Source organism: Leiobunum rupestre, chromosome 4, assembly GCF_980474605.1.
Source record: "Leiobunum rupestre chromosome 4, qqLeiRupe1.1.hap1, whole genome shotgun sequence".
Classification (NCBI taxonomy): domain Eukaryota; kingdom Metazoa; phylum Arthropoda; class Arachnida; order Opiliones; family Sclerosomatidae; genus Leiobunum; species Leiobunum rupestre.
Genome location: NC_143387.1, coordinates 15,951,454 through 16,023,542, shown reverse-complemented (window position 1 = coordinate 16,023,542; position 72,089 = coordinate 15,951,454). Strand labels below are relative to the sequence as shown.

Sequence of the window (72,089 nt, the reverse complement as noted above, 5' to 3'; positions counted from 1 at the left end):
TGTATTAGTATTATCATAAATTAAAAACCCCGAAGATTTTAAGTTCTATAAAAATAAGTCAAGGTTAAATCTTTTTTCATAATATAGTATATTTAAAATCACCTTTAGAAATAATTAATCAAATAATTATGTCTCAAAAATAATTTATATTTTGTAATTATTTTCGACCTTATCAAACGTTAATTATAATACAAATTTATCGTAAATACATGTACTTTTTATATATTAAAAAGGGTGTTCGTATCGTTGGAATGTGCTTTCCCCCATCAATACACAAACCTGCTAACCTCGAGGAATTTAATATTTTTCCAAATTTAAGTTATTTGTTGAGTTGTATAATATCACTGTAAAACCCTAATTGCGAGTAATTTTTTTTATTATATCACAGTTGAAATGGGAAAACGCAAGATGTCTCAAAAATCGCCCCCTTTAAAAGTTAAAAAAATGAAGTTATTTATGGGGAAACCAGAATTTAAATGCGATTCACTCGTTGATAATTCGTGTTATTTTTAAGAAAGTATAGATTCGAATATTCTTAACATGGCTGAAGAAACGTTGAATTCTTTAATGGAGTCTAACCCTGTACTTACAAACGATTTGAAAATGCCGAGCGATAATCAGCTGGAAGCACTTATTTATTTTGAAGAATATTGTAAAAATAATCAAATTTTAATCCCCAACAACAAAATGGAAACTTCTATTGAAGTATTGCAAAATCTTGAAAAAACTTGTAAAATGATTTAAAACATGTAAATAAATCTTTTTTCTATAAAATCCACTGTTATTATTTTCCTACGTAAGATTTCTTTCAAACAAAATTCAATAACAATTTACTTTTGAAGATACAATTTTTTATAATATTTAATAATATTTATTTTGCCAAAGACAAAATTTGTAGGCGACCACAGCAAGTCTATATGTAACGAATACCATCCTAGTACAAACCACTTAATAAGATTAAAATAAATAAAATTTTACTCGAATAAAATCATTTTTTTGCGAATAATTACAAAATAAATTATACAATTTATAAAGATTAAAAAAAATAAATCAATTCCAAAAATCTGTACAAAATAAACCATCCAATAAAGATATTATTATTATTATTATTATATTAAAAATAATGGTTGTAAAAAACTAGAAATATTATAACGATATAATTAAAAATATTTATAATTACATTATTTCGTAGAAGTTTTTCTTCTTAACTAAAAAATGAGGTATTATGTTTAAAATTTAGGCTAAAATTTGTAATAGTTAATTACTATAATTATAAGAATATATTGTAAAATATAAACCTAAAAAATTATTTAATTTTATACTCTCTCTCTAGTTCCTATACATTAAATATCTATAGATCCTTTTATTAAAATTTATGCACAGTGTTTTGAGATCAAGGATGATTACATACCGAGCTTAATTCGACTTCTACACAAGTTGTATTTTTTATATACTACATATCTTAATATATCTATTTACTTATAACTGTTTTAACCAAAAATATCTTGCTATTAACTAATTGAAGATACATTCTCAAGTTTTTTATAAATATAAATATATAAATTAGTAAAGAATTTAAATTAGAATGCTGAGAGTTAAAAATATTGATCAAATTTGTGTCAAGGTGCAGTTTTTTAATACTGTCACATATTTAAAAAACATTTCTAGAAATGATTAATCAAATAACTATGTCTCAAAAATAATTAATTTCTTATAATTATAAATAATAGGCGTAACCTTCTAACTTAATATCAAACGTAAATTTTAATACATCATTCTCGTAAATACATATCCTTTAAACATATTAAAAGGGTGATTTCAAATTTAAACAAAAATGAACTATACTTATTTTTTAAATTATAAACCTAACCTTGGATATATTATACATTAAGTATAGTTAAATGTTAATTATCTTTTTTAGATATGCGTATTCTTTGCTATAAAAATAGGGCGTTGTCAGATTAAAAAAATTACGGTTAATAGTATTACACATACAGTAACATTCTGTATAAAAAGGTGAAAGCACACTGACTGACAAATTTGTTTCGTTCCGGGGACGTAGTTCAAATAAGACAAGTGTTTGAACATTTTTCTTATATAAAAGTGAACTAGATTTAAATGGAAATAAAATTTGTAAAAATATCAAATTTTCAGCAGGCTTAGATTTAAAATCTGCATATGATTATATATTGGTTTCTGGAGCCAGATGGTTAATAGAAACAGATTTAAAAATGTTACTTCCCGAAAACACCTATGGTCGTATTGGTAAAATTTTTCATAATGTTGTAAAAATTTAAGAAATCAGTTCTTAATTTACCATGTTTAAAAAGCTCCTCGCAGTGGTTTGGCCCTTCATTACGGAATTGATGTGTTAGCCGGAGTTATTGACATAGACTATACTGGACCAATTGGTATTGTTTTAATCAATCATGGGAAAGTTGATTATAAAATTTTAAGAGGTGATAAAATAGCGCAATTGATTTGTGAGAGAATATTTTATCCATCAGAAGTAGAGTGTAAAGTATGTTTAACCAAGACTTTACCTAAAGTTTTGACATAATATACTATTTCTTGTTATTAAACAGAAATTTAAAGAAACGGAAAGTGGATGTCATGGGTTCGGTTCAACCAACTAACACAACTTAATGTTTATAATTTAATTTATGTAAAATAATTAAATAAATATTTAACCAACAGTTAAAAAATATTGGTATATATGATTATATATAGAATTTGTTAAAATAGAGTTAATATAATTTTATTACAAGAAAACAACAATGTATAAATACAATTCCGATTAAAAAATAACTGGGTATACATGACCAATTCTTTCTAAATCAGATCATCCCTACTATGATTGTTTGATGAATATAATTATTGATAAAATAAGAGAAGTCTCTCCAAGTTTAGTAATAAAAACTCAATAACGCATAATTTTTATTAACAATTGATAGCACCGACCTCAAACTAAATTTATATTGCCACACAAAATTATTTAAAAGCTTTAAAAATTATAAATGTGAAGCATGAAATATTTCACTAAGTTTGTAAAAAACTGGGATCAGTTTGAATTTTCTGAAATAAATTGACAACAAAGATAAATCTAAGCGTAAATTAAACTTAAAATTAGGTAAATGAATATTGTAAGGTACCAGAGTTTACGTACGCCTTATTATCTGGAATTTTTAGGCATCTTAACTATTATGAGCGTATTAAAACTTAATTTCATGTATTTGTCCGCGTGAAAAAATTTGCATTCGTGAACTTTTCTCTTCGTGTATTGAATAAACGTAACAAATTAAGAATAAATCGTTCTTATCTTATCTTAGTCTGTTTATTGTATTTGTACATTTTCTGGTTCAATAGGCTACAATAAGTTTTGAAGATGACATATGGAGTTATTTATCTCCCGTCTTTTAATGTAAACAACCTATATTATGTGTAAACTATGAAATACATTTATAATTACATTTATTATTACCACTATTATAATTTCTAGAAGGCTGTATTTTTTAATTTGAATGGTTTCTTTATTAAGCGTACAGTCAATGGTTTTTATTGTCGCTTGCTTATGCTTTATTTTAATTATATTTATAATTAATTTAATTGGGTACAAATATTAAATAATGGAAAATTTCGTTACAAAAATGTATGTATGTAGGTATATTGCATTTTTAATACATACAGCCATCTATTATTATTTTACATTTTAGCGTATACGTCACAAGATTGTTTAAAGACTTAGTTATTGGCAACAGCAAATATAATATATATAACTTAGATTAGTCAATTTATCATTTTCACAAGCTCGTTGGTATTTTATAACGACAAAACGATCGTTAGGTTTCATGGAAAATGAAATTAAAAGAAGAATTTTATTTAAAACCGGCACTCTATGAACAAATACCAAAATTTTGATTTTTATGGATTTTGCCTATTTTATTACTTTTGACACATAACAGAATAAAATCTGTTGACGACAGTCGAAAAAAATGAGTGCTGAACAAAATAAAGAATTGTGTAAGGAGAATGAATTGTTGTCACTACAGCATACAATTATAGATTTGAAAAAACAGAAACGAAAACTTCAAGCGGAATATATAGCAGAGAGAATACTCCTTGATAGTTTGTTACCTTTCATATGAAAGGAACCTTCTTACGAATATTTGCAAAGGTTTTCGGAAGAAGAAAGATTATTGAGTTAAGATTAATTATCCACCTGGGGCTTTTTTCGCGCGACAGCGGCTCGAGTGTTAATTGTTAAATGCCCTTTTCTACGGTTTAATTGTTGAAAGACGGAAATATTGTGATGTACCATTAATAGTTCGCAGTAATCAGATTCATTTGTGTCCATTTATTCTTGCCAAATTGGAAATGTAAAATAATATCACAAAAAAGTCTAAAAAAAAATTTATTTATAATTTTTATTTCAAGGTGTAACGATAAAATATTTTTGTGTAACCTGTTTAAAATCGGGTTGTTAATGTAGTTTATATTACGTGGTCTGTTAGAAAAAACAAACCACATCGCTTTCTATACAAACTAGTTTCGCTTTGATTTTTGTTGGCGAATAATGACTTATAAAGAAAATAAGGAACCGTTTAAGGACTATGAACTGATTAAACATATAAATAAAGAATTGAAAAAACTGAATCGAAAACTTGAAATGGATTTGATTGCACAAAGAATGATATATTTTCATAAAGAGCATAATTCTCACGAAATGCTTTTGGAAGAAGCCCCAAAAACTGGGTTCTTAAAGGCGATAGACGATTTAGTGGTTTTTATTGATAGCGTGTTAAATGTTATTAACGATAGTTCCTTTGTGTCAACAAAATTTTTTGTAAAATATTAATAAAGTTTTAAATTTTAAATCAGAGTTTTTATTTTAGAGTGTGATAGCTAGAAGGATGTAAGATAATTTAAAAACAAATTATAACAATTTTTTACAAACATATTTAATTTCAGGTTCAGAGTTGAAAATTATTTTATAACATTGTATTATTCATTTTAGAGTTTTATGTTAAAAATAAAGTTTTGCAAAAAAAGTTCTATTATCAATTTTATTCAAATAAGAAACACATTGACGGTATGAGTTAGTCTTTTTAGATGTAAACTAGATTAATTGTTAAAGAACTAAAACCCAAAAATTAACATCTTAACCTCATAGACTGTAAAACGTAGCAGACAGTAAAAGCGAGTCTTAAAATGTATTATAAATCAAACAAATTAACGATGTTTCGTGTAATAAAATTGATTTCTTACTATTTTGTACGATCGCTTAAATGTATCGGCTGCATTTTTTAAATTTTAATTAATTTACTTTTGTGTTGTCTTTAAAAATGTTAAGTTATATTTTAATAGTTATATTTATAATATGTTGTATGGATGAATACAGGAGGATTATAAATCGCTGTTTGACTTGGCCATCTACCGCACATTTAAAACCGTTTTTACTTGGTAGCGTTATAAATTTACATAATACTATTACATACTAAACAATCAGATAAAACAACCCTCATCGAGGCGGAGTTTCCCCAACTGTCTTAGCCGGCGGGCTATCTTAGCGTGAGGGAAAACGTTACGCGCACCAACTCCAGGGTATACCGGGATAAAAAGCCTTACGATAAGGAAGGACGGTGAGAAACGAGCTCTATTAAACCATTCCTGCACGTTTTATTCGATCTAGCTAGAACTAAATTTACTGTGTTTTATAACCGTTACGTGGAATTTCTAATTAACTCGGCAAAAATTGTGTATTTTGATCACAAAAAAGTGGATTTTTGCTACTATTTCTCTTGAAGAATTCATTAAATACATAATGGTTTTTAAAAAGGGTACGTTAAAACTTGTATTTTTAAAATATTTTATATTGTTTTAAAATTGTTTTTTGTTGTTGTAGTATCTTTAAAATTTAGGTCGGACAGTCGACTAGTTGTAACAGTATCAATTTTTCGGAAAGAGCCCGGAATTTACATTTCCAATGGGAACCAAAGCACTATCATTTCCTTGCAAACATGGGACGCCCTCACAAAATCATGGTCTTCAATTATTGAAAATCTAAGCTCTACACCAATAAAAAGGTTAACCTGCCAATTCCGATCGTTGATCCTTATTCCGATTGTACTTTTCATCACAGTTTTGAAGTGTCTTCCGATGGTGGAAAATTTATGTGGTCATTATTACCTTTTACGCAAAAGTATCTTGAATACGAAATGAACTATTCAACCAGTTTTTCACTTAGTAGAGTGCAAGTGTTAGCTTTAGACGAATTTAAACTGCGTATAGATGAACAGTTAAATCTGTTAAGAAATAGCATGTTTGCTGTAAACCAAATGTTTTCTGTATTGGTTGATAATTTTTCGAAATTTCAAGAGTTTTATAAACCACTGGAAAAGCGAGAAGTACTCTGTGATTTCGTAGAAATCTACGCTGCCTTTCGTATTTCACAGGATTATCAAGTGAAAGAAGATTTTTTGGATCAATTTATAGGTTATTGCCCATTTGACGTAAGGGAATTAATGGATCATTGTTTAAATGACGTACAATATTTAAAAAGTGTTTTCAGTTTGTAAATAAATAATGTATTCTCTGTCATCACATTTAAATAAATATTTATTAAAACAAAATTTCATAAATTTACTACTTAACAAATTTTATATTTTCGCAATAGTTTCAATTTTTATAAAACAGTTTTACACGAATTGAGCACACTGTCACGAAAAACATTTCAAACCACCAATTTTGCATAGTTTTTAGTCATTTACACCGTTCTCGAGGAAAACAAGTTAGACGAATGATAATGTCGCACAAAATTAACAATCTCGATTTTTTAAATGTATTTTTGTCTGTAAAAAAGTAAAAACCTCCTTGCCTCCGCCAAAATGTTTAGTAAATATGAAATAAGCCAGCTTGATAAGGTTTAAAAAAAATTTATTCAAAGTAATTTCAAAAAAGTTTACAAACTTCTAAATAATTTCAATTTTTTATTATGTTGATAGCGTTGTGTAAAAAATTCGTTAAATTTTTCCTTGGATGTTAACCCTGTAGAAATTGGATTCGGGTGCTTTTAGTAATATCATCCGATGGAGTAACTTTTCAATAAATCTTTGCACATAAGGATTGAAATTATTTGTATAATTGTATATTTGATTGTCAGTTTTGCCGTTTATATAATTTACCAATTTCTTTGATGTTTGACGTTTTGTGACCTATCAAAACACTTGCTTGTAACTTGCATGGTGGTTCGTAAGGTTTATATATTCCACACACATTTTTTTAAAGTTTGAAACATTGGTTTTTTAACTTTGAAACATTTTTACTGTTTTCATTTTAGGAGTTTTTCGGTAGTTAACTTTTCTTTTAGACACAATTATAAGTATTGAAAACATGTTCAAAAATAAAAGTCTTTCAAACTCATACTACCTTTTTTTATTATTCAACGTAATATTTTTAGTCTAAATTACAAACAATTTAATATTTATTTTATCTTTTGTTTTAATTTAAATGTTAACTAAATAATATTTTTTATAGTACTCGATCGACCGATATTTTGCTAAAAAATTCATTATAAAATGCTACAAAATGGTTTAGATTTCTTTCGATCTAGACTATTAATTAAATTATTAATTAAACAATAGACCAAAACCTTCTCGTTTAATCTAGAATAGGGTTTTTGATTTGAACGATACTCGCACGGTATATTACCACAGTTCTGCTTTAAAACAAATTTACATCTCGGGTAATATTTTGCGTGTTCTTTTTCCAGCATAGCAGCTTTCCATTGCAGGAGAAACATTTGACACAATCTTTGAAATCTGTGTAGTAAAAACCCGCTTGTGCCAAATCTCTTACGTCTATGTGATCGATCGGGAAATTTTTAAACGATTGTATTCGTACCAATTCAGATCGCATTGGGCTTAAATTCCAAGGATTGTTCGTTATGCGTAGCACGGGAACATTTTCTGTAGATTCATCCTGAACAAATTTGCAATTCGGATACCGCTGTATATGATTTAGTAAAGGATGATCACCCTTTCTCTAACTGCCAACTCGTTTACATTTAAAAAGGGTTGCCTTAAAATTTGAGTTGAAACTCTTTATCCTTTTACTTTCAAAATGCATTTTTTACGTATTTTACTGACTGTCAGTCATCGGAAAAGATTCGTTGATAAATGCTGGATGATTAAAAAAATCAAGAAAAAGTTGCTGTAGTCACTCGTATCACATGATGGATAATGTGACTGGAGTCTTCTAGCGGTATTTCCCAAAACTAAAGTTTTACAAAGATTTGTAATATTATAGGGCTGTTTAAATCAGCTACCTTTTTTGAGCTAGTTCTTAATTATGCCATTTGTTTTCAAAACACCTGCCACCAAATACCTCATGTTCCAATAAAATCCGTAATTATTCTACAATAATTCGGTCATTTTGTTCGTTGCAAGCACTCATCTATTTACAAAAACATTACATAAATTTACCCAATATTTATTTTAATTAGATAATAAATTTATCGATATTATTCCCATTAATAATAATAATCACCAAAGTTAATACCTAAGACACCACCCAATGGTAAATGAACTTACACTTTGTAAATTGAACTTAGTCAAAATTAAAAAACTAAACAAAATGATTTTAATTACGCAATATCATTGGAATTTACCAAAAATTATTCAAATAAAAAATAACATTTGAATTTCTTCAAATTTATATAAATGTAGACAATGTTGTTTCTACTAAATTTATTTATTTCAATTAACCCAAGATACAAGAATTTACCAAAATGTATTCGAAGTTTTCAATTTATTATCAAGTCAATCATAATAATTTCAGTTAATCCAATAATATAAGAACTTACCCAATTTAATTTGATTTAGCCGAAATGTATTCAAATTTACCCATTTTATATGAAATTGCCCATGGGTTTTTTCTTCAAATCACTAATAATATAGAATTTATCGCAACAAAAGATACAATTATTTGCGCTATTTTGCAAAACGGTGTACAATTTCTTTCAAAAGAAATAGGATCGATTTACTCTGATGATAAAAATGTTGTCATTGTTCCATGTTATTTAATAGAACCAGTAAATCTTGAAAGATAAAGACTTTATTCTAAAATAATTTAATATTATCTCACCTGGAATGACTCTAAAATTTAATAATCACATAATTTGCAACATGTTCTTAAATATCAAACTGATGGACTGTTACTTTTAAATTGACAATTGCATACTACATTAAAACTAACATTATGGAAATGTTTCCTAATGCGATATTCTACTATAATCTTCATAAATACCGCAAAAATAATGTAATTCATAGTATGTCAAATCTGTTATAATATATTTTACATTTTAAAATTCAAAGCCCATTTGATATATTATTATATTGAAAATGGTCTTTAAGCTTGGTCTATTTATCTAATAATGTTCTTTTGGCATGTAAATATTTTACCTAGGACACCATTATTAATATGTTAAATTTGCTATGATCAACTTTAAAGGATTATTTGTATAGTATGTGGTAAATCCAACTATCGGAATAAATAAATTAAACTTATTGTAATAATTGTAACATACAATACACATTAATCAAGGCGATGGTCAATAAATCCTATTGAATCACAGAGAAGTGAATTGTGAACGTTCAATAACCGACCGTAAAAATAATACCTAATACCAAGGTGAACAAGCTCGGCAACATGATAACACCCCAGTTTTACCACAGGTTCGATTGACTACATTTTCATCACTTTTACCCACAGGTAAAACGACTAGAAGTTAATTACCTATCCATTAATAGTGTGGCTCCCCGGCTAGAATGTGTTCATATACACATATACTCTTCTCTCGGTTAAGTGGAACTTATTCTTGCCTTGTTTGAAATATTTTACTAATTCAAGCATTCAAAGTTTTAAATAACACTAAACATCGCGATAACGACATTAATTCTTATAAGATTTAATCATACGGTTATTGCATAATACATCCAAACATGCTTTTGTAGAAAATATACTAAACATTCCGTATAAGTGTAAATTGTCTTGTCTTATGTGTACATTTAACAGTTTTGTAGGACTTTGACGGAAATATTTGTCCAAAAAAAGAGATTTTTAAATAAAATTATAATTTTTCCAAATGTGGATCTTGGTATTGGAAAGGATATCTACAATTTCCACGTTAATTGTAGATTTTCTTTATTATAGAACTAGAACGTCGCAAAGATCTTGTATTCGGAACGAAAAATGGTTGTAATGTAGTATATGTTAAAACCTTGAGCCACCAATTGCTAATGTTGTTTAAATCTTCAATGTTTGTAATAGAAATTAAAATAGTTGGTGGAAAGTTACCGTGCACATATAAAGAAAAATGATATTGGGTTTATAAGCGATTGTTCAATGATTTTTATACATCAAAAACAACAAAATCATAATCAATTCAAATTGAAATATTCAACAAAGGCTATTTTATTTAGAACATCAACCTAACATTTGTTTCAAAATATCAAACTTATTTTTTTTTAAATTTAAATCTCAACTACTTGACAACAGATACAAATATTATTTACGGATAGAGGAATTTATAACATTGTTATTTAAATTCTTATAAACTAATTAATTTTTCTTTTAATAGAGCTCAAACTTATTTTTAATGAATCTTTTGATTATTTTTTCGTTTAAATTATTATTCTTATTTTTGTTTTTGGTTTAATTTAATTTTATTTTTTAATTAACTCAATTTTAATTTAGTATATTTGTTTGTGCTGTCTTGTTTACCAACATATATAAACCTTTTTTATCTGCAAAGTTCGTTTTGGTTAATATAAATTATAATTATTATTGAATATCTTCAATGAAAGTAAATGGTTGTTTTGAATTTTTTTAACAAATATTAAAAATAAAATTTAAATTAATTTTTAAAATATTTTTATAAATAGAATTCCTAACATATTTAATATTAGTTGAAAATGTAAAATTCGCTCTGCAAACATAAAAACCGAATATTTAAATTTTAATAACAGACAGATGAAATCAGAAGCGCATTGTGAATTTAACATAATTAATAATGACACGTTAATTAAGGTTTAAAATTAAAAAAATAATCGATTTAAATATCCTCTTTTTTAAGGAACCTGTTTCTGCAATTAATATTTCTATTTTGAATTGCACAGTTAATGTAAAATTAAAAAACATGTACTTAACAGTTGAAATGTCTTTGTGATTGGGAATACTATAACTAATCTGTTTTTTAAAACTGAAATCCATAAATCAAACGGTTTTATGATACAGGTTGTAGAACATGTCGTATAATTAGTAAATAATAATTTAAGCTAAATTGTTCATAATCTGATACCTTTGATTGAAAACAGAATATAATTTGTGTTAATTAATGTTTAGTTTTTATCTTTTTATTAGAATAACAAAATCTAAGACCGTTGCGCCCGTACGTTCGTAAAATCACACAAGTTCAACAAGTGACGTTGCCTGAGAAAATTCACTTTATTTTAGTGAGACATTCCAAATCTGGCTATTTTTTAATAATGATTCTTATATTAAATTATAATAAAAGCTTTTACAGATAATTGATTTATAGAAACTACGCTTACAATATAAAAATACAAAAATTATACTGTTTTTATTTATTTTTACGTTTTTAATAATTAAATTTAAAAACATGTTGATAATATTCAAAACCAAATCCATTCCATTATTAGCAATGACGCTGTTGTTCAAATGTAATGTGTAGGGAGAATTCAGCAACTGCTCTTTTAACTACGTAAACACATTACAACAGCATAAAATCAAATAATTTGTTAGTTAATATTTATCATTATATTCATTTAATTATACTAATTAACAATTACAAGATTTAGCCCGAATTTCAAACCTGATACCTAATTTCGTAGTAAAGAAATATCTTCTACGAATTAAGGTAAATATAACTATATTTAATTGTATCCTTATAATATTTATATTTTTTTAATGTTATATTTTTACAACCTTTAATTTTCTTCATATTACTAATTATCTCTTAATTAACTAGGCTGTTTTGTACATATTTTGAGATTGTCTTATTTTTAAAATGCTTATTAATTGTATAATTTAATTTGCAATTGTTTAAAAAATAAATTTATTGGTGTAATTTTTTTATCTTATTTATTGCAATATCCTGGTAGCCAATACATTTAGTACTTTGCGAAAGAAGTATTATTACTATTATTATTATTAGTTGTTAAGTATTATAAACGATTGTATCTTCAAAAAGTAAATTGTTAATAAACTTTCTCATTGACAATTTTCTTATAGCACCTAGCGGTTAAAATTTAAATTTTCAAAAAACGTGAAAATATTTTACGATTTAGATGCAATTTTTGTAGAAAGTGTCCCCCGGCACGTATAATGTACAGTACAAATTTCAACTTTCTAGAAAACATAGTTTTTGAAAACTATCACTTTTTCGAGCAAAAAAAACACCCTGTATGGTCCAATGAGGCACAGTTTACAAGGAGAGGTGCTTCTAAATCTACACAACCTTCGTTATTGGGTTCAGGAAAACTAGCACGGAATTCGATATGCAAAGTTCCAAGAGGAATGGAAAGTTAACGTGTGGTCAGGAATAATAAACGACACTGATTGGTCCATAATTTCTTGCACCAGAATACATGTAACTTTTGAACTCCAAGTTCACGCGTATCTAGGCTTAGGCGGATTGGTTGAGTGTGCACAAATTGCCCGGTGAGATCCCCTGACCTAACTTCTTTGGACTATTACCTATTAGTGACGCGTCTAGGATTTGTAGCCATCTCTACTCTAGAAAGGTGGGAAACGTGCCTTCGGAGGCTGTAGAACGAATAACACAATAATAATAAGAGACTAATAACCGCAGATTAGGTGGGAGTTACCCTTTCCAATACTCTCTCTCTCTCTCTCTCTCTCTCTCTCTCTCTCTCTCTCTCTCTCTCTCTCTCTCTCTCTCTCTCTCTCTCTCTCTCTCTCTCTCTCTCTCTCTCTCTCTCTCTCTCTCTCTCTCTCTCTCTCTCTCTCTCTCTCTCTCTCTCTCTCTCTCTCTCTCTCTCTCTCTCTCTCTCTCTCTCTCTCTCTCTCTCTCTCTCTCTCTCTCTCTCTCTCTCTCTCTCTCTCTCTCTCTCTCTCTCTCTCTCTCTCTCTCTCTCTCTCTCTCTCTCTCTCTCTCTCTCTCTCTCTCTCTCTCTCTCTCTCTCTCTCTCTCTCTCTCTCTCTCTCTCTCTCTCTCTCTCTCTCTCTCTCTCTCTCTCTCTCTCTCTCTCTCTCTCTCTCTCTCTCTCTCTCTCTCTCTCTCTCTCTCTCTCTCTCTCTCTCTCTCTCTCTCTCTCTCTCTCTCTCTCTCTCTCTCTCTCTCTCTCTCTCTCTCTCTCTCTCTCTCTCTCTCTCTCTCTCTCTCTCTCTCTCTCTCTCTCTCTCTCTCTCTCTCTCTCTCTCTCTCTCTCTCTCTCTCTCTCTCTCTCTCTCTCTCTCTCTCTCTCTCTCTCTCTCTCTCTCTCTCTCTCTCTCTCTCTCTCTCTCTCTCTCTCTCTCTCTCTCTCTCTCTCTCATAGCCCCGAAAAGGGTACTACTTTCAAACGTATCGCCCATTATCGATGACTCTATGATAATCTCCATGATGTCAAGCTATGGCGTTGACCAAGGCGGAGTACGAACCCTTTCCGCGTCGGTTTCCCGGCCTGATTTCAAGCATATTAAATGCGCGCGTCGTGAAGTTTCCGTTCTTTTCGACTCCGATGATGCTTTTCGAGATCTCCCGGAATTTTTAACGGTCTTCGTGGACCAAGAAATGTTTAATATATCCGTGAACGCCCCAATTCACTGCGTGTCTTGCGGGGAAACGAGACATATCGTTCGCGAATGTAAAAACATTAAAAAAACACCGCCCACCGCTACCTCTTCTAGTACGACAAAAAACTCATACTCGAACACCCTCCCCAAGACAACCACCGCCAAATCCTCGGAGCCCACGGTCTCGGAAAGTGCCACTACCTCTACCGATCCCGTGATCTCTACAGCCTCGACTAGCACCGTAATCGAGACGACACCCGCGGAAGAAACTGAAAATTCGACCAATAACGCACCTGATAATATCGCCAACTCCACCGTCTCAGAATCAGATGCGGATTTCGAAGATGCTGAAATGGACTTTGCCAGTGACCCTACTGTCCAAGTCGTCCGAAACAAAAGAAAGGCCCGCCAAACTAAATCTCCAGGCGTAATCGCACTAAAGCGAAAATCAGCTATGGGGCCACCGGAAGAAAAGACCTCTAAAAAGAATTATTCCGCCACTAAATATAAACATAACCATTCAAGCAATGAATGGGAAGACCCGAAAGGACGTTTTACACCAAAGTTTTCACGCCAAGAAATGATGAATTTCCTTCAGCGCTCTCTCGGCGCCCCCGCTCAAGTCGCCCGCACTGTGTGTGCCGAGTACGCTAGTGACCCGGCCACCGTTCACACGTTATCGTGACAAGTTCTGGTGGTTGGTCATACGGATCTCGCCATTACCGCTATCGCGTCCGCTACGCTCCGACGTAATGAAATAAACAAATACTATCGTCTTTCGGGTGTAATCCGGGGAATATTCCCAGAAGATTTTTCCGATGTCGATAGCTCGCAGGAACATTAACAGTCGTTTCTTTATCCGCTAATAATTATTCGGTCTTCTTTCTATATTTATTCCCCCTTTCTTATTTTTAATGGTTTTTAGTATCATGTCCTTGAATGTCCGCGGTATGAGCCAGGGTGTAACGTCTATGCGTGCCCGTGTTTTAATCCAAATATAATCTGTTTTCAAGAAACGTTTGTCGAACCCAATGTTGCCAAATCTTTTATTTGGTCCCAGTGGCCATACGTCTTATATCACGCACCCTCGCTCAGACCGCGTACTTCTGGCGTGTCCGTGGCAATCCACCCCTCTCTTCGATCGTTCGTAACTTCCGTCGACTCCTTCCAAGATCGATGTATTTATATCCACTTTAAGGCTGGTATTTTTCTCGCACCTAATCCAGTTCACTTATTTTGCGTTTACGTTTCGTCGACGAGTGATGAGATTGCCACTGACACGCTGAAATATATTGAAGACGTTTTAAAACAAGTTGACCCCGCGGAAAATGTAATCGTAACTGGTGACTTTAATTGCTGTCTAGAGCCCATTGATCGAAAAAATTGTCGCGAATATCGGACGTTATTATGTGATCAGTTAACTTCTTTAGTCGCCGAACTCAACCTCGTTGACGCTTTTCGCTCGCTCCATCCATCATCTCCAAGTTTTACCTGGCGTGCCAGAAACCATGGAAAGCTCTTATCCGCCCGTCTCGATCGTTTATACACGCGTTCTTCTTTTCACTTAAAAAGTGCTCGTCATGTATCGTCGGGTTTTTCCGATCATGACGCCGTACTCTGTCAATTCTTTGATACCTTTAATATCCCACATTCGCCACCGTTTTGGAGAATGAACGCGCGTTGTCTCGAAGACCAGCAATTTCTTACGGAATCTCGCGAAATGCTTGTCACTGTCATAAACGCAAAACCACCTATGCGGTCCTGGACTTCGTGGTGGTTCGAAGTTATTAAACCTGAAATTAAGTCTTTTTCTATGGTTTTTTGGCACAGTCGCAATATACGAAAAACGGCCACTATTAACCACTACGAAGCCATGGTGGCTTCTTCCGTCCCGGACTCCCACGAGCGTCTTCAATATAGCGAGAGTCTTAAAGGTCTCTTGCTCGAACGTTCCGTCGACTCTCTCATTCGGGCGAGAGAGTCGTTTTACAAATGTATCGATACCCCATCTCGGGATTTTTACAAACTTGAAAAAAAGGCGGTGACCTCAAATATCATCCCAGCGGTACACGACGCGCGTGGTATTACCGTGTGTGACCCAGATAATATTCGCGAAGTGGTAACCAAATATTACACTAGCCTATACGCTAAGTCGAACGACGTTGATGAATCCGGAATACCTGGATTTTTCCCCGATCAACTCCCTACCCTCGACGACCGTCAAGCCGCCATTATCTCGGGCGAATTTAATCTGTCGGAGACAACAAACGCGTTGAAGGGGCTCTCTCGTGGAAAAGCTTGTGGTCTCGACGGAATTCCCGTCGAATACTACCTTGCTTTCTGGAACATTCTGGGACCTATCTTAGTCGAGGTTTTCAATGGCCTGCTCACTTCCCCGGGGCACTGGAAAAAATTATGTTGCTCAATCGTTTCCCTTCTACCCAAAACTGGCGACTTAATGAATCTCGCCAACTGGCGCCCGATATCCCTAACCAACTCCGATTATAAAATATACGCTCGAGTCTTGGCTAACCGTTTAAACGGAATCATCAACGTGCTCGTTCATCCATCGCAGACTTATTCCATACCCGGTAGATGTATTTACCATTCACTATCGGTTCTCCGTAACCTAATATCCCTCGCTAATACAAATCGCGAAACCCTCGCGATTGTAAACGTCGATTTTCGAAAAGCTTTTGATCGTGTTGATCACGTATACCTCTTCGAGACCCTTACTCGTTTCGGTATTCCGCGGCAGTTCTTGGATTTTTTGAGAGTTATTTACACGGATTCTATTTTTAGAGTTCGGGTAAACAATTCCATCACTCGCGCCATTCCTTTCGCTAACGGTATTCGACAGGGTTGCCCGTTGTCCGGTTTGCTATTCGTTTTGGCCCTTGAGCCGCTTTTGTGCTCATTGCGTCAATCGATCCGCCGTCCCCTTAGCCAAACTCATACCGATATCGTTAACGCCACTTTCGCCGACGACTTGAACGGTTTCCTACGGAATCCGTCGGAATTTATCACCTTCAATGACTGTCTCTCGGCGTATTGTTCCGTCTCCGGAGCAATCGTCAATTCAGACAAGTCATTCGTTCTTTGGTGCGGCGAGTGGCGATTTAACCCGCCACCGATAAAGATTACTTTTCCATTTACCAATGAGGGCGGGAAATTCCTGGGAGTATATCTAGGAAACTCGCCGGCTTACGAGCTTAAGAATTGGCCAGAGCTCTCGACGCGAATTTCGCGGGTTTTAGGGCGATGGCTCCATTATAGGCACCTTTGCTCTTTAACCGGACGAATTTTGTTGATTAATCAACTCGCATCCTCTATTTTGTGGCATAGATTAAAGGTTTTAAACCCACCGATATCTTTCGTTCGGGAATGGCAATCGACTTTAATCAATTTTCTATGGGCCGGGGTTCATTGGGTCACAGCAGTGAAAATCTGGTTTACTTAAGGAATGTTATATACCAGAAAACTACTATCTGCAAGAAAAGTAGATGAGTCAGGTTTCTCAGCGGTCATTGGTAAAAGATGTATAACAGTTTACGATGAACAAAACAAGAAATATATGAAGGCATATGTATCAGACAGTAATTTATATATTCTGGATGGCTATGTGGTAACTGATTTGAAGGAAATCCCACCACTGGAAGAAAAGAGAAGTTTAATAAGTAAAGCAGGGGAGACCGAGTTATGGCATCAGCGACTTGGACATCCGACTGTTCAAAGAATACAGGAGTTAGATTGCTAAGATAATGACAAGCCAACCACTACAACTGGTTCATAGTGATGTATGGGGACCAGCCCCTGTAGTCTCAAGGGGGCACACGGTATTACGTAAGCTTCACAAAGTTTAAAATATTTCAAGCTTGGGCGGAAAGGCAAACTGGTAATAAGTTGAGAAGGCTTCGAACAGATAATGGACTGAAGTTTTGCGCCCACATATTCGAAAATCATTGCATAAAAGAAGGAATCCAGCTTTAAAGAACTGATATCTATACTCCATCGATGAACGGTGTAGCAGAACGGATGAACAGGACTTTAGTAGAGGGAGTACGAACAATACTCGAGGACACAAAATTGCCGCAGACCTTATGGGGAGAAGCAGTAGTATGCCAAGCGTATTTGATAAATAGACTACCTCATTCAAAGATAGATAAAGAAGTTCCTGAAGAGCGCTGGTCTCGCAGAAAACCATCAGTTCGACATTTGAAAAGATATGTCTGTTTATCATTTTCATACATTCCGAAACAACAGAGACGGAAATTGAACCCGTCGAAAAATGGGTATCATGGTTGGGTACGCATTACGTACAAAAGGTTATCGCATTTGGTACCCTACGGAAACAAGAGTTATCGAACTGAAACATGTTCGTTTTGATGAATTTAAGCTCGGAATAGAAACTTTAGAAGGAACCAAAGAGAAAGTATTCCACTCAAATGAGAATTGGCCAGAAATACATGAAGAAGATGGAGAGCAATTGGACCAAAATGAAGTAAAGAAGAACGAGCAAGAGAACATTAACGAGGAGCAACTAATTCGAAGCGTGAGCATGGAAGAATCAAACAAATCAGATACTGGTAGTAATGTCAGTGAAGATGAAAATTTGAATTACCAAGGCCTCCAAAAAGGTTAAACATGCAAGAGTGGAAACGAACAGAAACAAGGAAAACGGGAGATCGCACTGATGTGTATTTTAAAAAGGAAAATATAACACTTTGATCGACAATGATGTTATAAACACTACAAGGGGAGTGATGAAGTATATGATCTCACCCAATTCGATTTCAAACCATCAACAAAGAAGAAAGCTCAAATTATATAGTGTCATTGCCTTGAAATACCCACTTCATATGATGAAGCCATGAAGAGTACGGAAAGTCACAAATGGGAAGAGGCAATGCAAACCGAATATGATATGATAAAGAAAAGAGAAGTTTGGAATCTGGTAAAAAACCCAAGGATAGAAATATTATAGTAAGTAAATGGATACACGCCATTAAATGTAAAGCAGATGATACGATCGCACGTTTTAAAGCCCGATTAGTAGCACAAGGGTTTACTCAACAATTTGGTCAAGATTTCACTCACACATATGCACCAGTTGTAAATTTCACGCTGTATCTTACTGTTATTTGCTGTCACAATGGGTTGGATGCATAGACATTTATACGTCAAAGGAGCCTACCTGTATGGCAATTTAGAAGAGGAAATATTTATTGCACAACCGAAGGGATTTGTTGTTCCAGGGAAAGACAACTACGTCCGGCATCTACGAAAGGCAATATATGGATTAAAACAAAGTGGGAGGAGTTGGTTTACGGAGCTAGATTCCACTTTGCTAAAACTGGGATTTCAACGACTAAAATGGTGTAATTGTATATACACTTTCGGCATAAATGGAATCGTGTTAGTCTATGTAGACGATATTATTATCTTGGCAAGAAATTCAACCATAATGGAGGAAATAGTACAGACGCTAAGTATGAATTTCGAAATAACAGACCTCGGAGAACTGAAGTATTTCCTTGGTATAGAATTTGACTGGCTTACAGATGGAAAAGTGAAAATACACCAAGAAGGCTACATTACAAAAATTTCAAAAGAATAATATTTAGCATCAGATCCGAGCATTAAAATTCCATTATCACCAGGTGTATCATTAACAAAAGAGACGGTACACCAGATGGAGATCTTGAAACACCATACCAAAAATTCATTGGAATATTATCATATATATCTCAACGTACAAGACCAGATATCGCATTAATCGTTCGAACTTTAGCCCGGTTTTTGGCAGCACCTGAACAGAAACATTATAGCTACGCCATGCGTGTGTTGAATTATGTATGCTCGACCATCGATTAAGGGACTATTATGCAGTAAATGCAAATAATTGTCGACTTCAAACACACTCCGATGCTTCATTCGCCTCTGATGAGGATGACCAGAAATCCACCAGCGGACTATTCATTCATATACGGGGTAATCCAGTGTGTTGGAGGTCAGCGAAGCAAGAGACTGTCGCATTGGCAGGTATCGAATCCGAATATAATGCTCTTGCAGAAACCGCCAAAGAACTTATATGGTTACAAAATATCTTATATGAGATTAATCCATTGTTTAATATTACTAAAGACTTTCAGAAACCATTATCGAAGTGTGATAACCAATCCGCGATATGTTTCTCTGAAAATCATATTGAAAATAACAGAACCAAACACATAGATATAAAACACCATTTTGTTAGAGATAACCTAGAAAAGAAATTGTTTAATTTACAGTTTGTACCTACTAATGATAATCTAGCTGATATGTTTACTAAATTATTACCCCGACAAAAGGTCATGGATTTTTGTATGAAAATTAGATTAATTTAAACTTAAATTGAATTATCAAATTACGGGAGTGTTAGAAATAGAATATTAATCTGTTAATTTGTTAATTAGTACTTACCTTTGAGTTTATTAACCTTTAATCTTAACCAGAATGAACCTTAGGGTGGCGCCATTCTAAATATTAACTAATGACACATTTACTAATGTTGTAGGCTTTGAGGTGTGCCATTGTGTGAGTTGCACTTGAGATGATTGCATGTGTAGGATGGCCCAAAATGGGTTAGAGTGTGCAATAACTGGTGGCTTTACCGGGGAGTTGGGGTCCGGCTCTTGTAACCCATAAGGGCGGTGGCGCACTGGGAGATGTTAGCTCTGATCAAATGGTCCTATCTCCACCTCCGACTTCGATCAGGTTTGGGCTGGATACTGTGCTTCGGCGCAGGCTAGCGGAGAGGGTCCGTGCAAACTGGTCGCCTCGGCGGATTGGGTAGCCTGCTGTGGGGCGGCGAGCCTCCGTATGAGGGCACGCCGGACCCATCTCCCGGCCTTTTGGACTCCCACCGGGATCTCCGGTGCCAGCTGTGCCGGGTTATGCGGGCTGCTGTGTGCTCGTCGTTCCCCATTTAGGAGTTCTCTCCAAAGGGTTTGACTCTTTACCTTCATAGGTAGGGTGTCGGCTGGAGTTGCTATAGCATCCACTCTTAATCCCACTGATGTGTGCGAAGTGGGGATTGGTTCACCCGTTCCTGCACCTTCTGCTGGGTTGAGTGGCTTGCGTCAAAGGTGCGACCATCAGTAGTAGGGTTCTGCTACCCATTACTGATTATTTTTGGATAATATTTGTTTCTGGATATTATCCAAATAAACAGTTTATTTTATCCAAACGCCGACCTCTAGTATGGTCTCTGTTACTAGGTACACCGGGCTATAAATTCTGACAGACTGTGTAGGATGAGCTGCCCCAAGTATCTAATATGTATAACATAGGCCTAAGTGGTCACTACTAATTCAACATGTAAATAATGATTGATATTTTAAACTTTTACTTTAACGGAATAAATAATAATAGACCTGTTACTAGAAATCAGGTTGGATTTATCCGCCTACTTTCCAACATTTTTGAAATTCAATGAGCTTTAACGAACAAAGCTCTTAGCTTATTCTTTATGGATTATTCAGATAGATCAATAAACAAATTCATTATCATTTCACCAGTTTTGGAGGGGGAGTCTTTAAGTTTACAGTAGCAGAAGAAGCATTTAAGTAGTAAAATGCTTAGGCCTAGATATTTTTAATTTTACCAAAACTATTAGATTTTGGTTTAGCTAACGTTATTGGTAGGAAGAAAAAGAAATTGTCCATTTATCGAACTCGTTGTTTTAATCCTTACAAAAATATCAAATCTAATGCCAAGGTAAAAAAACAAGCGACTTTTCTCTTCATTAAGTTCATGAGCTGCTCACTGTGAACAATTTGTATTTTGGCCGCATGCTGAAAGCTAGGAATGAAACGGATTATTAATGTTGATTAAAATAGTATCAAAATTAAGGGGCATCTGTACATCAATTGAATCTTAACTCCATAACGGTGGCCCAAATAAAAAAATGTCATAGAACATATTATTTTACTTATTTTATATTCATATGAAGGGTTAGTTTATACAACAAGCATCATTACACTTTACCAATTGTTATATTTGAATATTAAATAGTAACCCTTAAATTTGCACTATACATTTTGATTTTTTTAACCAACAGAACATCATTTACTCTTTTTTTGCCAAAACATTTCATTTTTAAAGCAGTTTTCCATACATTGTTTGAATATACTACATTTTCAGTAATATTATTTGCACTTATTACAGGGATCGTTTGTTCATTAGCTGATGAGAAAGATTTTCTTCTAAGATCTGCAATTTGTTTAGCACCAATGAAATTAAACTTAATATTTTTCTCACACTTTTTAGTCCATGTAGCATATTCAAATACTGGCTCGGGTTTTGTGCAGTCTGGATTTTTCTTTTTCAGACTTTTTGGTTCATCCTCTTTTTTCACTTGAGCAGGAATAGATTCTGTGTTGTTTCGCCTCATTTTGGCAATTGTTAGTTTAATTCCTAATGTTGGATCACTTATTGTACTTCTAATTCTTAGTTCCACATTATCTTGATCATCGCAACTCATCGGTGAGTTCTCATCCTCTGAATTATATTCTTCAACACTGTTATTGGTACTTCGTACATCTTCCTCTTTTTCGTGAAATGTTTCCAATAACTCATCCCCAGTCATATGAGATTCAGTAGTTTCAAAAAGATTCACCATTTTATCAACTTTTTGGTGAGAATCTTCAATTAACCAAACAAAACAGGGCAACCTTGCCGCTAATGCATCACCGAAGTACTCATAAATTTCACTGTACCAATTTCCTTTGTAATTCTTGGTATCACCTTTTATATTTTCATTTTTCACTTGGATTGGATCACAAATATTTTGACTATTAAAGTTAGCTTCATTATGTGACCGTATCAGAAGTTCGGCAACCAACTAAAAATGTATCGTGAGGATTCTATTAAGTTTTTAAAATATATAATACATATTAATAGTGAGAATAAAAAACTATCATGGAGTATAAGCACAAACCTCAGAATAAAATAGTTTTTTAATTTTAAAACTCATTTAAAGCTCACTCTATCACTATTGTGCCGGTTTGGTAAAAAAGTACAATTCATCTTAACTAAATTATCTGAGTAGGTTACCTCTATATAAAATCTACTCTCTAGAACAGGGATATCTAATAATAAACTAACATAAAAAGGTCATACCAACAAAACACCATGTACTTTGTGGCTATCTGAAATAAGCTGAGCATTTCCATAACTATAATCCATCAAGGCCCTTTCCAAATGTGGCCAGTAGTGAGATATATGACTGAATAGGAAGGTTTTGGCTTCCTGCAAATTGAAAAAAAAAAACATCAATTACTAGATTCAGGAAGCATCTTAACTTTCCTTTGTATTCTTATTAAAGGCAATAGTTTATATTTGTTGCTCTTCCAGTGGTGTAGGCAAAAATTTCAGTGGGGTAAGAGTCGAGTGCATTTACAACGAGGTGTTGAAAAGTTAATCAAAATTTAGTACATTTGATGCTACAAGACTGGTTCAAGGGAGGTTTCAACACTTAATCTCCAGCCTTGTCTTTTGGCTTTTAAATCAGCTCCTTAAAATATTAAATATTTGGTACATGTTAATTGTATCATTCACCTTTCACTTAAAGGAATGTACATTACAGAATTTGTCTTTAGTTTATATATAATGAAGATTCATGCCATGAAACTAATTTTTATTCTATTACCTTTTATATAAATTGTTAGTCTTAAAAAATGTACTATTTTTCTGCAAATGGCTTTTATACTAATCACATCTTTGTTTTGAAATCTTAACCTTTTCAAAACGCAACTGATGGGACGCTCCTATATATTCAACTGTCTATAACTCAACAGATAAATATCGAGGGCTAACCATATCCTAAAAATAGATATATCAAACAGAGTACAACGTACCTTTAGTAATGATAAATATGTAATCTGTTACATAGTAACTTTAGTATAGTCAACTACGCATATACACTGATTACAGAGAAATATTAAGTTATTTCTAGTGGCTCTAATGCAACTGAAAAGGTTAATTAGTAAAAGCAGGAGGAACCATAAACCTGCATTTGCCATGTAAATATTCAACCCCACAATAATTTAAAAGGTGATGTATAATATATAAATTAACTTATTGAAAAATAAAATGGCCATACGTTAACTCCTAAAGCCAAAATAGCAACGGCGGCTCCATAATGAGTGCTGAATGGTTTGGATAGATCACAAAAGGCATCCCTCAAGGTTTCCAAAGTTTGAAATTTTAAGTTGTTAACACCATTTGACCATTGACTTGAAAACAAAATCGAAAAATCAGAAAATTATAAGTGGCGTTGCTTTGGTTAGGACTAATTTGGAGAAGCATTTTCATTATTGGGGATGTAAACCTTAAATGCTTCAAAATTTGTATGGTACTTTTTATTATCCTCTTAAGCAGTCCTATTTTTCATACTGTGACAAATTTGTCACTTACACCACTGTAGGAAATTATTAATACATTACTTTTTCCTTTGTACTCAAAATTTAAACTTAAATTGTATCACATAATGACTAATACAGTATTGGTTAAATCAGGGTTGGAAAGAAAAAGCTTTCAAAATTTGGTTAAACCAGGAGAAGTATTCCACTTGATACATCATTCCACTGCACTTCAAGGATTCTATTTAAACGCGGCAGATGGTGATAATCCTGCACCAGACCAGCATTCGCCACCCATCGTCTGCTGTCAGCAAACTTAAAGATCTTTTAAATAACGCATCTTGGCTGTGATGACGTTTAACATTGCCAATAAAATTATGAAAGGTAAAAATAACTTATTTTCTTTAGTAAGTTAAAACAAATTGGTAAATTTAACATATAATATCTTTTAAATAGGAAAGCATGTGAATGAAAAATGACGGGAAATAATTGCGTTGTTTGATAAACACTGCTTAAATTAATATTACAAATTTCAACAAACTTACACCTGATCGTCAAAATACAATTTAGAGGCATACTACATAAAATCATAAGTAAATATTTCAAACATCTAAAGTAAATAATTCAAGATTTAAAATGTGAATACGTAACGTACAGCCAGGATTGAAAATGCAGCTGAGACAATTATTTTAATTGTGAGATAAATATATACATATTTTTTAAAACTTATCCTACTAGAACAATTGTGAGAGAGATAAATCTTAAATTTATTAAATTAAAATACAAACAATGAAAAACGGCCCAGATAACTTTAAACATAGGCATTCATACCTTACTGATAATAATTGTGTTTCTGTTACTGTGTAATTACATTAGTCTGTTTTCTTATAAATTGTATTTTAATTAAAAAAAATAATAAACTTAAAAACGTACACTTAATTTATTTCTTATGTTTTGGAATTGGCTTGAGCTTCAGCACGACCATTTTCTGTTCTTTAAAAGTTACATCCGTTTAATATTTATTGTTTAACTGAATTAGTTAAACAATCTTTAATGTAAAAATTACATTACCTTGTCAATTTAATTTATAAGGAAAAACAGTAAATCAATATTTAATTGTTACCTCCAGCTGAGTCTATAGACGCCATTTTATTTTTAAAGCTCAAAAGCCACCAGTTCTACTTTTTGTTAAAAGAAGCGTCATAATACTAAGACCCAAAGAAAAGCACCCACGGTTTTAGAACTGTCGTAGAATGATGTATCATCAAAATAGCATGGGTTCAATGAGAAATGGAATACTTCTCCCCCAAAAGGGTTTATTATGAACTTCTGGTTATAATTAATAATAAACTTCAGTAAACGTCAATTCCAAACTTGAAATTAATGACTATAACACCAATTTTATTTTGGAGCTTTTCAGCCTTGTTTCTGAAATGCCACATGGAAAACTAAAAATATTTATTTGCTTTTTGGGTTTGTTCTTTCTGTGTGGATATCTCAATGGAATTACATTAAATTGCTATTTCATAATGTTTTATTACCATAGGATGACAGAAAGTAGTTGAGCTGCAGAATCACGAAGGGTCCAGTGATCATTTATGGGATTTATTGAAGCTGCCAGAGGCTCAAGAATGCAATAAAGCACAGATTGTATCAATAAAATCAACTTCAAAAAGAAAATAGAATAATTTCCATTATTTTGAGAGAATTTAGAAAGGAAATCCATACTTTGAAATTCAATGAAACTTTAAACTAAGCACCTAAAATTTGGTTCTAACAATATTACTTTACATAACAATTTTAAACTTTTTCACATTTTGATATAGATCTGTAGATGGGTGACATTTTACATTTAACTTACAAAAAGGTATAGGGCCATTCCATACAATTTCTGTAACTTTGATGTCTTGGTTTCTTAGACAAATCTGGTGGTGTGCAAAATTTTAAGAAAAAAAATAGTTCACCCATAGTGATATAACTAATTCCAAAATAATACGGAATGAAATGATAGCTCCCAACTGAATAATAATTTAAAGAAAGCACGATGCTCTAAGTGAAAAACGTTTTAATTGAGATAATTTTATTTTACAAAAACTAAGAATGTTCAGGAATTTTAGCATCCAATTCTTGCAATTTAATAAATCACTAGCTATAAAAACTATTGAAAGATGATGGGTTACATAAATAATGAAATGATTACATTCCTCTCTTCTTTATCTACAAAGATGTAATAAACCCATTTCTTGAGGTATAACCCTTACCAAAAAATAAGTTGGATTTCAGTTTGTATACACATTATTAGTTGATATTGAGTTGGTATTAAGTAGGCTCAAGTTGTCAGCATATTTCAAGTTACTATTAAAGGGGTAATAAGTTGTTATTCAGTTGGTAGGAAAATACTGCTTTTGCTAAGTTTATAATTAGTTGGTTTTTAGTAGTCAGGAAATTACATAATATTTTTCAGTTGGTTTTTAGATGTTTCCCTAGTAGGATTTAAGTTGCTTTTAAGTAGTTAAATGTAAATGTTGATTCTGGTTTAGTTGGAAATAAGTTGATTAATAAAGAGGATTTAAGTTATTTTTAAGTAGGCATTTGTCCCAAATACAAACTGAAAACCAAGTTGAAATACAAGTTGTCCTAAGTGGTTTTTAGCCAACTTATTTTTTGGTAAGGGAATTCCCTCAAGAAAAACACAATGGGGTCAAAGTCAAATTTAGTATGATCATAAAGTCTAAGAAATACTATTGATCTTTTGAGAATTGGGAATCTGGTTTCTAGAGTAAAAAAAACCCTAGGAACAAAATTCTATAAAATGTTCGCAGGGGTAGGTTGAATAAGGTTGCTGGCTCGCATGGCATGAAGGACTTGCCACCACCCTCCTACGCATTGTAACCTGGCCACCTAAAATAATGACTTTAAAAGTCGCTTGATTATTATTATTATTATTATTATTATTATTATTATTATTAGGAGTGAAAATCTGTTTTTGAACTACCAGGCCTCTAGCTCGGTAAATTCTGGGTTCCTTCATTACGAAATACCTCTCCCATTTCCAAGACCTCTAAGAGTCCTCCTGCAATCAATATTTTTTAAGGGAATTTCTAGAGAAATCCTCGAAAACTTTTCTTGATCTAGCACATGAAAATGGGTTTCAAACGGTTTTGCAGAAGCACGTCTGTAAGTATTTTGTAACTTTACTAGCTGTTAGTTTTAAAGTTTCCTTTTTTTCAAAACTATTTATATATAAATTTACTGTCAAAAAAATAGCGCATACGTATGGTTGAGTTCCAAGGTATAGAGACTGATTTTGAAAAAGGCAATGCACTGTCTGCAAAAGTTTCGTGAGTTGAGTTAAATCATGACTCATTTTCTTAACCTACAATAAATGTTAGTGTTAAATTGTTATAAAGAAGAAAGCCTTAACACAACTGTAAACTTAGGAAGCTATAGATCCTTGATATATGTAAGAGTTAACTTTTATCATACATGAATAAAAAGTTCTTATTTATAAATCTTTACAGTAGTTTTACCTTCAAAAATGCGTAAATAATAAAAAAAAAAGTTATTATTTATGGTAAAGCGTTTCACTTCACTTTCCTTATTTTTAGCTTTTCAACATTTATTTAAAAGTTGCAAATAATTTTTGATAGATGACACTACAGGGTGCTGTGTTGCCTTTTACCTTTCCATATCATGATTGGGTATTATATGCTTGGGGTAATGCACTGATGGAAATAGGGCAAAAAAAACCCAAAAAGCTCAGTGAGTTTGAGGAGCAAGGACCTTGATTTACAGATAAATTTTGTAATATATTCCCCCAACACTTGCATAACACATGTGTTAAGAGTAAGCACAGGCTGGTACAAAGAGCAATGAAGCAACCGATATTTCCAGTTTTATATCTTAAACCCTGATTAAATGATTTACCAAGAAGTAAATCCAAGGCATGCAGGTTTATTAGGAAGATTCCAGTGACTATAATAACTAAACTGCACTTACACCGACTGATACAAAGTTCACCAAATATGGTAAAAGAGGTGCAATTTTACTGTTTGTTTGAAGATCTTCAAATGCTATCTGTAAATTAGAACAGTACAAGTTATTTTAATAAAAAAAATATTGTACTACAAATAATAAAATTTTATAATTTATTTTAACCACGAAAATATTTCAGTTATTTCAAAATTGGATTTTTTCTTTTGTTAATTTATTTCGGTATAGCTGATTTTGTTGATTTGTACGTTAATAGAATGTACGAATCAACAAAATAAGCTATAACGAAAAAAAATTCAATTTTGAAATAGCTCATTTGCTCTTATTTAAGTGGAAATTATTTTTGGTGGTAACCAATGTTGTCTTAATTTATTTAACCACCTCAACATTCTGATAAAAACCTATTAACTAATTTTGTTTACCTCTTACCCCAAATTAAATTATTAAAACTGTGTTATACGAGAGTTTAACTATCAATTTTAGTAAAAATGTATAAATTAGGTAGGTCAAGCTTAAAAACTATATTTATATTTTTGATTGAGTTCCTCAATTTTACCTTAAGGAGTTCTTCATCACTTCCTAGAATTATTTTGGTAATCTGATCATAATACGCCATGAGAACATCTGATACAGCTGTAACAACAGGCAAAATCTTTTTCTTGGACGCTAAAGCCAAACACTGTATTTACTAACAGGAGTATTACAGGACAATTACAAAAAAAATTGCTTAATCAAGTAGGTACATTGAATTTAAAAATAACCATAACATTCTATTGCTTTATAACTTAATGCCAACATTTGGTACTTCAATCAGTACTTGTGCTTAAAAATACTTTACACGTATTGGATGAGCCAGGTCCACTATGTGGAGAGATACCTTCCACTGCCAACCACTGAACTAAAAGATTCAAATTAAAACAAATTAACAATTGCACACATTTACTGATAATTTACTGACAAGGAGAGTACCCGAGGTGTTTTTGCCGATTTTGTTCTAAGTCGGGCGTAATGTAGACCTATATGAAATATGAAATTTCCCAAAAGGAGACGTTGCACTACCCATTCGATTTGCTATGGCAACCGAAAATGTTTTTGATCACTTAAAACAATAAAATCTCCATTTAAAAAAGCATGGGATTTTACGAAAATTTTGAAAAATTTTGAAAATCACGAAATGTGTAATTTGGACCACATTTAGGCAAATTTCATCAAGTTTGAGTAAATTGAATCATTGTTTGGGTAAATTGAATCATTTTTAGGGTAAAATAAGGAAAAAATCTTATTTTGGTTGTAAGTGGTCAAAAACATTTTTGGTTGCCATGGCAAATTGAATGGGTATTGCAACGTCTCCTTTTGGGTAATTTCATATCTCATATAGGTCTACATTACGGCCGACTTTGAACTAAATCGGCAATAAACACCTCGGGTACTCTCCTTGTGAGTTTTCCTTATATTTGAGTGTTTTAATGTACTAATGATAAAATTCATGGTAATAATGATTTTGGGGTAAAGTTAATTTTAGCATCGAAGCTAGTTTCAGTTTCCGGATAAAACACGTTAAGTTTCATAAAGATAAAACGAAGTTTAATTATGATTAAATATCTAAAATATAATTGAGTGCTGGCTTTTGATATGCGCCATCTCTACGGTTCTTGTATGATTATCGTGTAAATTAAAATAATACAATATAACCGTACACAAATATAGTTAACATTAACCATTAATATAAAGTAACATAATGTAATATGTTTAACAGTGTGGGAGGCAGGCTAAGCCCAGCCCAGCACTTCGACCAGAGGACCATTGTGCTACCCCTAACCTAAAACATAATATACCACAAAAGAATTTAAAACAAATAAATCAATTGAACTCTGTTGACCAAATCGCTGCCTACTTTAATCAAGGCCCGTGCGCGCTCATTGGGAAGGGGGAGACTTTAGAGAAACACGGCATCTTGTTTTTTTCGCTACTCTGCCGTAAGATGGCTCTCTTCCCTGCCCCAATTTGAATTAGGTAAGGCGGGAAAAGGTGTAAGCTTCAATATAAATTTGTAGGGACCACCCATATTAGTATATGACGGCACAGTAGCTGACTCTAAAAATAGTATACATAGGGTTCCCTTGAGTAGAAAGGGGTTAATCAAGAGAGACTACTCCTTGTAGCTAGACATGCCCGTTGCCAGAAACGAAGAACAGTGAGCAAAAAGGTGGAGGTATGAACAAACAAAGTATTGTTTAAATAATTATATTGGCGCCTTCCCCCAAAATTAAATATAAAACGTGTAATCTCTCTGCAAGTTTCAGCATTTGAAAGGAGAGTTTATTACAAATTATTGTATTGACTATTGAAAGATTTGAGTCCTGTTCTTATTAAACATATTATTATGAGGAAACATAAAAACACCACATAATAAAAAGTATTTAAAGCAATTTAAAAGAAAGCCATTTTAATCTTTAATGGTTGACATCTCACACTTTTAAAACCTTTCTGGATAAAGGTTTATAGTTTAATTTTTTTGATTTCATAGACATCTGAAGTATTGCGAGCATGATTTATGCTTAGGTCGAGATGATTCGCCGTCATTATGGTTGAATGTGGTGTGCTTCAATAGGGTCAGTTTAAGTAAACCAATGAGTTACCAGGCTGATTTCATTCTTTTAGGGGGAAGAAGCTTATACTTTGGGTATTAGGGGGATTGGGAGCTATGCTAAAAATGGTCTCAACATAGTCATTCTGCCTAACTGAACTATATTCTTGCATTCACTATAAAATAGGTTTCTTATTTGATGTACAGCGTGCAAATACACACAAACCTCTCATCATTGAAATATTAATAAAGGCACTCCCAAAATATCACTTTTATATCTAAAACTTGACTTGTTAAAACAAGCGAAAGATATTAAAAAAATAGGAAGATGGGAAATTCACGGACAATTGCCTTGGACAATTCTGTAATCTCTTTTACTATAAATTACTAATGGAGTAAACGTTTAAAATTTTACTCAAAATTAAATAATAAAAACTGATAGCACTATACTAAGAAATATAACTTGGAGAGTTGATTTTTTTATTTGATTAATATACAGAAACCAAAGTAGCTTACTTCTAATTATGCCACAAGATTTAAATACCTTTAACAGAAGGATCATCAGGTAACAAAATGGAAGATGTTGTGACAACAGAGGGAAAACCAATTTCAGTATTATCAAGGGCAAACACATCATACTCTTTCATGTAAGCCATTTTCATAGGCTCAGGGTCAGAATATCCATACATAGGCTATAATGAAAATTTGATTTTTTTTTTCAGATAAAGTGAGGATTTCTAAAACAATTACTTTTAATCTCCAATATATAGTGAAAGCTAGTGTAAGCTTAAGGGGCCACAGAATCGTTGAGTTTTCGGTATAGGGCTATGTAAGGCATGAGACGGAAAGGGAGGAGCTACCACAAAATCAACCCTGAATTTTTAAAGTGATTCTGTGAACTTTGAAAAGGCAGGCTTAGGATGCAATTAACTTAAAATTGAACGATAGCTCATCTAACAGCATGGTTTTTTCTAGTTATTATGGAAAATGTATTCCGGTTAGTAGTTGTTATTATTATTTGCTGTTAAGTATCATGAATGTAATTTAAATTAAAGATTATTGTACTTAAGAGTATACTTCCAGAATGAGTTTCTAAGCTCTGCAGCTATTCAGTTTTGATTTTCTGGGATTTTAATTAAAATAATTTCAGTAAAATAAAGCTGGTACTTTCAAATACATACAATAAAAGTCTAGGTTAATTTTGATCATTGAATAACTAACGCCTTTCAGTTGGGCAATGACACATCTGACACCAAAACATCCTAGACACCTATCCGACACCAAAACATAATAGACATATATTACTAATTCAGAACATGTGGCACTGAAAATTCTTAGCCCGATCTTTCTCTCTTATATGTGAAATTATTACCGCTGGTTGGGAAAAATTGCAAAGGAAACTCTACAACAAACAGTTTTTAAGATATAAAACAAAAAGTGGCGGTCAATTACTATTCATGTTTCCGACATTTTTTTGAACATAGAAAAATATGTCAACTAATTATTATATTCAAACACTAATTAGAATTATACCAACCATTATATTACTCCACTTGCAGGATAAGTTAACATCATCACTGTTAAGCTTCCTTCTTTTTGAGTGCCTCATCATGTGAGCTGCATTCTAAGTAAAATAAATCAAACCTTGACATTTAAAGCTCTGATGTCTAAAAAGCAAAATTTGACTATCATATGTGAAAATCCCCCCCCCCCCTAAACAATATTGATGAAATTTTTCCAGGATGCTTTATATATCAAATAATAGTTCATGCAAAGTTTTAGATCTGACAAAAATTTTTCCAAGAGATACAGTACCGAGTAGTTTTCCCATTTTCCTTATATTTTCAATGGGAAAATGGGAACAATCACACATCCAGTGATATATCATAAACGACCTTAAAGATTTTGACTAAATTACAAACACTGCCTCCAAATATCATGAGCAAAATCCTTAAGCAGTTTTATATTAAGAAAATTAGCGGTTTTAGATATACATAATTAAATCCACTGTCAATGGCAATTACGTTTATTCTCTATGGAATGATGGGAAAATTATTCAAATCTGTATCTCTTGAAAAATATTTTGTCAGATCTAAAACAAGTTGCTAATGAGCTACTCAACCTCTTCGTTTCTAACTGTAGTAGTTTCTATGGCATTGAGATACATGTATTAAATGTTCTCGCTTTGCGCCATGTGGCCAATGATGTAAAAACTTTTGGCCCCTTGGATTCCTAAAGGCATATTTAATGGGAGGATATCGAACAAAATCACAACATACCCTTATTTAAGACTAATGCAAAAAATGTTTTTTATTACCTAATGATAAACAAGGTCTTGTAAGTATAATTCCCCTACTACATGATTTTTAATAATTCAAAAATTGAAATGTGCATTATATGGGACGATTCAAAACTCTTACACGATTTCAGGGGTACGTGAAGGTTGTAAGTTCGTAGGAAATACGCAAAGAACATTGCAAAGTAATAAGTAAATTTTATTCTTTTTTGAAGCAAATTTTTAAAGAATTGTAAAATGTTATTTTTTACTATTACATTTCGGTGTTAAAGTACTTTTTTTTACCAAACTCGCAGCCTCCTCATATCCCTGAAATCAGTTTTTCTATCTAGTGGTTTTATTCGTGTGAAGGTGGCATACTTACAGGGGCTTAAGGCAAACACGACTGCAGTTGAACCTCGACAACACCCCAAAATGTTTATACTGAGTTTTGAATCGCCCTATATAGGCTTATTTTAAGACTCCTCAATATGCTTTTCTGGGTGAAGTGCACTACAGCGGCCTCATTGAATTTTATATTAATTTTCGTTGCGCCTGATAGACCTTGTCACGTAGATGCCGATGGTATTTTTTATTTTGGCCGCAAATGATTATTTAATTGTTTAACTTAATTTTTTTAATTTTAAAAATTTCTCATTTTCAAAGAAATTTTATATTAATTTTGGTTGCGCCTGATAGACCTTGTCACGTAGATGCCGAGGGTAATTTTTATTTTGGCCGCAAATGATTTTTTAATTTTTTAATGTAATTTTAAATTTATAATTTTTGGGCATTTTCACGTGTTTCGTTGTATTTATTTCCGTTGTGTGTTCGCCGACACTACAGTTTCGGTGTCCTAATGAATTCCACGTGATATTCCCTTTTTTTAAAAAATCAATTACAGTTTTTGTTCATTTTCTCGGTGTTTTGTATTTTTGGGCCACAAAGTGATATTCCCGTACTTTATCAAATCCATTAACAGTTTTTGTTCCATTTTCTAGGTGTTTTCTATTTTAGGGTCACTTTTTTTCTGGTTGAGATTAAAAGTATACTTGATGCGTAAGGCTTGGTACTGTCCTCTAGGTCGCGTTATAGATGGCCCATCACTTTTTTTAGTATGGGGTTGGGGAGGCTTGAGCGAAGTGAGTGCGCGGCGCCGTCAGGCGCCAATACGGGGAATCTCAAAGTGCGTCAGGCGCCAATACAGGGAGTTTAGTAACGTCTTTTAAGTGTTTTGGAAGTAATTATTACAGCAGGCTCACCGTCAATGCGCGGAATGGGGCTGGGGCGTGTCAAAAAAGTGGTGTCGACGGATACACGACGAAAATATTTTTTCGAAAAACGTTACTTAACTCCTAAAATGACGCCTTTTTTAAAAGTTAAGTCGATTAAAAAATTATCATTTGCGGCCACAAAAAAATTGGTTTAGTAATCTACGCATCAAGTGCTACATTCTCCGCCACAAAAAAATACAAAAACACGGTAATTCCCTAAAATTTCTAAATTTTTAAAATTAAGTTAATTAATTTAATTATCATTTGCGGCCCAAAAAAATTTTTATTAATCTACGCGTCAAGTGCTACATTCTCCACCAAAAAAAAACCGAAATTACATGAGGCCGCTGTAGTGCAATTATGCCACTTTTCTCACCTAATTAAAACAAGGTCTCATAAGAATAATTTTAAATAGTTCGTGTAAATAGGATGTAATTGAAACTGGCAGGGGTAAAAGAAGGAACAAAAAGGTTATAGTCTCCTCCGATGAAGAAACCAGCACCTCTGAATATAGTGACAATGGAGAGTTTTGTGGTAGGTATTGATTTAGTTACTAATTAAGACTTGGCGATTAAAAGTTCATTTTAATTTAAAGGAGAAAAAACCAAGAAAAAGACAAAAAGTGTGAGAAGAAAGAATAATGAAAAAAGTAAACCAGATTCAGATAGTATGTTCATTGAAATAGCTTTGTGTATTTCAAAAATTTTCTTTAATTATACAGAGGAAGCTTCCAAACAAATAGAAATAGAGTTACCCGAACCACTTATTTTTAAAAACCAGAGTGTAAGTTTTGTCTTATTTGGTTAATGTGGTTGCTTAGTAAATCATTTGGTCTCTTGCAGCTTCCACTAAGAAATACTCCCAGCCTAAAAAAGCCGTGATTGAAGAAAGCTCTTGTTAGTATAATCAATTATTTAAATTTAGTAGTTTTGGTAATTTTTTTGAATGATTTCCCTTAGATGCGAATCTGGTTCCACCAGTTTTCTCATCAATGTATCCGTTAGGGTGGTTCAAAAAAATGCACATATCGAAATGTTTTGGTGCACATGGATTTTCTTGTTCATTTTGATGAGAACATGACCCACGAAAAATTTTAACTAAATTCATTAATATTTAGGACTGCCTCAACGAGGTAAAGTTTTACCACTATGAACTAACCCATTTATAAATATAGTGTAACTAACCCTATGCATTAAAATACTGAATAAAGTAAAATCAAACCACTTTTGCATAGTAAAAATTAAAAGAACATTTTATTTAAAATGCTGGTCACGACTAGTTTCGCTTACCGTTCGGTAGCATCATCAGGTGTGTGAGTGAAAGCGAAACTCGGTTACAATTTCCACAAAGTGGCTAAAAAATTATTTGGGCCTTCGTCACGATTAAAGATTAAGTTTGTTTTTTTGTGGTCTAAAATTTCCAACGATTCCCTGAGATTAAGTTTTATATAGTTATCAATTTTACATATTATTTTGCTTTCATTAAACATAATGGAGTGGCTGGGGTTATTTTTTATATGTTCGGCGAGGGCGGAAGAATAGGTTTTATTATTTTTTACATCGTTTTTATGTTCGTTTAATCTAAATTTAAAGTTGCGTTTTGTTTGGCCAATATATATGCCTTTACATGAACAAGGAATTTTATAAATACCATAGTTTTCGGAAATTGGGATTTTATCTTTTTTGGGGGCCAACGTGTTAATTATTTTATTACATGGTTTGAAAACGCAACTTTAAATTTAGATTAAACGAACATAAAAACGATGTAAAAAATAATAAAACCTATTCTTCCGCCCTCGCCGAACATATAAAAAATAACCCCAGCCACTCCATTATGTTTAATGAAAGCAAAATAATATGTAAAATTGATAACTATATAAAACTTAATCTCAGGGAATCGTTGGAAATTTTAGACCACAAAAAAACAAACTTAATCTTTAATCGTGACGAAGGTCCAAATAATGTTTTAGCCACTTTGTGGAAATTGTAACCGAGTTTCGCTTTCACTCACACACCTGATGATGCTACCGAACGGTAAGCGAAACTAGTCGTGACCAGCATTTTAAATAAAATGTTCTTTTAATTTTTACTATGCAAAAGTGGTTTGATTTTACTTTATTCAGAACCCATTTATAAGCAAAAATTAGTTATGTCACTCAAATACTTTACTTGAACGAAAAATTTTAATATTTATTACTTATTTAAGTTTTTACAAGTTTTATTATAAAAATAAGTACTGGTACACTATATAATATTTGCCAGAAAGCCCCACTAAACCAAGTCATAACTGCTGAAAATCACAAGTTAGGACCTGGTTTTGTGGGGATTTCTGCCAATTATTTTATTGTGTAGCGGTACTTATTGCTATAATAAACCTGGGAAAACTAGTTATCTCGAGGCTAAGGCTTTTAGACCAATCAGTTTAACTTCATTTCTCCTAAAAGTCTTCGAGAAATTAGTTGATAGATATATTAGAGAGGAGGTTCTTAGTGTCACACCCCTCTCTGATGTTCAGTATGCCTATCAAAAGGGCAAATCTACTGAGACTACCCTCCATGGCATAATTAACTGCCTCAAACGTGCAATTCAGTTCAAAGAAATAGCGTTCGCTGTTTTTCTGGACATCGAGGGGTTTTTTGATAAAGTCTCTAAGGCTGTCATTCTTAAGGCTGCGAAACGTTTTGGTATCAATGACACATTGTGTCTTTGGATACCTCGGTGTTATACTCGATAGTAAACTAACATGGAAGCCTCATCTTGATCTCAGTATCAGGAACGCAAAAATGTTATTCTGGAGAGTAAGGGGTACCATAAGCAAGTCTTGGGGTCTTAGCCCAAAGGTTGTGTATTGGATCAATACCATGATATTCAGGCCTATGCTGACATGTGTAGCAGTGGTTTGGTGGCCGAGGGTAGTGGTTAAGTCAGTTCAGTTTGAACTACGCACTGTGCAAAGGCTGGCCTGTGTCAGCATTACAGAAGCTATGAGAACTGGTCCAAGCGTTTATTTGGAGGTGCTCCTGAATATTCTACCGCTTCATCTTTATATAGAGGAAGTTGCAATTATGAGTGCGCATTGGTTACTTTGGTGGAGGTCACTGCCAGCTTAATAGACATTTGCATCCGATTGGTATCAGTGAGAGTCCTATGTGCAGGGCATGCCTCGCAGAGGAGGAAACTTCCTCTCATGTCCTTTGTGTCTGTGATTTTTATGCGGCTCAAAGGTTTGAGCATCTTGGTATGCACAGGCTGGAAATGAGCGATCTTTCCAACATTCCGGCGAAGCAAATCTTTCGCTTCGTTTCAGAGACTGGGCTTTTCCATGTTTTAAAGGCTGGGGCTGCACAGTGGACCTCTGGTCGAAGTGCTAGGTTGGGTCTAACCCAACCACCCCAACTCTCACTAATAATAACTAATCTGGTGTTAAGTGGACAGAGCAAACTCAAATTTGCCAGTGGATTAAAATCTTTTAATCTCCCTAATGCTTTAATCCAACCATCCCTCATCTCAGGAGTTTTGGGAAATGAATGAAAAGAGATGTTTGAGCCTTGGCAATAGTCAAAGCAGCACATACTACACTGTTTGCCATTTCCTAGATAGCAACGTAAACGTTTATAGAAAACCAAATTCCAAATCCTATAAGAGAACATCGTAAGCCTTGGTCTTATATTAGAAAACATGATGAAAACAAGTGCTTACTTGTTTGAAATCAGGTTTGTAAATAAATTACGGATAGATCCAATTACTATAAAAATTGGTGTTGTAAAAATGACGTTGAAAACGTGAATATAATTGCTTTGTGATTATTTCATACAACCAAAATAATTTAAAAAAAAATTGCGAATCGTGGAGGCTCAGAGCATGCATGGCTGATCTCGCTTGCAATTGGCTATTCGATAAAATCTAGGAGAACCCTTTCATTGGATGCTTATACAAACCGGGACTACAAAAAATTTTTGTCTTCTGAACCTTACGTAACGACTGTATTCGTCAGTTTTTAATTTTTAAAAATTGAATTTAAATTGTTTTGAGGAAAGAAGAATGATTTAAGGCTTATTTTTAAACGCTAATTGGATTAAATGTAGATTATTTTTCGATTTCAGTATTTCTTAACCCCACCGCAGATAGAAAATGGCATGCACAGAAACAAGGTTTTAATTACTAAAAGTATGTGGCATACTCATACTAAGTTCACTGTTTTTCCAAGAATTTCATATAAGAATCTATTTTCTATTTATTCAAAGCTTAATTCCTGTTTGAAGCACAGGGGGTGCAGAAAATTTTAATTGTTTACATCTTTGAAAGTGGCACTTAGCAAAGAAAGAAACTGTTCATAGCAGGTCCACCGAGGTACAGCATACTTTAGGTGTAATACCTGATTGGCCGGATGAATTTCCTTTGAGCTATACCCTGCACCTATAATCTAACTGAATAGGGTAGTTTTATTGAAGTAATTTAAAAAAAAATAATATATGTACATATGAATAATTTTAAGGTCCAGATGCCATAGCTGTCAACCATTTTTATAATTCATTGCAGCTATTCAGAAATTTGTACCCTTTGTAAATTATAATTTGTAATAATATTCCCACAAGTTTGAACCAGTTTACTTCTTAACTAAAAACTTGTCCATGTCTAAAATGTTCCATGAGTCTAAGAGTACAAAAACTGTTCCAAGACTTAAAAATGGGCAATGTTAACCATTTTTGTTAACATAGTGCTCCAACTTTTGTAACTAATGGTGGTGGAAAATTTTTTTCTAGTTAATAACTAAGAAAAAAGAATATACAAATATTCTGAAATACTATCCAAGGAGATTATATTATTCTACACCTTTACTTATTAACTTAAAGTAACTCACTTGAATAGTCTCTCTGAGTCGATAATTCACATCCTCAGCTAATAAGCCCGCTACTTGATCCGAAATATCATAGAATCCATTAGAATCTGCTAACACAGAAATTGACTCCCTTGTCAACTGTGCGTATTTCTTTTCCTCAAACTTTCTTTCTTCGCTTGCCATAGTTACATGAATGCTGGCTAAAACCAAAATTAAATTAAATTATAAAATACAGGTTGATAACCTACAAGCAATGATTTTAAAATAAAAAGTACAGTGTCCAACCAATTCAGCAAAGTCACTTCAAAGTCATGAAGTTTTTCAAGCGGCAGTATTTATAGGGGACGCTATTTCTATATTATTTACTTATTCTCCTACATCTACACATAAGATCACGAAGCCTAAATAGACTGGTATTTTTCTGTTAGGATGCAATTATGAAATAACTTACAACAAAATGGTAAAAGTTACATAGGGCAGAAATAGGAATCAAAATAATAATTAAGTAAATAGTGGTTATTCGGATGTGTTAGTCGTAGAAAGTCACCAGCTTTCCTTCAGTAAAATAACAGTATGAACGCTAACCTAATTCTTGTCTTGCACACTATACACAAATTTGAATGGATTGGAGTTATGCGAGATAAAAAAAATAACCTAGCTGGCCCTTCTCTGTACCTCGGAGCATCATGATGCAAATCATAACAATTGGGCTAAGAATAATTCAACCTAAAATCTGGTGCCCTAATAAGATTGAAAGCATGAACCTAAAATTTATAACATCCATCTAGCCTTGAGAGGTTACAAAGTGGAATATAATTTACAGTAAATTATTGCATGCTTCAATACCTTGAGGAGAAAAAAAACCAAAACCTTAAAAGAACTAAAACAAATTGCAAACCAAATGTGTTGCTGCATAATTTAAAGGGCAATGCAAGCATGGATTAATTAACTAAAGGATGTTTCACTCCCTATCACCTCAACGTAAAGGATGCGTTAGCTCTGTGTTATTTTTTCTTCATTTCTATTCATTTTAAGACTCCCCCGCTAGTTAGGGGCACCGGATATGAGTTTGTAGTGCCATCTATTATATTTTATATTACTTTGCGCGTTTTTGAAATTCGTCTGCTCTTTATATTTAAAAGTAACTGTAACGGTTTTACCAGCTCCTTCAACCATGGAGATTTAATCCCTGCTTCAACGAAATTTCATTTTAAATATATTTAAGAAGTTACTTATTAAAATTACAAATGATACTTTGGTTCTGGGGTAAGTGACAAAGAAGTTTTTCAATTCATTATTCATAGTTAATACATGCTTTATGTTATAGAATTATAGAGACTGATCCTGAAACATGGTGAAAAAGTACTGCATTTATAAAGGCTGCAAAAGTGATTCACGCTATGCTCATAAAGAATATATGCATAATGTTCATTTCGTAGCATTTCCAAATTTTCAGAAGGGATGATTACCTAATTGGACGTGTTAATCCAGCCACTTATTTATGTTCGAAGCACTTTGTTGGTGGGAATGGGCCTATGGAGCTTTTTCCAGATCCGATACATAATCAAACAGTAAGCTAATAGGCATGTAGGCAGCATTCTGTTTCTATGTTAAATATGTAAATGTTATTTTCTCAGGAATATGTGTCAATTTTAAAACCACAATTCAAATATCTCCCGTTAACTGACATTTCGAATAATATTCAGTCACAAGATACCAATGGAAATAATAGTTTGATAGAAATGGACATGGTAGTGTATAATATGTTCAAACTATTTTGTTAGAAATATATTTTTACAATATTTTAACCTAGGACTATACAAATGATAATTCAACGGCACTGGAGTCTTCTATTCGGGATCCCAATGAATTTACAACCCTACAAGCAATTCAGGAATCACCATCTATTACTTCAGAGAGAGCTCTGGAAATGCAAATTCATTTAGACTGTCCAAATGAAAATTCCATTCTAGAGTTTCAAGCGCATGATCAGAATTCCATAGAAATTCCAAATAATTTAGAGACAGCACAACAACTTCTGGAATCCATGTCTAAAAATCCAGAAATGCCATTGGAATGCCCCCACAAGAATTCAGCAGTACCGGAGTCTGAAAAAATAGTACCATCCATATTTAACGATTCTGAAAATGCCCCAGAATTGCTGACACATTTGAATATAATGAACATTTTCCAAAAATTCCCATGTCCTTTGGGGTGGTCTGTGACTATGCATGCAGATGCATTCAAAGTTCGTATATTAGAAGAAGAAACAGGTCAAGTACTTTTAGGCGTGTATGTTGGTAATGATTTTCAAGCAGAGTACAGAGTCAGTGGGCAAATTTTAAAAGACCCTAACTTTCTGTTGAAATTTCCAAAGTTAATCAAATCTCACTGATGCTGTAAAAATGTTGTTGCAAATGAATGTTTGTACTGGAAATAGAGAAGCAGAATGTGAATTTTTTTAAACGCAGCCCAAAACCATCAATCTTTCCAAGCTCCATATCAGGAGTTCATTCTAGCAGATGCACCCTTTTTATTCAAGATAAAAGCAAGAAAAGATGTTTATACTGTTTAAAATTAAGAGCCAATCTGAGAGTTACTGTACGAAGACAGAAGCGTAAAATTAACACAAGCCTTACTCCATTTAAAAAATTAACAAAAAAAGATCTTGTCGATCGCTTGAGAGAAGCAAAGAGTAATGAGTATAAATTAATCGCTAAAGTTAGAAGACTTAAAAGGAAATGCGAAAGGGTGATAAGAAAAAAAGGAAACATTTTGGAAGATGATAATCAGCATAATATTTTCTTAAATATATTAGAAAAAAATTTAGGTGAAACCGGTCCCGATATCACTCAATTTAGGAGTAGTGATCTGGAAGCAAAGAAAATAGGAGAATCACGTAATAAAACAAATCTAGATTTTGGGCAACTGTTTTTAAGAACCCAACTAAAAATGTTAAAAATCAAAAATGGGCACAAAAGGCGTTGCCACCCATTGGTTATCCAATGGTGCTTGTTTATGTACGAGAAGTCACCAGCCTTGTACAATGTGCTAGAGGAATCTGGAGTCATGCAACTACATTCAAGATCAACATTAAGGAGACATGCGTCAAACATTGGTGAGAAACCTGGTTTCAACCCAGAAGTATTCCGAAAAATGCAGGATGACCAGGAACTTTAAGAAGTTGTATAAGTTAACAGATGACCATTTTTCATTAAGGAATCGTATGAAAGTGAAATATGCAACGCAAGTTTTATCGCAAAGTGTTGCTAATGCGTTAAAAACTGGAGCTGTTGGAAATTTCCCAGAAATGGTGCGGTTTATCAAAATATTCAATAAGTGGTTTGATTTAATGAATGTTGGAAACTGTTTGGAAAGCTATCACAAAAGAAATCCTAATCTACAACCATTTAGACTCAAAAATTATTGTCGCTTTAAGGTTATTCTATTCAAACTAATATCAAAAAAGGCTAGGTATTGATTTTTACATTATTACTTTCAGTGGCTTGAAGAAGAATTTATGGCGTATCTAGACGAGTGGGAAAATTACACTTTATCCAAACCAATTAAGCTAACAGAGCGAAAAAAAATTATGCTCAGCCAAGAAACGCTATCTGGGCTGCGTCAAACTAGTGAGTTATTTTTATTTATTTTTTGGTTGAATGAGATTGAATTTTAAAAGATTTTATTTTCACTTAGCCAAGTGTATTTTGGAATTTGTACAATTTTTGATAGATAGAGGAGCAAAGTTTGTGTTGACTACCCATTTTAACAAGGATCCTCTCGAGCAACTATTGTTCAAAACCCAGCTTAAGTCAGTACGCTAGGAATAGTATGAAACTCAAGAGGTTAGATGAGGGTAAAATAAAATTAAAAATTACAGGTGGAAACACAACTTCAAATTAATTTTAAACTTAGATTTTAATTAAATTTGTACTTTTTAGCATCACAGAAAAGCATTTTGCATCATATCATTAATTTGTATTGCCTTATGATTTCTCCCTTAATTTGTAGTTTCTTTTATTCTTCAGAATTTTTTTTCGTGGCCATTTGCTTAACTCTTTCATTCATTTTGAAGGTATTCTTTAATTTGTTGGTGTGGCCTTTTCCCATAGTATTGAAATACTTTCTCAAAAATATATTCATGACAGCATTTGAAGATTCCAAATTTACTCCAGCATTCAAACATATTTGTTTCCATTTATTCTGCAGGTAAGCATCTGCAGAAATTGCTTCAGTCGCTCTTATTTTTTTGTTTTTTTACGTATACCAAACCATAGTAAATTCCAACGTGCCTCTGTATTAGAAGGAAAAGTTCCATTGCATTTGTTATTGGGTATTTTAACGCACCTCTATCTTGTAATTGAGTCCATTTGCTATACACATCAGGAACATTTGCTGGATTTCTTTCGCAAAGAACGCTTCCCAATTTATTGTAGTCAGCGTTCTTATGGTTAAGCAATTTGTTCAAAATATACCCAATGACATAGTATAAATTGTCATGGTCTTCGACAGTTGACTCAATGTTTCTATTCCCCATAATTTCTTCAGTGTAGTTGCTTCCGCAGTTGAAAAGTTCTGGTAGTAGGTAATTAATACCCAAAACAATTTCAGCTTTCGATAATGCTTCATTCTTAAATATAAGAAAATTATTAAAACAGTCATTACATTTATGTATCAAGCTATGAATATCTTGCTCTACAAAATGGTCCTTCTATTATGTCGATTAGCTCGCCCTTCAGTCGTAGTAAGTTAAGTATACATTCTCTATTTCTGCCTATTGACTGTTATCGTCCCTAGCTAATCCTATCAAAAGGTTAGACGGGCTATTTCCATTACATATTCATGGCTAGATACATTCATGATATTAGACATACTTTGGTAAGTTCGAAAAAAATTTCAAATTTCAATGAAGTTATTGTTTTCTTGAAGCTTGTGTACATTTTATCTGGAATCGTTTCTGTGAACAAGAACTTTAACTGGCCCTTCAAATCTTCATAGCTTTCACCATTCGCTTTTAAACTGGAAGCCCATTTTATACATTCAATAGTTTTCTCATCACAGGGAAAGCCCAGAAGTTTCCCTACAAGAGTAGTTCCGTTGGTCCATGTGGCTTCAAACATATTTTGATACTTTTCTAATAAAAGTCAACAAAAAATAAGTTAATTAAATTTTTAGGTCATCGCAAGATACACTACTTGCCTTCACTGACTATCCCCTTAACGCTTCCCAATGGATATTTACATTATTTCTTTTTTAATTTAATAGTCTTGCAAATATTCCTGTGAATTGCACATCATTAATTACTGGTTATTAACGCAGCACAATATTTTGAATGGATACTCACAGATCTGAATCAGATTGTAATTCGAATGCTGGCTTGCGAACATTATGGAATGCTGGGGGTTTTGGAATTGCAAAAAATTGATCTATATCACTCCCCCCACTGTTTTCATCTGAAACAGCTTGTTGGGCACTAGGAATCAATCCAAGATTGTTACCCTCATCTTCGTCTAATCAAAATAAAGCAATGTTAAAGAAATATTCTAAGTTTAAATAAACACTTAAGCCTTGGCCAAATATTGAATCATTCAATGAATAAAACACTCACCTGAAAAAGACAACTGAGTAGAATTAAAATGGGAAACACTTTGTTCGTCAATACCCAACGTTTCATAGGTTAGAGCCGAAAAATTCATATTAACTAATTTTATTATTTTTATCACAGCTCTGAGCTTGGAAGCCCCGTGGATCAACCACACCGGTTTATTTTCCCCTGCGTAGAATTAAAAAAAAAATCCCGGTTTGCAGTAAGACGCCACTAGGTAGCGTGAGGTCATTGCATTTTAGAGTTTTTTCGCTAGTGAAACATCCTTTAGTTAATAAATCCATGATGCAAGTCATGATGCAAATAGGAATCATACCTTATATATAAAACTGTACCTGCACATGCACTCATAACCAGTGTATACCCACTCTACATCTCTCAGTCCCTCCTAACAATTCCACTTCTCCTTTAGAGACCCATGTCCAGTTTTTATCTATTAGATATGATCCATTGATACCCTTGCATCAGGAGTTGAGTTGCATTGCCTTTTAAGAAGACAATAATATATTTGGATTTTCTAACGCTAAACATAGGGTGACCCAGGGCCGGCGTGATGCGGGTGCAAAGGCTGCGGTCGCACCCAGCCCCGCGCTAGCTAGAATTTAAGGGGCCCCGCAAATTTCCTTTTATATTAGAAAATAAATGATTTTGACAAAAAATTTTTTCCTATTCAAATAAATTGTGGGATCATTTGACCTATTTTATTATACATCTGAAATTTCTAAGAAACCATTAAAAGAAGCGGGTGACTATTTTGTAATAAACCGGCGCTGGTTTCTTGGTATTTTACACTTTCAAGCATTTAACGGGAAATTCCTGGAAAATCCAGTTACAGATAAGGTAACAAAAATGCAGGTGTCCAATGTCCATTTCCAATATCCAATATATGGGAAGAAAGTATACGAGCGGCGCAGAAAAGAAAGCATGAATAAATTGCCGATAAAGAGAAGGATGCGCCTTCAATATTTTTCGAAAAAAGGAATTGTACTGGCACACTTATTAGCAACGAAAACTGTAGGGTTTCCGAAGAATTAAGAGAGAACTTCGTTCAGTCATGAGGTGTCGAAGAAGATAAAATTGTCTGCGCGATTGAATCATCGTTCGAACGCGTAACTTTGTCACCAATCAATAATAATAATAATAATCAGCTAGGCTAATACCCTTAGGCCAAAGTCATCAAGCGACTTTTAAAGCCATTTATCCAGGTGGCCAGGTTAGAGCTGTTAGATTTCAAATTCCGGCCTTTTTAAAAGCCCTAAGCGAGATTTCAGAAAGAGCTCCAGGTGTGAAAATTAGGAGCAAGGCTCAGGGTTTATTTCAATAACTAACGTCTTTTGACTTCATTTGATTATTAGGTACGAAATGCTGACCAAAGTTAATATAGTCAGCAAAACCAAAAAGTGACAATGGACGTAGCGACTAAACATTTTAGCAGAATTTTTTTTTTTTTTCAAAATTATCGTTGAATTGGATATTCAACCATTTTTAGGGAAGTTAGGACACGAAAAAAAAGAAAATTTTTAGTTATGAAACAGTTTACAATGGTGAGGTTCAATTTAAAACGAATTATTTTTTTAAATTAGTTGATAACGCGTTATCCGCCATGGAAAGTAGATTTAAACTGTGCAGAGAGCACAAAGATGTATTTGGCTTCTTATATGGTGGGGGTGCAATAAAAAACATTTCGGAAGATCTACAAAATTCTTGTAAAAATCTTGAAACAACGTTAATTGACGATGTAGACGGAGAAGAATTATTGGAAGAGTTTCAGTTGTTTAAAGATGTTATTCCTGTAACAGTCTTGACAGCCATTGATACTTTAAATTATATAACTAAAAATAACACGGTTGTACCCTAATATTGTAATAGCTTTGAAAATTTTGTTGACCACTCCAGTTTCAGTAGCCTCAGCAGAAAGATCTTTTTCAAAATTGAAATTAATTAAAAACTATCTAAGATCAACTATAAGCCAAGAGAGACTGTCATCACTAGTCTTATTGTCAATCGAAAATAAAGTGGCAAAATCATTAGTTTGATGGCGTAATAAAAGATTTTTCTGCCAAAAGGTCTAGATGTCAATTTTAAAGGGTAAAGGTAACAAGTAACTGTTACAACTGTAAATGAACTATGAAAAATAAAATTAATGTCTTCCAATGTTAGAAACTTAAAATAGTGCAATATTTGATCAATAAAACGGGGGGGGGGGTAAAACGGGGTGTGTAAAAGTGAGGGTAAAGCTATAGGGGTTATGAAATCCGAAAGTCGAGAGCCCCGCAAGTATATTTCGATCCCGGCCCCGCAAAACACCAAGCCGGCCCTCGGGTGACTATGGGTGACATCATTAATGTGATATAACCATTAACCATAGAGGAACATTCCCCAGTAATGGTGTCCACTAGTAAAGCTACAGTTAAGACATTATTAAAAAAACGGCGTAGTTACGAAAACTATATTATAAAAGTTAAATAATTACAATCAAAATACTAGTAATTTAATATTAATACTTTATTTCAAATGTTTTAACAAACCTCTAGAGCCAAAATCTATAGATGCGCCCTCTTTTGGTCTTCATGAAAACTTGATGTTAAAAGCAGACGATATTAGGCGATGATCTTTAGACTACTTCACTGTCTTGAGCGCCACATATGTACAAAGAAAACTATAAAAACGATGCAGTACTTCGCCTCGATGGTTTGTTAGTTTCTCGCAGTGCTTCCACTTGTAGGGAATTTCTCCCTTTGTAGGGAATTTTCGACTTTAAAAATTCGAAAAGGGATTTTTATTTGCAAAAAATGGAAAAAAAAGGGAATTTTCCATTTTTCTGGAAAACAATGTTAGTTAACACTATTATGAGTAGAATAAAGTTCATTGAAAATTAGGTATGAAAAGAAAAAATGAAAGTGCTGTTGGCTATTCATGTGATGAACAGATGTTAAAGATGTTATGTAATGTTAAATCTAATGCAAGCGCTTCTGTTGCACAATCTAGAGTAAATGAGACCTTCATTACTCAGGATGGTACAATTGAATCAAATGCCAATTTATGGATATTACTAATATGTACCACATATGATATTACTAAAAAACATTTAGTAAAAAAAATGTTCCTATTTCTCCCTATTTTGCCAATTCCGGTCTTTAATAATAAAATAACTTTATTTGAAAATATTACTTGACTTAAATATTAGTTGAAAATATTATATTTAACTCATATTCCATATTATGTTAGAAATCAATAGGGAAATTTTGAGGGAATTTACCTAATATAGAAAAAGGGAATTTCAAATTTCCCAGAGTGGAAGCACTGGTTTCTGGTGACAGAGAGGGAATGACGAAAACCACAACCCCGAATAAATTCCCATAAATTCCGATATCTCCGCGTTCCCATAACTCAGAATTCTCATTACGTAGAATTATCATATCTTTGAACCAAAACACCGAATACAAGAAGATTGCCATAACTTCGGATTTCCATAACTACGAATTTCCATAACTTCGAATTTCCATAACTTCGAAATTTCTATAACTTCGAATTTCCATAACTTCGAATTTCTATAACTTCGAATTTCCATAACTTCGCATTTCCATAACTTCGAATTTCCATAACTTCGCATTTCCATAACTCCGAATTTCCATAACTTCGAATTTCCATAACTTCGCATTTCCATAACTTCGAATTTCCATAACTCCAAATTTCCATAACTTCGAATTTCCATAACTTCGCATTTCCATAACCTCGAATTTCCATAACATCGAATTTCCATAACTTCGCATTTCCATAACTTCGCATTTCCATAACTTCGCATTTCCATAACTTCGCATTTCCATAACTTCGAATTACCATAACTTCGAATAGTAGTTTTTTGGGTACGGAAATGCTAATTAATATTCTCAACTCAATGGTGAAGTTGGTTTTCGTTGTAAAGCTCTCTTGCGGAAGTGAATAGGAGAAAACGTGTTGATTTCAAAAAAATGATGAAAAAAGGACTATAATTAACTGAAATAATGGAAAGATTCAATAGGCCATATCATAAGTAACATAATAACAATAAGTAAGACAATTAATGAGATTTACAACGGAGCTGATTTTCATAGCTATTGCGCAATCCAGATGTGTTAAAAGCACAGAGCCCCTTAGTATCTAAATTAAGCGAGACTTCCGCCTAAACCAAAATATCTGGTTTCCGATAGATCGGCGGAATATTGATTAATTGATAACGAGATTGATAAAATTTAAAAAGTTTTTTCTCGGTTGCATGAGCCCAATATTTTTTTAGCCAGCGCGATTCGCATGAGGGTTTCAAAATGCGAGTCAAAGTCGCAGCTTGAAGAGGGTATCAGTGCCAAAAGAAGGTTCGGTTAGAAAATTAATATTAAAGCAATAGGAATTAAGTGTCATCCTTATAGTTATTATGTTACTTATGGTCATACTAAAATTAAAACCCAAATTTCCAGTTTTTAACGAACAAAATTGAGAGAAATTAACCGTAAAATCTAATCTAATTTGGTCTTTTTGTTATATTGACCAAAACTAAAATAAATAATTTATTCTTTTCAATAAAATGTTATTTATTTTGATATAGATACATATTGTAGTTACTAAATGTTTTTTTTTTAAATAAATTAAAAGTATTTTTTTTTGACGAAAAAAGATTATAAACTAAATTTGTAACGACTGAAATTTCGTTGTTACCGCATTCTGTTTGAGGAAATCATTGAAGTTGTAATTCTACAAAGTGATAAGTTTCATAAAACCTTATATCTCAAAGATATAAGGGTTTGCCTATGGAAACTAATATCTATGAGACATTAGACAATTATTTAATTTCTTTGGTATGTTTCGAAGTTGTTAAATATCGAATGTATATATATTTTTTTTTAATTAATTAAGTCAAATGCCAATAGGTGGGCTTACTGATGTATAACTGGGTAGTAAGTCACAGGGGCATGGTGATGTTAGGATTTTGTTTTTAATTTCAGAAGTTCTTGAGATGCCGCCACTAGTACGTTTTCGCTACAGTTCAATTCAGTTCAGTTCAGTTCAGTTCACTTTTCCACTCCGAATTTGGTCCGATTTAAATCAGGGATGCTCACTTAAACTTTCGTATAAGGGGCGCAGTGGGGGTACATGGTGTGTGTCACCACATTCGTCGTTTATTAGGTTTGCGGAGCGACCACCACCTGTCTAGGAGGTGATTGGTGGCCTCCGTCGTCTCTTTTTTTGTTTTTCCGCGGTTAGTCCAAGCCATCGGATATAATCCGGGGATGATGGGGTTTATCCCATAGGCACTTGCTCGGACTCGCGTATTAAAAGTCCTTCCGGGGCCAACGCCGGGCACTCTTCCAAGATGTGGCCACGGTTCCTGACGGGGCAGCGCAGAGCTTGCATGTTGGTACGTTCCCAAGGATCTCGAACTCCCTGGCTGCCGTTGTGAGGGCGCCGGTGCGTGCCTGGAACAAAAGGCAGCTTCATCGGCTGTTGTCGTATATGACTTCTTCGGCTGGTTTTTGCTTCAAAGCGTAATTTAGGACCTATTGGCGCCATCTCTTGATTGAAAGAAGCTAAAGAAATCCAAGTTTTTGCTTACCCCTGTAAAGCGAACTCTGCGTCGAATGAATTGTCAACCGACCTATATCGGCGTTTCGTGTTTATAATTCTACAGAAGTAAAATTTATTTATCAAGGTTAGCGTCCAGGCCCAACAAGAGAGGGGGAAGCCAGAGCAAAACTCCCACATTAGCGCCCCCTTCAGCTACCCATTATATACTCATTATCAGGCTTGCCCCCCCCCCCCTCTTCGCCCGGTCAGACTTAAATTTCGAAGTATGACAAACAGATAATTGTTATTATATTTAACAAAATAAAATCTAATCAAAAAAAAGCTTCCTAGAAAACCCGGAACAATGATTGTAGTTTAATATCTAAAATAACGACATTTTTTATCTTTCTTCAAACGCCCGTAAATCTTGACTACCGAATGGCAGAAAATGCCACATTCACAATTCAACTTTTTAATTTTCAACAATAATGAGTGTAATATCCGAAATACATCAACCGAAATTATCAACGTCCTATTCCTCTAACACGGGAGGCAAGTTCCCATTCCCCCCTCTATTTAGTAAGGAGGAGAAAACCCCCCTCGAAATTCAGCCTCTCCCGATTTCAGCAAGGCTACTTGAGTACGCCACCTGGCTATTGATCTTTCCTTTCACTAGATGTCGAAGTAATCTACCCGTGATGCACTAGAATTTTTCCTCTCCTGCGGGCGGGCTGAAATCCGTTTTATTTCCTCCCTCTCCTTGTACTATGGGAAAATGCCCCCCAATAAAAAGGAGGACGTTGATAATTTCGGTTCATGTATTTCAATATCCGTTTCAATACTTTGGGTGCCTCTTTGGCGCCCCTCTGATCGTCGGCGCCCGGGGCGGATGCCTCGCCTGCCCTCCCCTCGCTACGCCTCTGCCTTGGGGAGGGGGAGGTCCGGGTACAAGGCTTGATATTTCTAGGAAAAAGCTTTCTCTTAGGGCATGGAAGTATACGTTTTTACCTGGGCTCTTGGCGGCCCCTTTAATACAAGTAGAGGACTCAAGGATGGAGTAAGAGGGTAGCTAACCAAACCAACTTTTTCTAGAGTTGACACAGGCTACGTTCAGTGAAGCTTAAGGTCCTAAACCGTTTTACGTTTGCGTTGATTCCGTTGAGACCATAGACATAATAAAGAAATTGACACCTTACGCGGAGTTTGATTTGCCAAAAATATACGGGAGCGATAACTAGCAGACAACCGGTATTTGTTCCGTATTCCTGTGGTACCACGTTTAAGCGACGCCTGTCGATTAGGCGAGAAAATACAAAATCATCACGTGACACGTCACACATGTTCGTGTTTGTAATCTTTTAGGTACTCTGACGTGATTCGCGAATATTTTGGCTGTGAGAATTTAAAATAACGTAATTCTTTATTATAATTTTTAAATAAGTCAATTAATTCTTTCAAAACCCAAATAAAAAGCAGCAGATGATCTTATAATTTAAAACAAAAAATTCTAATTGCGAAATGATATTTTGTCAAAGGCTTAAGTAACTATCCGGTTTGTTGTGGTTATGGATTGTTATGGGAATATTCTGAGATTCTAAATTGTAAATAAATGTAAATGGAATTTTGTTGAAAAGGATGATTCTACCTTGGATTAATAATGATTCTACTAAAGGTATGTAGCTATTGTCCTTGAAATAAAATTAGCTTTGACAATTTAAGTCTGATGGCTTGACCCTTCATTTCTAGATTTTTGTCCTTCGCTAATTTGTGGAGTCTGAGCTTGCAATATAAATTAATAACTTTCTTAATGATGATGTTCGATTCCAACTTCAGCATCAAACATGTTCGTGGTGATCTGGTAAGATGTCCATGCCAACAATATTTCGTAATACAGCAAGTTCTAGTTCTTAGACTACATTTCTTTTATAGAGAGAGGAATATCTCTTCATAACAAATAAACAAAATTTTATGGTTTTTTTATTGTATTTAAAACCTTATACAAGTAACGTTTAAAAGCCATTAAAATAAAATATCGTCGTTATTCTGTGAGTGTGACGTTACTTCAACCGTTTTAAACATCGTTTTATTGCCAGACATTTTCAACGGATTCATAACGTTTTTGTTTAAATTGGTATCACGTTACAAAAACGTTTTAATAGAGACGTTCTAAAGACGTTAAAATTAATATCGTGGATATTTGGTGAGTATAAAGTTGTTCATAACGTTTTTTCACCCGTTTTATTGCCGGACATTGTTGACGATTTCATTACGTTTTTTTAACAACAAGTTTGTAACCGTTTTACAACCGTTAATCAACGAAATTTTGCTACCCGGGAGGGTATCGAGATCGAATTCCCGTTCGAATGTTTACAGAATAGCCCCCCAGGTTCAAATGTTTCAGCAACGGTTCGGTTCAGCAACGCTACGTCACACCGGAAATGGAAAAAAGCGTACAGTAGAAAACCAGCTCCGAAATACGCCAACGTTTAATTTGTTGCAAGCTACTGAACGTAGCCTTTATGACCATTTTGAAAATGGGATATGGTTTTTTCCATGGGCACGCGCTGAGGTGGGCAAACGGGGAAATTGCTCCACCACCCCCTTTCATTAACCATAAACCCCCCGAATCGGGGATTGTCCTGTTGTTTTTTCTGTCGAACGTTTTGTGGAGTGCAGTGACGAAGAAGAGTGATCCAGTTACTTGAAATGTGTGTCGCATCAATTACGGGAAACTTGTATCCCTATTCCTACTAAGTTTTAGCTAGAGCTCGTTCATTTATCGGATCGTTTTATGTGTAAATGTTGTATATACCATCGAGCGAGTTCACTATATGACTCCCCCTTGAAATAATTTCTGCCGGCGTCCATGCTCTCAAAGGCGTAGCCTGGATTTGATTTCGGAGGGAGCACACAATGGGATACAAAAAAAGTACCTATCTGGCTATACCACTGCATGCTCCTCTCTATTTGAACTCTGTTTGAACCCAAAAACCAACCTTTTTCTATTTGACTAGGCAAAAACCTAACTTTTCGCCCTACCCCTCTAAGACCGAGGGGTAAGACAGTCTCAGATAATCTGTACACCAAGTTCGTGCATTTAGCACTGTTAAAGGTACATATTTTCAAGAGTTCGCGAGTTTCATTTAGCACTGTCAAAGGTACGGCAGTGTACACCGAGTTCGCAGTGTCTTACTCCTCATCTAAGACGAAGCACTTAATTACATACGTTCCTGATTTCCATACGTGACAAGTCACAACGTAACTAAAACCAAAAAAAATGCCATAGCACCCACTTAAAGGAAGAAACAACTGGACCATGATTATCCAAATTATAGTTCGACTATTCAAATTTGTTTAATGCTGGGAAAATGTTGTCAATTCAAATCCTAACGATGTTTAAATGAAATACTATGTTGGGGCCAAACAAAATTAACAGGGGCTGAGCGGCCTGACACGAAGTCACAGAGTGGACAAGAGATTGGTTATGTAAGGTTACAAGGTAGTCGTTTTGGTACGGTTAAACCTCTATAGATCACCGTAAAACGAAATAGAGGCTACGCGGTACCGTATTTCGACTTACTCGAATTCTTTTTTTAGTGTTTTTCGAAAGAGTATTTCATATTTCGTATTAAAAATAGAATCAATATAGTTTCAAAGTGATTGATTGTTTTCATTTTGAAAAAGCATGGGGTAAAACTGTTATTAAATTTAAATAAGCTTAATGTTTTTTTTTTCAATAATTGTTTTTTTGAACTAGCGTATCGACGTGGGATCTTTCGGGGCCCCCTGACCCAGGAACTCTAAGTCCACCCCTTTGCGTCTTTGCGTAATACAGCAAACCGGAAGCTGTCAAACATGCATTGAAACCGGGTTTATCGATATTGTTTCCACATATTACAATTAAAGATTTTGTAAAATTGCGATGTTTAAATAGTACGAGTAAAAAATTCGCCATTTTGGAAAATGACGACCAAAGTTATAAAAAAGCTATATATTCGCATACTGAGTAATATCATAAGTAACATAATACTGTAAGTGTGACACTTCCTAAGAGATAAGTGGGTGCGTCTACCGATAAGGGGGCACCTGCGGGCGGGGGAAACGGGGGTGAAACGAGCCCCTGTAGGGCCCCCATTTTGCGTACATTTTCGGCGGGGTCAAAAGGTTAGATCAAAAGGTTAGCTGATTTACGATGTTACCCTGGGTCAATAGGTTATCTATGGCGGTGTGGACACGATGCAAACAGCCATTAAATAGGTGTGAAACAGGCCCCTGTAGGGGCCCCATTTGCGGCAATATTAGGCGGGGGTCAAAGGGTTAGGTCAATAGGTTAGCTGATTTACTATGTTAGCTGATTTACGATGTTACCCTGGGTCAATAGGTTATCTGCCCCTATGGCGGTGTGGACAACGATGTTATGCAAACAGCTATAAACCGTTAAATAGGGGAAACGGGGGGGGTGAAACGGGCCCCTGTAGGGTCCCCCATTTTCCGTACATTTTCGGCAGGTCAAAAGGTTAGCTGATTTACGATGTTAGCTGATTTACGAGGTTATACCACCTCATAAAACCTAGGTCAATAGGTTAGATTATGTCGCTATGGCGGTGTGGACTGACACGATGTTATGCAAACAGCCTACCCGTCATAGTGAATGTCTGCCCCCCCCCCCCCCTGTCTTTCGAGTTGGTTGGTTTTCGCCGACAAACACTTTCGGGCCCCTAAGGGTAGCGTAAAATAGCGGGCGGTCATCGGTAAAAGTGTTTTGGAAAAAAGAGCAGAGTGTATACAAATTATAAGGTTTTATTTATACATTCAAAGTTACAGTACATTAAGTGGATGAAAACGTTTAAAGATAAAACAATTTATTTTTAATATATTTATGGTTGGTAGATACCATATTAAACAAATTGTAAAAGTTAAATACACAAAACATATTTTGGTTGGCCACTGTTTCTTTAAAATCGTCAATAATTTTAAATGCTGTTACGTAATTGGACGCGTAGCGGACAACGGTATCATACCTTTCATGTTCATCCGATAGAAATAAATTGTTGGGTGCACATGGTTCTTTATACAATATTTCGTAAATTTTACGATAATTATCGGTTATAACGTAACCCATTAATTCAAAGAGTTTTTGGTTCACTTTAAGGAGTTGAATGTGCGAATTAATGAAATATTTGAGTCTGTCCAATTCTCGAGTTTCCGGCGCTTTGATTACGACCGACGCTTCGGATATCGTACTTTGCAAGGTTAATTCTTTTTGGTCAGACATGGCGGCGGTCACTAGCGCATCAGATAGCGGGAACGGTGATCGAAAGGGCAACCGTTGGGGATCATTTATTTGTTCCCAGTGGCCGTATAAATCATCCCAGGCGCGCGAAGACATTTCAAAGACCTGGTGTGTGATTTTATTGCATAGAGCTACAGATATATCGAGTTCAGACGTAAAACCCGTAGTAACGAAAAGCTCGGATGAAAGTGAATGCCGAGGGTTAACTTTCCGCTGAGTCGGATCAAATTTAGACATTTTAGTAGGCGCTGGAACGTTATCTACACAGCTTCGTTTAGACATGATGCTCGAGAAACGGTTTGTAGTGTACTGCCGATGGATGACGGGGATGAATCCCTTATATAGCGATAATAATTTGATGACGTAATCAGGATGACGTAATGGGTTGACTCAATGACTCACGCGATTAGTCAAATTTTGCGGTGTTATGTGTATAGCGACGGCCATATTGGTAAACCAAAGAGATAGAAATTCTACAAGTCCCATTAAAAGTAAAATCAACGCGATTAGTAATGCGTTTTTAGGATTGTTCGCGATAAGGCGAGTAACGGGAGAAGCGGGGATAGAACCTTCCATACCGGAAGTTATCGTTAAACTAAATTTATCAATAAACCAAAAAAGGGATTTAAACGTTATATATTTTATAAAAAACCAAATGACATACAAAGTATTAAAATAAACAAATAACTAAAATAAACAAATGACTAAAATATACAAAAAGAAATATTGACAAATAACTAATATATAGAAAGGAATTATTTACAAATGAAAAATACAAACGAGAAATGAAAAAAATATATACAATAATTAAGAGGATCTATTCCACATAGTTTATGGGGCTCCATAAAATTCTACGCGCAACAACATTCATTTATAACCATTTTTCGACAAAACGTTTGTCCCCAAAAAATATCTAACACTTTGAAACGTCTTTTTTAAAAAGTGTTTGAGCATATAACTCTTTCACCATGACCATCCTTCTACGCTTAAAAACAGCTGTGAAAACAATCGCTTTTTATAAACATTTCGGTGCACACTATTTTAACAATACCCGATTTGACGCGTCATGCTAAATTCAGGAGTCGCGCGTGGGTCAAACTTAATTTGCATCGTAAAAAAGGTTAGGGTTGACACAAAAAAAAGAGCCCCTAAACCATTTTCCCTTCAAAGAAAAAGACCGTAGGGGCCTACATTGATCAATTAAGACTCGAGCGGCGTGGCCCCAAAGGATTCCACCCTAAGGGTTTGGTGTCTAATAAAACAGCGGCTCGTAAAAAAAAATTGGGGCCGCTCGGAGAACAAGAAGGGCACAGTCAAAAAGTTTTTTTCGTATATTCATCCAGCTTTGTCAAAATAGTCAAAAGAGTTTTCTGCGGCTCTTTTGAAAAACAACCTTTGTCAGCGATAAAAGGATGAACCGCCACCATATTTATGGGGCTATCATTAAAGTAGCCATTGATCCATCCTTAAATTTATAGGCTTAAAAAACAGTGGTGCTCATCTTTTAGAAAACAATCGAGTTTTATATAATAGAGTTTCGAATTTACGACGTGATATTATTTTTATACAGCCTCAAAAGATACGTATAAATAGAACCCGATCGGTCAAAGAAACTTCACTAATCAGCGGAATTCTCAAGTTGGAAGTCATTTTCTTAGCGCCTAGAAAAAATGGATAGCGAAAGCTTATGTTGGTTTCTAGACGATTTGACGGTAAATAGACCCTGGTCCGTACCCCAACTACTGCAATTTTATTACGGAATATGTTTATTTTTAAATTTAGAGCCAGGGTTTGCACCAAATAAGTTACCCGCAATCTTTAGCCGTCTGAGTTTTAAATTAATTTTGACGGTTATTGAAATTTTTGAAACTGTTCAAGCTATCCCCCACGTTCCAGAAGCGTGCCAAACGGTAGCCGAACTCCGACTATTTAATCAAGCATTACCGCCCCGGTTAGGCGAAATTATTGAAGCTAGATATAATAAGCGGGAAAAAGAATTACTCGAACTCGAGTGGGATGCCATGTTGGGTCCCGAATATGACGAACCTGTGTTGGACTACCTGAAGAGTAAGTTTTTTTCTCTCGTACCGCGTATCAAAAATATATAAGAAATTAAAAAATATATATTTATTTTTTATAGACACCCCTGAAATGGTCACGGTCGATGATGATGGAGACCCCGAACCGCGTGAATCCGCCGAAATGGTGGACGAATATTTCGACGAACTACTTAACCAAAGCGGTTACGGGGAGGAGGAGGGAGATTTCCCAATTGTAGGGTATATTGAATTTGAGCACCCTAATTGCGTAATTTTGGGTCAGACTGAAAAACAGTTCCCGAACTTCAATATGACGGGAATTGAATTGGAAGCTGAAATATCTAATAATATAGCGGAAGGGCTTGCCAGGGTCACTGAAAGGGTATTACGCGACGTAAACCCCGCTGACATGGTACAACTAGTAATCCGTAGTTCGGCGCTGGGTGCGGCGCATCCCGATATATCCATTTCATTTAGGAGACGTGACCAAATTGATATCGAGGCCCTTCTCGACGATGTATCCGAATCTATATATTCAGATGAGGAAGAAGCGTTTTTCATGGCGCCCGTTAATTTAATATTTTCCATTGTCCGTCTCCCCCAAGGCGGTGGCCGTACAAAACGGAAACGACTAGAGACCTTTGCCCTGTTTTCTAGAAATAGACAATCAATTGTCCGTATTGCAAACAGCGACTCAATCTGTCTCGCTAGAGCTCTTTGCGTCGGTGTGGCACTGTGTAAATATCAGAACGAGCCCGAAAACAAAAGACTAAAAACGGTCTATGAAACCTTGTCGCATTCCAAAGAAAACAATGTGGCTCAGCGAGCCGAGGCGCTCCTCCTATGCTCCAAATCGGGTGTCCGACCTAATAAAGAATGCGCGTCGCCCGAATCGATTAGAAAATTTAGAACGTATCTGAAAGAATACGATATTTTAATCTATCAAATTAAAAACAGCTGGCCGACCTTGGTGTACGATTCTAGAGTACGGGCCCGTATGGACAAAAAACGTATTGTACTTTTAAACGAGGGCGATCATTTCAATCTAGTTAAAAAGCTGGCCCCCTTATTCGGGAAAGCAAAGTTTTGTTCAAAGTGTCTCGAGGGGTACAGACAAGATAGCACCCACGCGTGTTCAGACTATTGTTTCGCGTGCTGCAGGGCCATAAAATGTACCGGAGATATAATAAAATGTACCGACTGTTTACGTAAGTTTACGGGTGTCGATTGCTACGCTCATCATAAAATAAAATTAACCGGCGATAAATTATCATTATGCCAAAATTTATTTCATTGCACGGAATGTTCGATTCTAATCGATTTGACCATAGACTAAGAAAGGTTTCACAAGGACATCCCGCGGGTAAAATTTAATTCGTGAAAAGTCTCACCGCTAGATGGAGCTACTATCTCAAAATACTGGGGCAAACCAAAGACTAAAGCATGAACTTAGAACTGACCGAACAGAGACCATATAAATTGAACGACTAAAATATAAACATGTGGTTGGTAGTTGTATGGAAGTTGCGAAATCCTCACAGCTGTTTCTTAAGCCTACTTAGACTAAGAAAGGTTTCGCATGCTTTTATGCTCTCGCTGATTTCGGTGTTAGGCGTTGTTTTATTAATGGGCTAAGAAATGGATTCTGACACTAAGATGGAAAATTATTACGATATTTTTAACGGTATGTACTTCATTTTCAAATAAGCTTTTTCTATAGAGGTAAATAAATTATAACTTTTTTTAGAATCTATGTCGTCTCTCTCATCAAATGATGGAGTTTCACCTACTGATAGTATTTTTAATGGTAAATGTTTTTAACCAAATTTTGTTTATGACATGAGATTAAAATATTTTTAAATTATTGTTTAGAGTCTTTCTCGACTGATGAAGAGTTGGTGAATATTCCAAGTACAGTACAAGATATAGTAGATACAAAACTGTCAACTACTTGTAAAGAATGTATTGCAAGAAAAATGAACTTGATGCAGAAAATTCTAAGTAAATCATATTAGAACTTTGTGCAGTTTTGAAAATATATATATTCTCAACTTTATTATTTTAATTTTAGAATTAAAACACCTAGAAAGAAGAAAGTATTAAAACACACTTTAACAAGTAAGTATGTCATGTTATTTGAAATTTAATTGTGATTTAACTAATAACGTCGTTGTGTAACTATTAAGAAGATAAATTTGCCTCTTCTGTTGAAATATTCTTTAATGAATGTCTTCAGAATCTGAAAAGAAATGGACGAACGTACCAACTGTAGAATACAAAGCTGTATACGCTTGGCTTGCTCAGATCTCTTTGAAAGACATCATGTTCTGGAGTCCTATAGTTTCAAAAAATCTATCAGGAATATCTACTTCAAAATATTGGCAGAATGTCAAAAATATTCAAAACAATACAGCTATAATGGAGTCTTTTATTGGATCTTTGGATCACTTAAAAGTATAATAATTAGATGAAAACTATTCTTCTGTCCCGAACTGTTCTCTTGCAGACTATTTCGTCTATAGAACCTTTCGGGACTGTTCAACAGTACCAGTGGCGTAGCCAGAAATTTGTTAAGGGGGGTCTAAGTATTCGAATGGTAAGAGGGGATCGAGAAGGGGTGAAAATTTAGTACAGTCAAAGGTAGGTTTAAGTGGGGCCTAGACCCGAAAACCCCCTTGTCTACGCCACTGAACAGTACTACAATAAATAATGTCACTATTTTATAACAATTTAATTTGTATTATAGGATGAAGGTTTGAGTTCTAAAGGCAAAAAAGTGGGTTCAAGATTTGTATTGGATGAAATTGTCAACAACTTTATTTCATTTATTCCGGCAGAGGATGAAAGAGAAAATGAAAACAATTTCGAAAATTGTCATAAAGAAAACCCCGATGTAGTGTCTCAATCTTATGATGGAAGATGTACAACAAACAAGAAGAATATTGCGCTTTGGCTTTCCTGGTTTTTTTGGGTTAAATAATTCGCTACTGACTCTGATAATATTTGGGCTGCATATTTTACACGCATTTTACTGAAATTGTTTAGATAGATGTGCTCTGAAGTTATCTTATGCAGTTTCCGTAAATTTCCAGCTTTACTTTGTTCTTCATTGAATATTTCTTCAAATGTCTTCCATACTATGGTTTGACCATTTATAAGAAGTCTTCTAGTTTTTCCATCATCTGTGCTACTAAACACGCAGTTCCGTACAGTTTTTAAAAGATGAGGAACATCGAATAAAAAATATATACTTCTGTCTTCCATAGAATATGGATTGTCGCATTTGTAATTGTGGGTTTTACTACTATTTGAATTGAAAAATTTCCTATTTGTCGAAGCTCCATCTCCGATTACGCATACAATTTTAAAGCCACAACTTTCGAGTTTTTTTACGGCTTCCCATACAATACTCTCAAGCGCTTCAGCGGATAAAGAAATGGTGGCAAAATGAGCTAAGGGGTACTTTATACTTGAAGTAGCCCCTCTCAACATGAGCATCAGTGCATGTGTAGCGATAGGTTTTTCTGTAGTCAAAGGTTTTTCCATAGCTCCTATTTTGTCATAAGTATCGTTCAATTTAGTGTAGCCAATGATGTCTCCATTCGCTTTTTTATAAACGAGATCTTCTTTTATTTTAATTTCGTCTAATAATAGGCAAAAGTAATGTTGGTGTGGCGGAAGCGAGTCAAGATTTACTTCTTTCACTAATTTCTCAAACGTTTTGTCCAGAAATCCGGGTTCAGTTTTGAAGTCAACATTATGACGAAATAAGGTACTGGATGATGGTAGCTGTAACGTCTCAGTCTCTCTTAATACTATGTACAAGGATGGCGATTTTCGGTACATGTAGAGACACCACTGAACCACCAAAGGATCCCACCGTCTCAGGCTTGGGTGTGTTTCCTTTAGCATCTTAAGCTGAGTTTCTAAGAAAATATCAGCAAATTTTCTGCTTTCTTCAGTTTTTTCATTTTTAACTATTTTGACATGTTCTTCAAGAGCTCTAATAAGAACATCTTGATCTGCTTCCTCAATATCAATATAGTTTCCTTTTGACTCTATTTGTTTCTTAATTTTTGCTTTTAAGACATTTAATTCTTTTTCCAATTCATCTTTCTCCGTTATGGTTTGCTTTAAATTAGAAACTAATTCTTCTTTATTCATATTGATTATTCTTCTCAATTTATATGGTGTATTATTTTCTTCACCACTATGACGCTTTCTTGACATCATTTTTCGAAAAGTACCGGTCATATTTATGCAAGAAATGCAGCAAGACTGATCGCTCAACAATTCACAACTGTTGTGACGTAAATGATTCGTGTAAGAACAGAGTTGAATTGTATTGGAATTCATCCTTTCATATAAATCGATAAAATCTTTCTTTAAGTTTCCCACACACACTTGCAGAGAATCTAATTTCTTTAAAATTTCAAAAAGGATATTTTTGTGAGAAATATAAGTGGGAAGTTCCAGAAGAATTACACGGTTGGTCAGTAAATTTCCAAGTACTTCAATTTTATAAGATGAATCCTTACTAATTATCACATTGAGCACATTAGTTTTAGCAAATCCGTTAATATGAAACATTTTAAGCAATCTAATTTCATCCGGTAAGAAGGTTAAAAACCAATTTGGAGGAAGCGCAAAATTGAATAACATCGGATGTTGAGAAACTGCATCAAGAGAATAATCGTGTTCAGAAAATATATTAGAAAATTCTGAAGATTTAGTTTTTTGGTCAATATCATTTTCAGGTTCTATTAGTGGATTTCCAGAATGGTCTACATCAATATATAACGCCACATCCAAATCAGTTGGTGGAGAAATAGGCACATTTTGAGAAGGCTTATTGAATCTTACTGCTTTTAGTTTCTCTCGTCTTGGATGATCTTCCAGACCAAGTTCAATTGGGTCAGGAGAGTTTTCTTTAGGACCATTTTCACCATAAAAATGTTTTGAACAAACATAAGTAGAGCTATTTACATTTTCAACTCCAAAGTTTGGACGATCCAAATTTAGCCAAGCGAGCCAGCGCAAGCATTTTTCATGTTGGCGCTTTGGTTTTGGAAAGGGAATAAAAAACACATTGCTCATGTGTTCTTTCATAGCATATCGGCTATCACTTCTACACCTGGGATGAATACATCCTTTATTTTGAGGCATATCCAAGGTTTGAAAACAACCTAATTGAACCAAATCTTTTTTATAACACAAATTCGTAATATATATTCAAAATGTAAATTAATTTACCTTTTCAAGTTCTTATTCGGCAAGCTGAAAGACCACTCGATCTGCTTTAAAAAATTGCATAATACTAAAACCTAAGCAGACGACCTTAACACCACGTGATCACTAGTTTCGCGAAAACTCGCTACGAGCGTGGCCGTTCGTCCCAGCTTCGGCTCAAGGAGAACCGAGAGAAATCCAATGCACTGGGAAAGGCGGAGAGCTCTCCGCGCGGGATGTCCTTGTGAAACCTTTCTTAGTCTATGCCTCGACAGTCACCGAAACTTTGGTCGTCTACTATTAAGAACCGTTTACGTAAAAAAAAAACGCCGAGTGCCAAAATTTTGAAATGGGAGAGTTACCGATAAACGTAACGACTAGACTCGAAAAAATATATTTCGATTCTCGTAATCCAGCTAGCTACGGGGGTGTTGAAAAATTATACGATTCTGTCAAAGAGCTCGGAATATCTAGGGAGAATGTTGAAACGTTTTTGCAAACTCACGACGCCTATACGTTACATAGACCAGTTATTCGAAAATTCCAACGACGAAAGATTCGTGTGGGAAACAGACTAGACCTCTATCAGACTGATATGCGCTCTTTAGCGAGCGACAATTCCGGATACACATTTATTCTTACTTGTATAGATTGCTTTTCGAGAGTGGCATTTGCCGTCCCCCTAAAACGTAAGACCGGCGCGGAGGTTGCCCGCGCCCTGAAAATAATTTTTAAAGAGCGGGGCAAGCCCCGCGCTATACAGTTCGACCGTGGGTTGGAGTACGTTAATTCGACTGTTTTAAAACTCCTAAAAGGGGAGGGCATTAGACATTACCATTCCGAAAATAGCGAAGTTAAAGCCGCGATGGTAGAGCGTTTTAATAGGACCCTGAAACAGCGCATGTATCGTTTTTTTACTCATAAAAACACGCGACGCTATCTCGACGAGCTGCCCAATTTAATTCATTCGTATAACGCCAGTTATCATACGGCAATTAAAATGGCTCCCTTCGATGTAAACGACAAAAATATTCTTCAAGTTTATCGAAATATTTACAAACCAGGGCAGTCTCAGCCAGCCGCCCTCAAGCCCCGAAAATGCCGTATCAAAGTCGGCGATTACGTAAGGATTACCCGAACTGCCAGACCGTTTTTAAAAGGATACAGCGATCAAAATTGGAGCGCCGAAATATTTAAAGTTGTTTTCAAGAATACTAAAAGACCTCTTCAATTTAAGCTCGTTGATTTGGCTGACGAACCCATCACGGGATATTTTTATTTCAAAGAAATTCAACGAGTTATAAAACCGGAAGAATATACAATTGACAAAGTATTAAAGAAGCGACGCTCAAAGGGTAAAGTCGAATATTTCGTTTCCTGGTTAGGGTATCCGGCTACATTCAATTCTTGGGTATCTGCTAAAGATGTCCGAAGCCTTTTACCTAACGATACCCAGTAATTCAAATCTCGAGATATTTCCGAATAATACGGTAGCCTGTTTCACGATAAAATTACCCGAACCTATCGAATTAAAGGGGGGGTGGGAAGTTGCGTTGGTGGAAATATTGTATCCCTTTTCGTTTTACAACGTGTTGCCCTATGACAATTACGTCTATTTCCGCGTTAATCCCGCCCAGCATGGGGGGCAGTCTGACCCTAAAATGGTCGGGACAATGCGTGAAATCCCTCCGGGGCATTACTTGAGTATAGACCATTTACTTAAAGTAGTAAACGACACAGCGCTATGCACCGCCGCTAATGTGTGTCTTACCCACGATCCGCTGAACGGACACGTGGCGCTGGTTGGAAAAAATATTACCCCCTATGGTGTATTTATGAGTGACGGACTGAGCAACACGCTAGGATTTGAAAGAACTAAAACTATCGCGGGTAGAAGCGAGAACCCGGCTCGCTTAAATTTCCACATTCCACCCCAAATCTTCGTTTATTCCGATATCGTCGCTGATCAAGTGGTGGGCTCGTCGCTCGTCAAATTGTTAAGAATAATAGCGGTTGACGAATCAGCCCGATTTGGTACTCATATCGAGAAAACATGCATTTCGCCGCATTACGTGCCCATTGAGAAGAAATACTTTGATACTATCCAAATAGATCTACGCGATGTTTATGTGAAACCAGCTCCTTTTGAGTTTGGCAATCTAACAGTAAAACTTCATTTGCGTCCAAGATGCCCTTAAGACACGTTCTAGAAAAAAGACGCTGCGTAGCGTGCCCGTACGCTCAATATTATGCCACTCAGGCGGGTGGCGCTATTCCCGACGTATACGTGGGATCGCCGTATAAGCGGGGGCACGGGCAATTCGGAAGCGGGTTTGGGAGTTTCTTCTCAGGCTTGTATAAGCTAGCGAAACCGTTTCTTTTACGGGGGGCGAAATTTTTGGGGGGCCAAGCCCTCTCCACGGGAAAACAAGTTTTGGCTGATGTCTCGACGGGGTCATCCATACGTGAAGCTACCAAACGGAGGCTTACAGAAAAGTACGATGATCTCAAACAACAATACGGGACTGGGAAACGTAAACGCAAAACTAAAACAATTAAGAAAAGACCAAAACGCGGTGAAAAAAAATCATTAGTAGGCAGGAAACGAGCTAGAAAGGTCGTTGATATTTTCTCCTAAAATCATGGGTCATTGCGAAGCGTTGAAAAGTGAACTTGATATTTTCCAAACCGCGCCTATCCAAACGTCAATTGAGGGAGGAAAATGGACCACCTTCAAACCCATCTCGTCGCTGAGAGGCGATACCATCGAGTTTAATATTCCTGGAAGCGGGCACGAGTACATTGATTTACCGCTTACGTACCTACTTGTTAAAGCTAAAATCGTCGCCGATGACGCGGGCAAAAGTTTATTACCGTCGGACGTTGTAGGGGGGTGTAACAATTTTTTGCACACGCTATTTAATCACGCGGAAGTTTACCTTAACGGAACCTTACTGTCTCCGTCAGCTTGTTCGTACGCTTATCGGGCGTACATTTAAACTTTGTTAAATTTTGACAAGGGTGCCAAAGCGTCCCATTTAACAGGCGCGCTGTGGTACAAGGATACCCCCGGCGAAATGAATTCGGTCACTGCCAACGAGGGTTTTAAACAGAGGAAAGGATTCACGGATCAGTCGAAAGAAATAGATTTAATTGGTCCGCTGTTTCTTGACGCGCTCAATGTCGAAAAATATTTAATTAATGGCGTAGATTTACGTATTAAACTATCGCGAAGTAAAGCGAGTTTTGCGTTAATGGGTACGCCGAAGCCCGGGGTTGACTATAAAATTATCATTACGGACGCGAGCTTGTTGGTACGTCGAGTACAAATTGCACCCAAAATACTTATCGCTCACGAAAACGCCTTGTCACGAGCAGCAGCAAAGTACGCTTTTACACGCACCGAAACTAAAATATTCACCATCAACTCGAATATCCGAAACACAGTTATTCCCAACGTATATTTGGGTACCCTCCCGGTTCGCTTGATTGTCGCGCTGGTGGATCACGAAGCCTACAATGGAACCCTGGCAAAAAAAAAAACCGTACGCTTTCGAACATCAAGATTTATCGAGTTTAGCTCTTTACGTGGATTCTGACGGTGTGGATTCGAAACCTATTACGCCAAACTACGACGCGGGACAATATATTCAAGCCTATCATACTTTATTCACGGGTAGCGGAATTCATTATAGAAACACCGGGATCGATATTTCCCGGGGAGATTATGCCGGGGGCTACGCTTTTTACGTTTTTCCAGCGTCACTGGTTGTAAATCTGGACCCCCACGATGAACCTGGCAGCCATTGGGTCGCGATTTACCTTGATAAATTAAAACGGGCTTCGTATTTTGACTCTTTGGCGCTACGGCCCATTTTGCCAGCCATTAAACTTTTTTTAAAACAAAATTCGAGAAAAATCACGCCCACCAAGCGGCGACTTCAATCGACAACGAGCGTCATTTGCGGACATTATTGCGTGATTTATATACGTCACCGATCAAAACGTAGAAGTCACCAAAGCTTCTTTAAGGGCTTTTCACGAAGAGACGTCAACAATGATATAATGGCCACTAGAAAATTTAACAACCTGTTACGTCATCATAAACGGAGTATAAATTCCCGTCGCGCGACTATACCCCGTTTTATTCATAACTAAACCCTCAGTATCGTGTCGGTGGCATGGCGAGAATGGCCGTTGTCGAATTTGACTTCCCCCCACCAGTGAATTGTCTCTAAACACCCGACAACCGTGTTCTTTGGAACGAAGTCTACTTTTCGCCGAATGGATTACCCAGAACCGCGCTGAAATAAACAGTTAAATACGATGTCCATTTTAATTTTTTTTTGTATCACACTATAATATTTTTTTGACTCGTCAAAGAAAAATAATTTTTGTAGTATATCTTCTTATAAAATTTTTTTGTAAAAATAAATATTTTTTATTATCTTATAAATCCGACTCGTTATTTCTCATTGCTCGCGTCATTTTTACCTCTCCGAGGGGACAAAGTCCCCTAGGAGGGGTTATACAACGACCGTGTCTGTCTGTGGGTGGGTCTGTGGGTGGGTCTGTGGGTGTGTCTGTCTGTCAGGACTGCGAACGCGTTCGCATTTTCGGTGCAAAGTGTAATCACTGCGTACGCAGTTTCTCAAAGGGTTGGCAAAACCACCGTGTGACGGTGAGCGTTAACGGATGCATTTGCGGTTTGGTTTGGATGGTGTTTTTTCGCTCACCGTCGTGACGGTTTGGTGTATTACGGTTTTTGTAATGTTTATGCGTAGGTTGTGAGTGTTGAATTTGTTGTGTTTGTGTTCTGATGGATGTGCATGTTGAGTCTGTTGTGTTTATATGGGCGTTTTCTCTCCAACTTCTTCTTAATGACTTTGGGACGGACCGAGTGCTGAGTGTAATGCTACCTCTCAACGTCCAATGGCAGGGTTTCCACCAGTTGTACACGGTATTCGTCTTAGTATCAATTTGCGATCGCATCGGGCGGGATTTGAACCCGAGACCTCCTGATTGACAGGCGGACGTTCTACCACAGAACCACCGACACTTGTTACGCCTTATTGAAAATTAGACCTTCAGCTTTATCGGAAGCGTATTTAATAGAGTACGAAATTTTGGTTTAATTGAAATAGAATTGAAATTGAAATTATTGCATCGAAGAAATTCTAATTTAGCGTTTCTCTATTGATTAAAAACAAATGCGCCACCCAGGTTTCGAACCCAGACCATTCGGCTTGGCAGTCGAGCGCTCTACCACAGAACCACCGATAGCTGCTTAGATTCACTGAAATTAAGACAGGCATCGTAAGCATAATAGGTAATAAAGTCTTTTTTTATTAATGAATTTATGAAGGCCTAATCTGGTATTTTTTAAAGGTTAAATCTTGTTTTAGCACAGTCAGCCGAGATTAGAGGGTTAAAGGGTAGACCCTGTGGGTGGTCCACTTTCTTAACGACCTATATATAGTTCTGTTAATTCAAAGGAGATAATTTAACGTTAATTGCTTTAAAAGCTGGCGGTTAGTCAAGTGGCTCTCTGTGCTTTGTTGATGGTAAGGTTTTTGCTTCTTGTAAATACATTTGGTGTGGATATTTGGATATCTACGATTTCTAACGCAGTCAATGATTTCTTGGGTGTGCGAGTCATTATATGATATTGGAAATTGGACGGCATTGGTCTTTTTCATGTGGTATGCGTCACAACGTCAACAGGAAGTGAACGAGTCGTCCACTACCAGATATCTACGGTATCTTCATCAAGGGCGAGTGTTGAAATAAAATGAGCGTTAAAGATGCGGCAAGTATTTCGTAAGCGAGTAATTCCAAAAAGCCTCTGTAGATATTTATTTCATTAAAATTTGCTTCGTATTATATTTAACTGATAAACTTGTTCTGTAAAAGGGTTTAATTCAATTGTGCATTGTTATAGTACGTCTAACTTACTGTTGTAACTACTTAACTTATGATATTCTGAATAAATTAAAATTGGTCGTTTCGTCTCAATTATTTTAATTATAATAAAAATTTTATACCGGGCGGGATAGAAATGGGTTAATATTTTTAACAAATAACTCTAAATTGCGGAGATATATCTTTAAGGGTTATCTCGAGAAATTAATACCACTAGGGACAATTCTTCCGAGGAGAGGTATATTTTGGCTTGCCAACTTGTTTAGATTACGTAATTAATAGTTCATTGTGTCCATTCATTCGCCCACGTTGGTAAAATATTATAAACGTATTTTAAAAATATTAAGTGTCAATTTACCAATGTAAAAATTACTTTATACGGTCACCTTTAAAAATAACAATGTATTCAATATAAAAACGTTTATTCACATTTTCTTTACAGCGGTTTTAATATTATGAATTTGATTAGTTTTACAATATTCTTGAAAATAAATCAGAGCAGCCATTTCCTTTTCAGTCGGCATTTTTAATTCGGCTGGCAGGTTAGATGTAGTTGACTCGGTTGATTCCATTGTGCCCCCGCGCTTTTTACATGCCCCAATAAGTTCGTTAAGATAATCGATAATTTTATCATCTGACATTTCCTCGGCCTCCGTGTAATGGAGCGATTCACTCTCATCACAATCACACGCCAGATCCGAATCTTCTTTCATTGTATTACACGATAAATGTGTCATTAAATGTTGTTTGAAACCTCTCACGGACCGGTATATTTCCGAGCATATCCAGCATTTCTTGGGTACACTAAGCGGAGACATCTTCCTCTTTCCCATAGCGGCTGGCTTATGAAAACCACAACGCATCTACGTAATCTTTACGTTTCATGGTGTAGATTACGTCATCTTTAGTGAGTCATTTTTAAATTACGTCATTTTTATAGATTACGTCATTTTTATAGATTACGTCATTTTTATAGATTACGTCATTTTTATAGATTACGTCATTTTTATAGATTACGTCATTTTTATAGATTACGTCATTTTGGTGGCTTAGACCCAGAAATATTATTCCGTAGCTCAAAGAGAATCGGGATGGCTAGAAACGTTCAAGCAATGGGACAACGTACACGTGAACAAGGAAGACTTGGCCCACGCCGGACTTTTCGCCGTAGACTCGGACGGCATAGTCGAATGTTACCGCTGCCACGGACAGTTAGGCAGTTGGGAAACCGGCGACGTACCCCAAACGGAACACGACAAATTTTATCCCAACTGTCCGTCACCCGCCGCTTTGGAGGGCCAAGATATCCCGCCATTCGAAAAATACATCTCCGGTGGACCCACAACCACCCCCGAGGGACCCGGCGACGACGTAATCGTAACTCTTACCATCAAACGCCTCGAGGTAGAACATTTAATGAAAATGCTCGTAAAAACGCTAATTTCAGATGGTTCGTTTCAACCCTTTGAGTGAACTTTGGTATATACCCTACGAAGATCGACGTAATTACCACGATATAAATAAAATACATTTCCAAAGACGTATTTTCAATGTAAATCGTATTATACAGCCTGTACTCGAAAAATATCTTAATAAAACCGTATAATTTGTATACACTCTGCTCTTTTTTTCCAAAAACACTTTTACCGATGACCGCCCGCTATTTTACGCTACCCTTAGGGGGCCGAAAGTGTTTGTCGGCGAAAACCAACTCGAATTGTGCATAACATCGTGTCACCACCATAGGGGCAGATAACCTATTGACCTAAAATGGGTTAACACCTGGGTTTTATGGGTTATAACATCGTAAATCAACCTCGTAAATCAGCTAACCTTTTGACCTAAAAATGGGTTACCACCTAGGGTAACATCGTAAATCAACCTCGTAAAACAGCTAACCTTTTGACCTGCCGAAAATGTACGCAAAATGGGGCCCCTACAGGGGCCCGTTTCACACCTATTTAATGGCTGTTTGCATCGTGTCCACACCGCCATAGATAACCTATTGACCTAACATCGTAAATCAGCTAACCTTTTGATCTAACCTTTTGACCCCGCCGAAAATGTACGCAAAATGGGGGCCCTACAGGGGCCCGTTTCACCCCCGTTTCCCCCGCCGGCAGGTGCCCCCTTATCGGTAGACGCACCCACTTATCTCTTTCCTATTCTCCCAATGATAAATTTCTTAATAATCGTCTGTCTCGGCAATGACCATATAAATCATTAATAATAATAATAATAATATTTATTTCGCAACACAAAGTTTTCAGGCAACCACAGAGGCAAAGCCTGTACAGGGTGGTTACCGAAACAGTACAAACAATTAAAATAAATAATTTTAAAAACAAATACACAATATAAATTATACCAGATATAAATTAAATTATAAATAAATAAATTAAGAATTTTGAAGAAACCAATCCGAAAAAAAGAACTCCTAGACCAAAGATCGAAAATGTTGAATTGAAAGAAAAGTAGCATACACCTTTTTGGTTTATTTTTCACGCATGCTCACAATGCGAAATGTTTCGTAGAAGCAGACGACTACCAGTCTACCATGGATAACAACGGGGATTTGGTTAAGTTAAATATTGAGAAATTGAAAGTTTTAAGCACGAATATGGGAATTATATTTAAAACTAAATGAAAAAAAAGCGATTATATTGACGAAATATTGAAAAAAACACGGGAGAACGAATCAAGCGGGAACCTTTTGTCGAGCTTCGATAGCCTAGAAAACTTAACACTTGGTGAAAATGTGTGCTTTAAAATTCAGTCGGATTCGGAGGATAGCGGTAACATTAGTAAACAAGTTAAGGAAGGCAATATATTAGAAAAACTAGAGGAGACAATTAAGTTTTTTCAAAGCTGTGATAAAACAATAGACTGCTTCTGCAAAAGGAAGGCTTCCACTCCTATAGCAAAATCTCCAAAAAAGAAAAAGTCAGAACTTTTGTTAGGTAATGGAATACACAAATGGTTTCAAGGTAAGTTAAATGTAATAAATAATTATTGATTGATTAACTGAATAACTTATAATTTTCTTTTCTTTCCGATTGACAGATTTATGTGGTAAAGATGCTCCCCAGCCGGACCAGATTTTAAACTGGAAGTCACGTCCTCATCCTTCTATTATTCCAGTTATTTCATCTACTGAAATTTACGTTTATATGGTACAACAAAAATCTGTAATTGACAACACTAGCAAAAAATATTTCAAAGGTTTTGAGAAAGCGGTGGCCCATCATCAAGCAAAAGACATTATCGGAGGGTT

At 34.9% G+C, this 72,089-nt stretch overlaps 2 protein-coding genes and 1 long non-coding RNA gene across 5 annotated transcripts; 1 reads left to right on the top strand and 2 right to left on the bottom strand.

Moving 5' to 3' along the window:
• Window positions 1-21,566: 21,566 nt before the first annotated feature.
• Window positions 21,567-47,432, bottom strand: LOC149946479 (TAF6-like RNA polymerase II p300/CBP-associated factor-associated factor 65 kDa subunit 6L). Of its 3 annotated transcripts, XM_090171823.1 has the most exons (13): window positions 45,159-45,327; window positions 39,772-39,861; window positions 39,208-39,386; window positions 32,336-32,422; window positions 31,343-31,490; window positions 29,050-29,109; window positions 28,768-28,877; window positions 28,218-28,295; window positions 27,493-27,594; window positions 25,760-25,884; window positions 23,960-24,092; window positions 22,978-23,106; window positions 21,567-22,699 (listed from the first exon to the last, which is right to left on the bottom strand). In XM_090171823.1, the coding sequence occupies exons 3-13, from the start codon at window positions 39,367-39,369 to the stop codon at window positions 21,863-21,865; spliced, it is 1,971 nt and encodes a 656-aa protein (XP_090027949.1). In that variant the 5' UTR covers window positions 39,370-39,386; window positions 39,772-39,861; window positions 45,159-45,327; the 3' UTR covers window positions 21,567-21,862. The 3 variants fall into 3 exon arrangements, with proteins under 3 accessions (XP_090027949.1, XP_090027947.1, XP_090027948.1); XM_090171821.1 differs by lacking the exons at window positions 39,772-39,861; window positions 45,159-45,327 and adding an exon at window positions 47,323-47,432; XM_090171822.1 differs by lacking the exon at window positions 39,772-39,861 and having other exon boundaries at window positions 45,111-45,327.
• Window positions 44,391-45,021, bottom strand: LOC149946480 (uncharacterized). Its single transcript, XR_016480294.1, has 3 exons — window positions 44,798-45,021; window positions 44,534-44,699; window positions 44,391-44,468 (listed from the first exon to the last, which is right to left on the bottom strand). It is a non-coding gene; the product is annotated as an uncharacterized LOC149946480 (long non-coding RNA).
• Window positions 47,433-59,652: 12,220 nt separating the features above from the next.
• Window positions 59,653-60,644, top strand: LOC149946478 (uncharacterized). Its single transcript, XM_090170778.1, has 4 exons — window positions 59,653-59,665; window positions 59,736-59,786; window positions 59,851-60,118; window positions 60,411-60,644. Exons 3-4 carry the CDS (start codon window positions 59,891-59,893, stop codon window positions 60,642-60,644), a joined length of 462 nt encoding a protein of 153 aa, XP_090026904.1. The 5' UTR covers window positions 59,653-59,665; window positions 59,736-59,786; window positions 59,851-59,890.
• Window positions 60,645-72,089: the final 11,445 nt, after the last annotated feature.

Coding starts and splice junctions, on each gene's coding strand:
- LOC149946479 (XM_090171821.1), bottom strand. CDS start 39,369: ATGGCAAGCGAAGAAAGAAAGTTTGAGGAAAAGAAATACGCACAGTTG. Junction 32,423..39,207: donor GACTCAGAGAGACTATTCAA/GTGAGTTACTTT, acceptor TATTTTACTTAG/AATGCAGCTCACATGATGAG. Junction 24,093..25,759: donor CTACTTTCTGTCATCCTATG/GTAATAAAACAT, acceptor TTTGTTTTCAAG/TCAATGGTCAAATGGTGTTA.
- LOC149946478 (XM_090170778.1), top strand. CDS start 59,891: ATGTCTTCAGAATCTGAAAAGAAATGGACGAACGTACCAACTGTAGAA. Junction 60,119..60,410: donor GATCTTTGGATCACTTAAAA/GTATAATAATTA, acceptor TTTGTATTATAG/GATGAAGGTTTGAGTTCTAA.